Genomic DNA, 72089 nt, shown 5'->3' with positions numbered 1-72089 from the left:
GCGTTCCCACCAGGAATATAGGATGGCCCAACAGGATTTTTTTTTTAATTAAAAAAAAATAAAGAAAAAAAAAGGAAAGGCACTAGAGAGGTCATAAATTCTCAGAGCTCATTAAGGGCAGTGTTCACAGGAGGCACAGCGATGTCAGTGGGATGAAAATTCCCTTTGGCCTTGGCCAATTCCTGAGTTACATGGAGCCTCGGTTTCCTCACTGGTGAAACACAGAGACCATGACATCACAGAACACTTGAGTATTAAGTGAAGAAAACATGAGAAAGCTACTTCCTGGCACAGGGTAGACAAGAGTTGGCTGAACCTCAACATCCTTTATGAACAGGAGCATTCAATGTAGTTGGAAAGGTATTGGAAACCATGATGGACGTACGAATGATGATCCCCCTGAAAGGGAGAGTTTCCGAAGACAACGCGTCTCTGGAAAGTATGATTTCAACAAGAACAGGGCTCCCATGGTGGAGGCAGTGTGCCACATGGTGGTAAGAAGCACAGCCTTTGAAACCAGATAATCCTGGGTCTTCAAACTAACTTTGCTTCGAAGTAGTCAGAATTCCTTCCACTGCAAACGACAAGAACCCAACTCAAACAGCCCATGCAAAGGAAAGGAGACTTGCTGACTATGGCAGAGTTTCCCAAACACAATGTTGTGCATGGGTTATAGGTGGGCTGTGGTACTCCTCCCCTTGGCCCTGGGGAGGGGGTGGAGTATGCTGGGGCTGGCACCTTGACATAGAATGTGTAAAACTGGTCACTCTGCTTTCCCATTACAAATATGCTATCTCATGTGACCAGTGGCTCTCATGGGCTCCTATCCTCACCATCCCAGGGGTGGAGAAGGAAGAGGCTCATTCTACCAGGACGCAGGTAGAAAAATCCCAGGGATAGTCAGATTAGCGTGGTTTGCTTCATGTGTTCCTGTTTCCCACCAATTCCCAACACCAGGACACTGGGTATATCAACCAGCCCAGCTTGGGTCAGCTGTTTCATCCCTTGTAACCATAAAGATGGGATCACTTAAGAAAGTGGAAGCCCCCATATCTGGCGGGGGGAAGGGGAAAGAATGCCTCCTCAAAAGGAGCCGGGTACACAAATTTTAATGAGATCTAATTTATTAAAAATTTTTATGGTTTGAGCTTTTGGTGTCATGTCTAAGAACTCTTTTCCTAACTCTAGGATCCAACATTTTTTTTCCTAGTTTTTTTTTTTTTTCTGCAAGCGTTAGAGCTTTCCATTTTGCATTTAAATTCACGATCCATTTTTGAATGAATTTTTGAATTCAGTGTGAACTTCATTTTTTTGTCTCTGGATGTCCAATTTTCCAACATCGTTTGTTAAAAACGCTGTTCTTCCTCCACTGAACTGTTTGTGCCTTTCCTAAAAATTAATTGGATGCATTGCATTGGTCTAGTTTTGGGTTCTCTTTTCTCTTCTATCGATCTACATGCCTCTTCCTCCTTCAGTACTGCGCAGTCTTGGTTGCGAAGACTATGTACGAAGTCTTAACATCAGGAAGAGTATTTCCTCCCACATAATTCTTCTTTTTTCAGAGTAGTGTTAGCTATTCTAGTCATTCCATAGAATTCTAGTCATTCCATATAATCTTTGTCATTCCATATAAATTTTAGAATTGGATTGTCTATATCTGCAAAAAATATCTTGCTGAAATTTTCATAGGAACTATGTTGAATCTACAGATATTTTGGGGTGAACTTATATCTTTCCTATAGCGAATCTTTCAATTCATTAGTACCTAACACCTCTCCATTTACTTAGATTCTCTTTTACTTATTTAGACCACATGTTGTGATTTTCAGCATACAGATCCTATCCTGTTTTTTTTTTACATTTCTTTTTTTTAACCATTTTATTTATTTTTTTCAGCGTAACAGTATTCATTGTTTTTTTTTTAATTTTTTTTTCTTTTTTACAGATTGAGAGAGAGAGAGAGAGAGAGATTACAAGTAGGCAGAGCAGCAGCCAGAGAGGGGAGGAAGCAGGCTCCCTGCCAAGCAGAGAGCCCGATACGGGGCTCGATCCCAGGACCCTGAGATCATGACCTGAGCTGAAGGCAGAGGCTTAACCCACTGAGCCACCCAGGCGCCCCAGTATTCATTGTTTTTGCACCACACCCAGTGCTCCATGCAAAACGTGCCCTCCGTATTACCCACCACCTCTTCCCCCAACCTCCCACCCCTGACCCTTCAAAACCCTCAGGTTGTTTTTCAGAGTCCATAGTCTCTTATGGTTCGAGATCCTATCCTGTTTTGCACGGCAAAGGACCCTGTTAGGATGAAAGTTAAGTTCTTGGCCAGGAAGAGTATTTGCAAATCCCATGTCTCACAAAGATCTTAACACCTGTGATATACAAGGAGCTCTCAAAACTCGTGAGTAAAAGAAACCAGACAAATTACAAATTACAATCCAATGTAACTTGGGCAAAACATATAAATGGATGTTTCACCAAACAGGAGCGTGAATGGCAAATAAGCACACGAAAAAAGATGTTCGACGTCATTAGCCACGTCATAGTTTAGTCACACAAGCTTGGATCGTGCACAAACGTTAATAAATTGAGTGTTCATGCTGACGGCTTGTATGGGAGAATTAGATGCGTTCATGTTGGCCACTGATGACAAAGGATAGAATCGAACAAATACAGTGTCAGGTCAAAATGGTGTGTTTTTAACCACATAGAAAGGCTATTGTTTTCTCCAGAGGTATATGCCAAATTTATAACAATATAAAAAGTATTCACCGGTACATTATATTATACGGTACATATATTCCTTTTCAAAAATGTGTTAAGTACATAGAGCTAGTTTAATCTGTTTTTTAGGGCAGCAGATGCTAATTTTCATATTTTCTAATATTTATCCTCAATGATCCCCTTAATCCTACAATGCTATTATTTTGATCATAAAACTCTTGTGGTTTCTCCAACTTCTTCTGACTTATTTGTTTAACCATATTGTACCAGGCCACAATTCCTTTTTTTATTTTAAAGATTTTATTTATTTATTTGACAGACAGAGATCACAAGTAGGCAGGAGACAGGCAGAGAGAGAGGAATGGAAGCAGGCTCCCTGCCGAGCAGAAAGCTGGACGCCGGGCTCGATCCTAGAACCCTGGGATTGTGACCTGAGCGGAAGGCAGAGTCCAGGCCAAAATTCTAATGGGAATGGACAGAACCTGTGATCTAAACATTACTTTAAAGGGTGCCTGGGTGGCTCAGTCAGTTAAGCATCTGCCTTCAGCTCAGGTCCTGGTCCCAGGGTACTGGGATCGAGTCCACTGGGATCGAGTCCACACTGGGCTCCCTGCTCAGCAGGGGGTCTGCTTCTCTCTCTTCTCCTGCCTTTCCCCCACTGCTCGTGCTGTCTCCCTCTGTCTCTGTGTCTCTCAAATAAATAAAATCTTTTCAACCCCCCCAAAACCCCACATTCCTTTAGAGAATAATACTAGTACATTTTCCAAATCCCACCACTTAATAATCAGTGTATGTGCGATTCAAATAGCAATGAATTATTTGCCATATATTTATTGAAGGTCAAATAATTACTTGGCATTTATCATGCACTTACTATATGGAAAGGGTTTTTAAGAAATCCTCCAATGTGGAAAATTTTCAAAATAATTTTGCATAAGTAGCAGCTCGGGCCTCAAGCTTTACCAAGTTTATGTTGTTAATCAGGATGTTGGGATTATTTGTCCCAACAGTGAAGAGGGACCAGAAAAGATGATGCACTCCAAATGCACTGACAATGAGCTCAGGAGAGGACTATTCCACCAGAGAATTACCTGCTATCCCTTTGGCCCCAAGTGCTCGAATTATTCACATTAGCCTGTATTTCTTGCCTATTTATGCTCTGCAGTCAAATGCTCTACCACTGAGCTATACCCCCCTATTTATGCTCTGAAAGTTGGCCATGGAAAGATGAAAGTAGAATTCTGATGCCACGGGAAATGGCAGCCATCCGGTATACCTGCTGTCTGAAGCGAAGAAAAGGCCTCACGTTGAGGTATTTCTAATAGAATTGGTATATTCTTTTTTTATTTTTTCAAAGATTTTATTCATTTATTTTATTTTAGAGAAAAGGGGGGGGGGGGAGCATGAGGGAGTACAAGGATGGGGGAGGGAAGAGAGAGCGAGAAGCAGGCTTCCCACTGAGCAAGGATCCCACCCAGGTACCTGATCCCGGGACCCTGAGATCATGACCTGAGGCGAAGGCAGACACTTCACTGACTGAGCCACTCTGGCGGCCCTGGAATTGGTAGTTGCTTTAGAAACAGCCTCAAATACGATAGTATTTCTCCTCCAAGATGATGCAACTCAGAGTCCTTGCTGTTTTAACTTCTGAAGTCATGATGTTCCTCTGCTGCCCCCTCAAGGTTCTCAGATTTTTCTTTAGAAAGACAAATTTTTAAATAACCAAAAACACCGCCCAAAATAGAATATAAAAATCACCCGTAAGCTGCTCATAAGGCAAACTGATAATCTCAATTATTAAAAACCGGTGATATTACCTTTCACACACTTACTTCGTGGGGTGGCTATTTACTTCCTACTCGCACCTTTCAGGATGATGATCCTTTAAGATACATAATTACAAGATATTTTTGCATACATTTTAAGGTTAAAGAGCAAAACCTTTTTATGGATATTTAATATCTTAAGTTTTAGGATATCCACAGTACAAATGAGTCACAAATTCCAATTTGATTATTTTTTACTGTGTCCACCATCAACCTATCAACTCCGTTTTTTTCCTGAGATAAAAGAATTTTCCAGAATTGTACTAGGCGTGAAGGCCCTGGGGTTGGGCAGAGGGGGCGGGTGGGGGCGTGGGCGGGCCCACTGTGCACCTGTGACTTCCCAGCGCCGTGTGCGCCTGACCTCACTTAGGACCCTGCCAAGTAGGTCTTTATTTTCCCACCTCCCAGTTAGCAGACTTGACATCCACGAGCCAAGTACATTTTCCAAATCCCCCCACCTAATAAACAAGTGCGATTCAAATACCTCCAAAGTCCCCATTCTTTCCCGGACGGCATGGTAGTCCTGCGAGAAAACACGCATCCGTTCCCTCTTTCACTTAGGCTCTGGCTTTCCATCCATGCCTCCTTTCGAGCAGTTCACGGAGCACCTGCTTTTCGGGGGCTGCCAAGATAAGAGCTGAAATCCCTCCGGTCTGGAAGGCTGCACGACAGCGTAAATGCACGTCATACTACCTGACTGCACCCTTTACAAAATGGCTCAGATGGTAACTTGGATGTATTTCTGTGATTTTACCTCAACTAAAAAAAAAAAAAACAAAATTAGAAAAAAAAAAAAAAAGAGACAGAATAAAATACCGGCGGTGTAGAGATGTTGGGAGGCTGAAAGAGGAAGAAAGGGGATACTGAAATGTTGGTACTTTCAGAAATGAGCCATGCATGGTGCCTGGGGCAGGGGTAAGTGAGATGTTACTGCTCCGAGAAACAGGTGGCTGCCCAGGTCCGGCCAGAACCGGAGCTCAGGGGGTGCTGCGGCCCGACCCCCCGAGGCTGGGGTGGGAAGCTCCAGGTTCTTTAGAAGCCTCCTGCTACTCAGGGGTGCTGCTGAGGCTGGGAACAGGAGAATGTCCCTTCTCCTCTCCCTGCCCCATCTCCTACTGGGGCCTCCCATCTGTAGGATCCAAACAGAGGCCAGCTGGCCAGGGAGTCCGGCAAAGGCACAGGGGCCAAGTCCCAGGCGCAGTGTGGAAGAGCACAGCGAGTGGACCAGTGGAGCTTGGAGCCAAGAGACTGGACTGGAGGGACCAGTACAACTGGTGAATTCGCAGCTTGGATGTTCTGTTAGGTAATAGGGTAGTAATGGGAAGTTTCCTGATAGGGAGGATACTGTGGTATTTACAGGCATGTCCTTATTCTTAGGAAATGCATGCTCGAATATTAAGGAATATTAAGGTGGTGAGTCTGGAGAAAGGGTATATGGGAGTTCCTTGTGCTATTTCTTACGCTTACCTGTGAATTTGAAACTGTTTTGAAATAAAAAATTTAAAAACCCCAAGTCTGTACGGTTCTTTAGTTTTTGGTTCATGCTTCCAAGCGTCTGTTGGCCAACATTAAGCAAAACTCTCGCCGAGTTTTGTATGTCTAACCTGACAAGAGTACTCCGTGCGTCACACTTCTCATCACTACCAACAAAACGTGTCGATCCTGTAGGACTGCGCTGTGAGCCTTGGTCAAGAAAAAGCATCTCATAGAGTACACTTCAATCATGAGTACCATCTGCATGATTTTTGTTGTACCCTCACAGCAACTGCACCTCTATTTACATTGTAATTTAAAAAATCAACTCACCCGGGCGCCTGGGTAACTCAGTTGGTTCAGCGTCTGCCTTTGGCTCAGGTCGTGATCCTAGGGTCCTGGGATCGAGCCCCCTATCAGCAGGGAGCCTACTTCTCTCTCTCCCTCTGCCTCTTCCCCAGCTTGTGCTCTCAGCACTCTCCCTCTCTCAAATAAATATTAAAAAAAAAAAAAAATCAACTCACTTTTTAAAGCACTTTAAAATTTTAAATTGTTACCCCAAACGAAAAATTGGTATTTGCTATAAATAGCAGGCAACCACAAAAATAAACACATTAAACACAGAACTCTGATATTAAATTTTTAAAAAATGAAATGAAATGCTAGCAAAGGTCATTATTTTATGAAAATGCATACTTGAAAATATGTTCCCTAATGGGAATGAGACTTTCTATGCCAATTTAGTAATAAAAGGCTATTTAGCCTGATGCCGCTTAGTTTAAAATGAAATGAGGTTCTAAATCAATATGATGATCTAGTTTTAACAATTTGATGAGAACCAGTACTGAGCATATCCATTTAAAAGGCAAAAATGTTTAACCTCCATCTTTAATAGAGCTGGTTCTTGATAATTCCTGGCCAAAAAGAAGTAAATTTTATTCCAAAAAGCCATTTGAATATTTATCACGCTGGAAGGATACATACGAAGAGATAATTTTCCGTCTGTGGAAGATGTTTAAAAAATATTTCTCAGACCATTTAGTAGGTTGGAACTTAAAATTCATTGCAGGAACACAGACCTTGAGCGGGCCAATTTCAAAGATTTCTTTCACAGCAGAGGCATTTAGACACAAAAAATTTAGGTTAGGTTAATCACTGTTGCCTTATTAAAAACAAACAAACCCGAACGTCTGGTTAGAGTTCAGGCTAGGTTAACTAGGCAGGTGGGTACTTTCTCAGAAAGTGTTGTTTTTTAAGAAATACATTTAAAAAATATTTAGTACTCTGTATAGCCAACATGGAACTCTCTTAAACTCAACCCTGAGATGAAAAGTTGCACACTCTAAGACAGCCCGTCACCCCTTAGAACAGTTTTTAACACAACTCCTGTCCATCAGAAAGACACAGAGGCTTTTCAACAGGAATGCTAATTTCCTTCCAGAAGGGCGTTATGAATTATACAGAGCAAAAATGTTCTGTTGGGGCCAAGTCTATGAACTTTTCTTTCACAAGGAAAGCTGAGAGGGGCTAGCTGAGGCATGAGAGTGAAGAGAGACTTTTCCCTAAATAATGTTTTATAAATCTTGAATTTTGAACCAGGTACAGGTGGCCCTCTGTGTAAAACGTTACATAATTAAAAAAAAAGACTTGGCAGAATTTGAGCCTCTTCTCAAAATACCCACGTACGAACTGAGGAAGAGAGCATTCCTTACTTCTCTATTGCCATCTGTTTCAGAAAATATGTCACGGATATTTTCATAAGTAATTAAAATATTTCCACTTAAGTGTTCAGGTGAGTTCCAGAGCGGAAAGCTCAGATTATCAGGAGGTTTTCAATCTTGGTGGGTCTGGGAATGTTTGAATGGGGATTGGTCCCAGGGCCTGAATGGAGCTGTCCCAGTAAGGCCGCTACCCTGAGCCCCCTGGCACTTGGGTTACATCATTCCATCAAACCGTCACCAGCACTCCCCACCACACACAGATCAGAGGAAGCCTTTGGAGCATCCAAGAGAAACTCTTTGGAAATAATGCTGTCTATTCTAGTTAACTCAGGTAAAGGCCGGGTTTGCAAAGGTTTGCAGAGAAAACAGGCCCAGGCAAGAAACCAGTGGTCTAGTACACCCACGTGGAATGGGGCTGGAGAGAAACAGGCCCTGACCCGGCACATCTAAGCAGTTTTCAAAAGAGCAGGAAGTCTGTGGGGCCAGGGCTCCCTTCCAGGAAGGGAGTTGGGACTGCTGGGAGCTTGGGGAGGCAGGGTTCTGGGGGTCTGTGGACTGGAGTCAGATGGCAAGGTGGAACCAGACCCCCTGGCCAGCCCCCGCCCTTGCAGGCCTCTGAAACTGGCCTCTGCACTAGGAACGCAAGCAGCTTTGGGGTGATCGGGGCCCCTGAAGGCTGAAGCAGGGCTTCACACTATCTCTGGTGACAGACCCTGAGGCTTCCATCTCGGGAGGGGAGCAAGGGGTGATCTCCATTGTGAAACCAGAAAGCCCCCCTTAGTATCTCCAAATGCAGTCTTCATCGAACCTCAGAATCCTTCCTACTGTCATTCAGGAGTCGCTGCTCTTCAAAATGGTTGTAATTTCAATCCATTGTAATGTCTCCACGTTAGTGTTGCTATTTTATATTCTTACTCTCTACTCACTTTTTTAAAAGATTTGACATAGAGTACAAACAAGGGGAGCAACAGAGGGTGAGGGAGAAGCAGGCTTCCTGCCGAGCAGGGAGATGGAGGCGGGATTCGATCCTCCATCAATCAGGCTCCCTGCTCAGCAGGAAGCCTGTTTCTCCCTCTCCCACTCCTTCTGCTTGTGTTCCCTCTGTCAAATAAATAAAATCTTAAACAAACAAACAAAAAACCCCAACAAACCAACCAAAAAACCACCAGCTACAATGTGAGCTTCTGGTCTTATGGCTTATTGATCATTTATTTATTTTATTTTATTTATTATTATTTTTTTAAATATTTTGTTTATTTGACAGAGAGAAATGACGACTAGGCAGAGAGGCAGGCAGAGAGAGAGGAGGAAGCAGGCTCCCTGTGGAGCAGAGAGCCCGATGCAGGGCTCGATCCCAGGACCCTGGGATCATGACCCGAGCTGAAGGCAGAGGCCCTAACCCACTGAGCCACTCAGGCGCCCCTGATCATTTATTTATTATAAATGGTAACCTTTTCTCGAGACCCAATTCAAGAACACTAAAAATTGGTATGTTGCATTTTTCTTAAAATCTTTAATAATAAACTTGAAAAATTATTAAGATTTAAAAAAAAATTTATTCAAGAGAGCACCCATGAGAGCACGAGCAGGGGGGAGGGTCAGGAGGAGGGCAGGGAATCTCCTCCTCTGCCTGCTGCTACCCCCTAATCACTGGCACTAATCTTTTTTTAAAAGAACTTTTTGTGGGGTTTTGCATAACCACCATACACATCGCACTGCTTTTGGATTCATTTTTTTATAAAGTAAAAATTGAGCTATAATTTAAGTGTCACATTCAAATAAAAGCAGTAAGTAAAACAAGGTCAAATACTGTCTAGTAAATGAGTGTTGGGATCATAGGGCTGTGTAAACGGGCGGGGGGGGGCAGTCTAGTGCAGGATGGTCTTAGAGTTACCCCCGCCCTGTGCTTCAGAAGTTCAAGAATTGGAAGTAAAAAGCCAAGCCCACTCCTTGCAGGTCATCCACTCTCCAACAGCGCTACTCAGAACGCTTGGAGCAAAGGGAAATGAAAGATGGCAGGTTTGGGCCATCGCTCCTTTGAGGCAAAGAGGGATACAAGGTGCCAAGTGATTTCTATGGAACAAGACAAGAGCCAAAAAATGGGTTGGAACTTCATAGAATGAAGCCATACTAAGTAAAACATTTAGCGAGCCCCTTAAGTCTTTCAAACTGCTTAATGGGACATCATTCAAGACTAGATCATAAAACTGTAATGCTCCCACCACTATAAATATGCACCCCCCTTATTTATTATGAGACCAGGTGCATCAAGAATGTTTATTTGCTTATGTATTTAGTGATGGTTCTGTTAGTCAAACTACAACTCCAGAGTCATGATAAAGTCGCCTTCCCATTACAGAAGTGTCAAATTAGCTTTAAGACAATTTACTTTTCTTTAAATTTACAGCATTAAAAAAATACTCCAAATGAGTTCTACTACAAATTTCTAACACTTGTGCACGTAACTTAACCCTTTGTTACAAAATACCCAGAAAATGTAAGAGCCACACACGATTTCCTCCCAGAAATAGCTTGGATTCATAAATATATCATTACTGGTGGACATACAAGGCCACTAGGCAACTAAATTTGGTACAAAAGGAAAAAACATGAACTTCCATCTTGTGTAGACAAAATGAGGTATTAAAAATGTTTCCCCAGAAAATTCCAAAGCATATTACAGTGAGCTATGAGCCCTGGATTGCAGGATCACATCACATTAACAGCCTTGAATACCAACCTTCCCCAACGGATTCAATGTCAATGACATGTTTCTCTACGTCTCTCCAGAAGGGTGGATTTGCACCCCTCTACTTCCTTCAGGGATCTTACCGACTTCACGCGTCCATCTTCTGACTTTCCCATTAATGCTTAACCAGAAGCTACGAAGTCTCGTACCTGAACATGCTTAGAACGGAGCTCCACAGACACGAGATTCTCCGAAAACGTGCAGCCATCCTGCGACCACATGTCCATCTGAACTTAAAAGTGTGCCACATTCTTAAACATGTTTTCAAGTGTGGTAATAATTTAGATTAAAAGCAAAAGTGAATCTGCCATTGGCATCAGTACATGAACTGGCTTTTCACACTTTATTCTATGTAAGAAAGCACAAAGGAGTTGTCTTGACACGTTCTACTCCCCCAGGAACGCAGGGTATAGTAGAGCTCCAAACATTGCCCCCGACACACCACCGATCAGTGGCGGAGGTGCCCGCTGAAAGCAATGCCTGCGCTGCTGAAGTCACTCAGGGCTGTCTGCCAGAGACTGAAGCTGTTGTGCTGAAAACTGAAAATATATTTGAAGGGTAGCTGCTACCAAGTGAACCATCTAAGATAATTCATTCTTTCTATTCCATTTCAGATTTTGTTTTAATAAAGTAATGCAAATCACTTAAAGAAAAAATCTTTAATTTTAAATTCTGATCTATGCATAAAATTCATTTCTTTTTATCACGGTTAAATTTAGTACAAACTTTAAAAACACTGAAGTTTCAACAGAAATCTGTTAAGATCCCTTAGAAAAATTACGTAAAGAAACAATAGCAAGTCATTTACTGGTATGAGGTTAACACACAAAGAAAAAAAATTCACACATTTAACGAATTTACCAGTAAATAATTGTAGGCATAATATTTATCATAAAATTAAAAGTTTGAAAGTTGTGTGTGGCTCCATTATCAATTACAATTTGCAGTGAAAATACTAAGCCAAATCTTTTTTTTTTTTAATCTACCAGGACAATCCTAATTTAAAAAAAACTCTTGGTTGAAATTTGCAAACCTTAAAAGGATACCGATTGTGAAGGAATAGGCATATAACTTAGTTTAAATTAAAGTAGAAGATGGTAAAAACTAGATGCTTTAATTAATGTTCCAACTGCACAAGGAAAATATTAGGGAAAAAAGAAAACATTCAAAGCCATAGTTACTGCTCTAAAAAAAAATTAGCTTATTCTTGTATCAAAAACATGAAATGAATCAAAGCCAGACAGTACTGAATTTTTCCACAAACTTCTTTTGTATTTCAATGTTGTTTATTGAGGAGTGAATGAGAGACCACTGCCAGACATGCCAACGACACTTCACGTTCAAGGGCTGGAAGCTGAAAAGCTTTCCGAATTGAGTCACTGCATAAGCCTTTTGGGAAAAAACTGAAAGTGACATCAAATATGACATCTTCATGCTTGTTTTTGTCTTCAGCTTTTTTTTTCTTTTTTTCAATTTTTAGATCTACTGGTTTGTTGGGTAGAAGGCTTCTTTCTACCCTACAAAGAGACTCACACTCCAATTAATAAAATTAACACTAGGTGTATAGCAAATTGCTTTAACAGACATCTACGCTGAGTCACTGATCTTAAAGCTGTTTTGTCTTAAATTTCCTTTGTCTAATGAGAGAACTTCACTTCACTTCCCTTTCACGTTCACACGGGTGGCGTATACCAGTAGAAAAATACTCTTCAGTGCTACTGTAGGGCTTACGGGGAACCTCTTCTGTGGTACGAGAACCCGTTCAAACACCACTCTGAAACCCAGTGCTTCTCTTCCCGCTGGTGTGGCCTCGCAGAAGAGCGGCCTACGCAACACAACTCTACCGCTCTCTTTGCTCAAAAACAAAACAAAGAAACCTAAACAAAAGGGTAAACGTTTATTCGGAGTTAGTTTTCTGGTGGTGAGATTAAGGCCCTTCAAGCAGAGTTCAGGAGCTCCTGTATGGCGGCCTGCTGCTCGGGGCTGAGCTGTGCTATGCACTCGGTCCACAGTCCTCCCGAAGTCTAGGAAAAAACAGTTTCAGAAATTTAGGTTCAGTAAAATGGTCATTCAGAAGCACTGTACTAACCATCATTAGGTAGACTGTAATAATGCCAAATAGTTTCTTTCAAGGTAGAGCAGTTCCATGAGTATCCTTATAAAAGCAAGAAATCTGTTCATATCTTTACAGTTCACTTCACTTACACTAAGTTTTCTTCATTTAGTCTGATCTGATAAACCTATACTTGGTAGAGGACACTGTCAAGTAAACAACACGTAAGAATTGGGGAGCATAAATCATTTAAAAGACTCTGGTAGATGACAGCTTACTTACTATTCAAATCTCATCTTTTTTTTCTTCAGACAATGCAAAAAAAAAACCAACTACATGAGTATGTGCTAAGCACCAACTGGAAGGTTCAAAATGTCTCAAGTTTAGGACAAATGTTTTAGTGCTAATAAAAAAAAATGAGAACATACAGGCTATATATTAAGTTATTTGAGCCTTGGAGATGAGAGAATATAAAAATGAAATTGGGTACCTATTTCTTTCTAATACAGAAAAAAGGAAAGAAAAAAAAAAAAGCCCCCAAACCAAAACCAAAACACGTCTCAAAAACGATTTTATTGCCTCTTCCACAATTTCAGCAAACCAGCTTACCTGTACTTGACGAACTACATTAGCCAGACGTTTGGCACAAGGATCTTCATGTTTAATTGCCTCATGCATTTCTCCTTCTGCAATTATACTGAATATTTTGGGCAGATTGGTATTGTTTGGGCCGAGAACGATGGGGTGATTACTGACCAAAGAGAAGAAAGCCATTATAAGACAATTATAAGGCGAAATCACTCAAGCACTCATACTTTCCCCTACATCCTTCCTCCAACATAGAATTTTGTTACACAATTTTGTTATAAGATGATTATGCATTCACTAAAGTCCTATTCAGTGGGAGGAAAACCAGCTTATTTTATTTATTAGCTCTTCAGTGTCTTCCCATGTAAATCAGGAAAAATACTTGGCTCATTTCTTAGATTTGTTTTAAGGGGCAAGGAACAGAATGTTCTAAGTGTTTTATAAATAATTTGTGACTTAGTTAAAGAAAAAAAGAGCTATTACTAAGAATAACAGTTTCTTTTTTTTTTTTTAAAGATTTTATTTTTATTTATTTGACAGACAGAGATCACAAGTAGGGAGAGAGGCAGGCAGAGAGAGAGAGAGGAGGAAGCAGGCTCCCTGCCAAGCAGAGAGCCCGATGCAGGGCTCTATCCCAGGACCCTGGGATCATGACCTGAGCAAAAGGCAGAGGCTTTAACCCACTGAGCCACCCAGGCGCCCCAAGAATAACAGTTTCTTAACACTATTTTTATTTATATATGGCAAAATGGTTTCCAAATAAATTTGGAATTTAAAAGGATTTAGGAGCATTTCAAGAGTATGTTGGGAAATAAACTTTACGCAAGTTTAACAGAAAGAAACATGATAGTGAACTTAACTAGAATTCTAGCCTTTCATTAAGAAATTACAGAACAGTCATTTCCAAGGGAGCTGATCCAAGAGCGTGATGGAGAACTGGTGGTTTCGGAGGCAGGAGCAGATAAGGAGTGTACAGTCCCCAGGACGGCTATCACATCCCCTAATGACAGTTCTCCGTGGGAACACTCAAACAAACATTTGTGTGAACAAGAACTTAAAAAGGCATGAAGGAATATGTCCACTGGCCTATTTCTACAAATTCTAGGAAAGGAGTGGTTGCAGTCCTTAGAGTTATACATGAATAAAAGCAGTAATTAACAGCGACAGAGCCTGTATCTGATTAATATTTGGAAGACAGACACCAAAGAACATGCCCTGGATTTGACAGCTTCCATGGCCTCCAGGTTGTTGCAATTCTTAGATACACTCACGAACACAAAATGGCATCAATAATGCCAGAGCCTAGGGCCAGATCTTGATTACTTGTTTGGAATACTTTCCTTACACCACTGATTCTTGAATTCTGCATCTCGCCCCCACCCCCCGTGCCAAATACAAGAATTTTAGAGGATCAAATAATGGCACTATCAACATTCTTCAATCTCATTCTACTAATATGTGATATATGTCAATTACACCTTAGTAAAGCTGAAATTTAAAAAAAATCTAAAGCAGGGCGCCCCGGTGGCATCTGCCTCCAGCTCAGGTCACAATCCCAGGGTCCTGGGATTGAGTCCCGCACTGGGCTCCTTGCTCAGCAGGGAGCCCACTTCTCCCCCTGCTTGTGCTCTCTCTGTGAAATAAGTAAGTATCTTAAAAAATGAAAATCTAGGGGCGCCTGGGTGGCTCAGTGGATTGGGCCGCTGCCTTCGGCTTAGGTCATGATCTCGGGGTCCTGGGATCGAGCCCCGCATCGGGCTCTCTGCTCTGCAGGGAGCCTGCTTCCTCCCCTCTCTCTGCCTACTTGTGATCTCTCTCTCTGTCAAATAAATAAATAAAATCTTTAAAAAAAAAAAAAAAAAGAAACTCTAAAGCCAAATAAACAAAAAACCTAGATAAATGGGGAGGGTGACAATATTAAAAGGAAACCTTCTTATAACATTATATTCTACAATGCCTCAACGGCGGAATTTAATTCCATAAAGAGTAAGTCAAAATTAGATCTAACTGTAAGGCAGCATTAACTGTGATAAGGCTTAACATGATTTATAAAGACAACATTATTAGAAACCTATACGTCTAAGGGCTGTTCACAGGAAACACTGTTTTATAGAAAGAGGAAGAAAATAAGGTCTAATTTGTCCTTTTTCTTACCTTTCAATCAAATCACACAGATAATTAAAAGTCTGAACAGCTTCTTCTTTATCTTCATGTAGTGGAAGCCAGGACAACCAGTGTGGCAGGACTTCCTCAACGCTCACACAGTCAGGCTTGAACTTCATAATCTTCCCTACTGCTGAGATGCAGTTCTCTGTAGCATTGACATTTTCTTTGGTCTTAGAATCGGCAGACTGAATAACTCTTACCAGCAGCGGAAGTGCTTCTGAAATAGGCAATTGCAAGAAGGTCAGTTAAAACCTCACATTTCATGCCAAGATTTCTTTTTTTATCTATGGCCCCATTATCGATGACAGTGAAGAATTAGTAAGGTGTAAGGCATGTTTTCTCGTTTTGGCCGCAGAACCAGACCCAGTGAGGAAAGGCAGGCTGCCCCAACCAGGAGCACCAGCACTCACTCTACTGAAGGAGACCCTATGAGGTCAGGTCAGGAGGCTCCAGATTTACACTTCTGACCACTTACTTCAGCTTTTAAAAGCCTCCAGCTATATTCCTGTGCTACCCCTACAGGGATCCCAATAGGTCTGGAAAGTCCTATGCTCGGGGTGCCTGGGTGGCTCAGTGAGTTAAGTGTCTGACTTTGGCGGAGATCATGATCTCAGGGTCCCGGGATCAAGCCCCCTCATCGGGTTCTGTGCTCAGTGCGGAGTTTGCTTCTCCCTCTCCCTCTGCTCCCTGCCCCCCTGCTCATGTGTGCTCTCACTCTCTCAAATTGATAGAATCTTAAAAAAAAAAAAAAAGTCCTCTCCTACAGCTGGGGTGTAAACCCCAAACCCGAAATGAACTGCGCTCTGGAGGACGCAGTGGAGAGGCTCAGATTCCACTCAGACTTCATTTCCATTTCCAGAACAAAGAGGTCAATTCATATGCACCAAAGGTGACAAGTTTGAGAAAGGGAAGGAGAATACAGCAAAAATAGCGATATAATGTTTGGGGGCATGGAAGAGAACGAGGAAGTGACAAAAAGAATGCCTGGAACCAAACAAATGAAAGTACCTGTACAAAAAGGACGGTAGTTATCTCCACCATACTGTGCCATGACTCCCAAGCCATATGCAGCTGCTTGCCTGACTTCCGGGCTGTTGTCACATACATACTGGAGCATCGGCCTTAAGAAATATTCTGCATATTTAAATGAGGCTGGACTACAGTGTTCTATGACATCATCAAAGATGCACAATCCCCACTGTCTGTCTGGCCATGGTCTATGTGGACACTATAAAAGAGAGAATCTTTTAAGCTTTGAATACCGGAGTATATAAAGAATGTAAACAAAACAAAACACTATTGACTATCAGCTCACATAGATATTCCTGACACAGGCAATGAAACACAACACAGTAATAATCATTTCTTGTGAATAACAATCTTCAACTTACAACAGAGATTTAATGAACTACAAGTTTAAAAGACCTGGCGAGATTTTTCTATAGAATCTCACAATCTGACATTAGCACATACCAGGAAGAACCAGCAGCAGCAACAACTTATGTACATTTGCTTCATAAAAAAGATAATGATAATGCTGTCTTTAAGAAACAACAAGAAAGGGATGGGGCGCCTGCGTGGCTCAGTGGGTTAAGCCTCTGACTTCGGCTCAGGTCATGGTCCCAGCGTCCTGGGATCGAGCCCCGCATTGGGCTCTCTGCTCGGCGGGGAACCTGCTTCCCCCTCTCCCTCTCTGCCTACTTGTAATAACTGTCCGTCAAATGGATAAATAAAACCTTAAAAAAAAAAAAAAAAAAAAAAAGAAACAACAAGAAAGGGACGCCTGGGTGGCTCGGTTGGTTAAGCCTCTGCCTTCGGCTCAGGTCCTGATCCCAGCGTCGTGGGATTGAGTCCCACATTGGGCTCTCTGCTCAGCAGGGAGCCTGCTTCTCCCTCTGCCTGCTGCTCCCCCTGCTTGTGTTCACTCACTCTCTCACTCTTGCTCTCTTTCTGACAAATGAATAAATAAAATCTTTAAAACAAAAACAAAACAGCAACAAGAAAAGCTGTGAACAGGTTTTAACTTTACGTGCCCACTCAACAGGCTAAGTCACATGAGCCTAAACTTTTCAAAAAACGTGCTGCACTACTAAACACAAAGCAGAAGTAAAAGCCGAAGCAAGACAAACTTCTACTGACTGCTCTTCACGCATATTTTAAAAACTGAATACATAAGGCCATCATCCACAATGTATGATTGCTGGTTGTGCGTAACAAGGATTTTAACTGAATCCTCCAGGGTCCGCCAAAAAAAGTAATGATTTTGTTAATTTAGCAGGGCACACATAACCTCAAATAATGAAAAGTCATTTGTAGGCTCCTGGAATGCACTGTAATTTAACTGAACTATGGAAAACCTAATTAGCAAACCTTGGGCATGTATTAAATGAGAAAATATCAAGGGCAATGCAATAAACTTGACAGAATTAAAGATGTACTCTGGAAGCTCTCTATGATTTCTAAGGTCCATTTTAACCTAAAAGTGTGTTTTCAAATGCTGCACTGAAAACATCCCAGACAACTATCTAAAATAACTATTAGAGAGAGGCAACACTTACAATTAGGTTGACAATTAACGGAAGCAGCTGTTCAAACCACGGTAACACCTTTTCCTTGTAGCTACTGAATATTGAGTGTAAAATGTCTGACACTTTGGTCAGAATATAAACATCATTATCATCCTAAAAACAAAAACAAAAAACAAAAATACACACAACATCCATATGCATTAAAAAGTTATCTCCACTATGACAGTTACATTTATTTAAAAAAATTTAAGATGCGTAGAAAATTCAATTTGTCATCATTTTCTTAAGGGCACAGTAAGACTCTAGAGCCTGCGGGTGGCGTCTCCTACCTGCCCAGAAAGAGAAGGTGTGGGCAAGTACTATGCTTATTCCAAAGAGTTTTCCTGAAATGTACTTAAGTTTCAAAATTCTGAGACAGGGTGTTTTTACTTCAGTACTCTTTTTTGTTTTCTGCAAGAATGTTTCTAACCTGGGAGTTGACTGGCGGAGCCGTGGGTTCAGTTACTCAGCATGTGAGCACCCTGCACAGCAAGGGGCTGACTGGTCCACCAGGATGGCTACTGGCCGCACTCTGGGGGCCCTGAACACACAGTGCAAATAGATTTCATGGCATCAGGTAATTCGATGAGGAGAGAACTGAGCAACAAGCTGAAGACGACTTACGTCAACCACTCTGTGTTATCTGTGATAAAATCTGTATTATTCTGTGGTCCAGGAGAAAAACAACTGATGTTACAACAAGATCGAGCCTTCAGCCCCAGACCGTCAACAGGGTGTGGCTTTAGATAGTCATTCAACACATGGATCTGAGCTCACTCTTCTTTAAAGTGCTAAAAGCACCAAATAAAAAGTTGTTCAGGAGTACGGAAAAGAACTACCCGGGGAACTTCCGAGCGCTGCTATGTGTTAGGTGCTGCCGCGAGAAGTCCCCCCAGCGGCCCAACCACAGTCAGCTAACTTCAATTACTTCTTCTCTACGTTAGTAAGTGCAACACATGTCAGATTCTTCTGCTAAAAATTACTGATAATCACCATCAGAATGACAAGTCAGATGACTGACAAACTTAAGCATCTGAAATCATCTGGATGCGAACGATCGTGCGCATCAGGCTCTGGAGGGAGCGATTTACCTCATCTTGCAGCGACTCTTCCACCTGCTCGTCATAGTCTTCATCTTGTCTTTTAACTAAAACACACCCAAATAAATGTCTTTGTAAATGGTGCCAAAATGGTCAAGGATTACATTCAGAAATAAAAGCATGGAAGACTTACCTTGCCGCAGTTCTTGATTTTTAAAATGCTCTTCGAGTTTAGCTTTCAATATTCCTCCCAATTCTTCAAAATGTTCATTATTAAGGCATCCGTCTCCCATGACTTCAATGCACTACAATGAAATTGGGTCAAGAAAGCAAGCCATGGGGGGCGCCTGGGTGGCTCAGTGGGTTAAAGCCTCTGCCTTCGGCTCGGGTCATGATCCCAGAGTCCTGGGATCGAGCCCCACATCAGGCTCTCTGCTCTGCAGGGAGCCTGCTTCCTCCTCTCTCTCTGCCTGCCTCTCTGCCTAGTTGTGATTTCTCTCTGTCAAATAAATAAAAAATATTTAAAAAAAAAAAAAAAAAAAAAAAGAAAGCAAGCCATGGGATTTAAGGGTTTTAGAGTCACTAGTTAAATTCCACTAAGAATCACACATGAAAAGGGGCGCCTCGGTGGCTCAGCTGTTAGACATCTGCCTTCGGCTCAGGTCACGATCCCAGGGTGCTGGGATTGAACCCCACATTGGGCCCCCTGCTCGGCGGGAAGCTGGCTTCTTCCTCTCCCACTCCTCCTGCTTGCGTTCCCTCTTTCGCTGTCTGTCAAATAAATAAAATCTTAAAAAAAAAAAAAGAATCACGTGGGAGCCTGAGGAAAATTCACTAAGCCTGTACCCTAGAAGACTAATGATTGACTGAGTAGATAATGTTTGGGGTGTGTGTGGGTGTGGGTGTGTGTGTTACAATGACAGTACTTCAAGGAAAAGAACTTAAACAATGTTTTTATAAGAAGCAGATCCTGAGCAGGTCTTAAATGCCAGGCATCACTGCTAGGTGCTGAGGTCTCCAAGATGGAGCAGAGCACCCAGCCTCTAGGGAGCTCAATCAGCACTCAGACTCTGCACAGACCAGTTCGAGAAAAACGGCAAGCGTGTGCTGGGAGGGCAGGCACTACAGCTGGGGGAGAGGATACGTGCAAAGGCCCAGCAGCATGCATTCTTTGGAAAAACAGAAGTAAATTCAAACTGCAGGAGTGTAAATGGGGACAATTAAAGATGACGAACAACTTTCAAAACGAAGTGTGAAGCAGGCCATGGAGCTGACCAAGAAATACAGGAAGGGAGTGACAAGTAACGAGCAAGTTCATGTTTGAGAAAAGCAGAATCAACTGAGAGGGAGAGAAAGGACAGAGACTTCTGGAACAGACCAAGTAAGGCTATCTCAGCACAAAGGCACAGGCAGTGTGAACAGCAGAGGAATATAGCAGAGAATAGGACCAAGTAGGTGTGGGCTAGAAGTGACCCAAGATTCTGCAGCTGGATTATTAGGTAAATAAGGGTGGAAACTAACCAAGACTAGACTATAAAAGCGGTTACTTGAAGAAAAAAAAAAAACCCAAAAACCAAACACAAACAAAACAAAAAAAGTGTTAAACTAAAAAAGAGGATTAAACATTTCCACTAAATACTGTTATAGCACAAAAAGATTCAATTTTATTTATTTAGCTAGACTAATAAATGAACACACACCTTTTATGTGTTTTTAAAAGAAAAATACTTACTTTTGCAAAAGAATGCATGATTTCTGAGAGGACATCTGAATCTGGTTCTGTGCCAATGGCCTTGATTAGAGCATCACACATAAAATGCCACATCTGTGTGAGATACTCAGGACCACGAACTCTCGCACATTCCAGGAGAAGAGGCATGGATTCTGCTGCTGCCACTCGAACACGTTTTATTGTTAAGGAAACGTAATCACTATTCTTAGATACACTTAGTGTAATCGCTATCCTCAAAAGATGGTTCTATCACTTTGCTTATATAAACATTAAAGTGCTCACTGAGCACCAGGTAACCTGTTTATCCCAGACTGCTACCCAGGAGCTTGTGGTAAGCAGAACATGCGTACAAACCAGACATCTCCCTACCCGTATGACTTATCTCCCATCTTTTCCGTCATCTACAATACAGCAGCAGTAAGTCTCAAATGTGGAAGGATCTGGGATCCTTAGAGCCTATCTAGAGATGTTCCTACCCAAAACTTTAGGCAATATAGGTTTTTAATAAATGCAACCAAAGCTATGATTCTCCCAGGAAAACTAATGAGGATCTTCTGTCAGAGCCTTCTCAGTTTTCATTGAAGATTAATTGCCCCTCCCTATCTAATATGATTTGTAAAAGAAGGTTCAGAGGGAGACTTCCTCTTAAAAAGACTTCTTTGTCCTCTGGCGTCATGTTAAGTGTCTGTTGGGCAAAAGCTGTCATCTGTAAAGGATGCCACAGCAAAGGGGCCCTAGAGTCAGGCAAATCTCGGTTTGGGTCTGGACTCAAAACACTGTTGGGCTGTCCTTTTTTTAAAATCCATCTATGAAATTTGTGTGTGTGTGTGTAAAGGCCATAAAATGTTTCTATATGTATGAATTATTATTATCACATTGGAAAGATTTATATCAAATGTTTCTCCCCAATGTACAACCATACAAAATTCTCAGTGAGTCTCTAACCTATTAAGAAAGGTCTTAAGTTTCTTAACATCAACCAAAGATATTTGAGAAAAGGAGCAATTATATATATAACCACAAACATTTGCTTATAAAATATTAATCCTTAAAACCTGTCAGAGGTTCATAGAAAAAGCTGTCAACTAGAAGTCAGATCTAACATTTTCTCTTTCATGTTTTTGGCCCAAACAAAAACCATGAAACTAAAGCACATGCAAAAAAAACGAAGTTTTCCTACACTTAGTGCAAATAGTAAGAGTGATGTAGGCTGCAGTTAACACAAAGTCTAATACTTGACCAAGCTACAACTGAACTAATACTAGAAAGGTTTTGCGTTCAAAAATTGTAGGATATCATCGTGGAAATAAAATTTCAGTAGAGGGACCATCAGTTTGACAACCTGTTCAGTATATTCCACAAAGCCTTCCTTCAACTCTTTAGCATAGCAAACCTGAAAACAAAATATCAGAAATCAAGATCCATGTTAGTTTTTAGGTGTTAATACTTATTAAATAGCAGAATCGTAAGGACCACAGAATGCTGTATCCTGACTAGAAATGTGTTCAAAGCTGCATGCAGTGGGTGCCTGGGAGGCTCAGTTCGTTAAGCGTCCCATGCCCGATTTCGGCTCAGGTCATGACCTCAGGGTCCTGAAATCAGGCCCTGTGTCAGGCTCTGTGTTCAGCGTGGAGTCCCACCGAGAGGCCCTCTTCTCCTCCCCCTGCTCACTCTCTCTATCTCTCAAATAAATAAACGAACAATATCTTAAGAAAAAAAAAGCAGCATGCAGGACTGTGAAGGGTTTTTGGAAAACACAAATATAAATGTAGAAAAGAACTGTGAAGTGGGAAGGGGCTGTGGCGTGACTGCGGTATACACTGTCCTTTAAACACCACTCGTTTGAACTCTTGTGCATGGGAGAATTTTGCAAAAGTTTCAGCACTGTGAGAAATGTCAAACAAAATATATCAATTAGGGAAAATAATTTAAAAAGATAAGGGGCACCTGGAGGCTCAGCTGGTTAAGCCACTGCTTTCAGCTCAGGTCATGATCTCAGGGTCCTGGGACTGAGCCCCACATTGGGCTCCCTGCTCGGTAGGGAGTCTGCTTACCCCTCTTCCGCTGCCCCTCCCCGTCTGTGCGGGTGCGAGTGCTCTCAAATAAATTAAAAAAATTTGGGGGAAAAAAAAAAGATATAGGGGGGCCTGGGTGGCTCAGTCAGCTCAGAGTCTGACTCGATTCCAGGGTCCTGAGCTAGAACCCTGTGTCGGACTATCAGCTAAGTGTTGAGCTCGCTTAAGATTCTCTCTCCCTCCCTTTGCCCCTCCTCCACGCTCATCCTCTCACGCTACAATGTAATTGTGGCATATCATTTATTTTGTTAATCTGCAAACAGGCTTATGTTATCTTGTATTTTTTAAAGTAATTATTTCAGGGCGTCTGGGCGGCTCATTCAGTTGAGCTTCCAGCTCCTGGTTTCAGCTCAGGTCACCCCCACTTCAGGATCTGTGCTCAGTGAGGAGTCTGCTTGAGTAGTCTCTCTCTCTCAAATAATCAATCTTAAAAAAGAAATTATTTCAGCACTGAAACAGAAAAACAGTGCTGTCTGCTTATTTATTTATTTAGAGACAGAGCACCTGTTATCGGGGACTGTGGGGTGGAGGAGTGGTGGGAGAGGAAGAGAGGGAACCCCACGCAGGCTCCACGCCCGGTGCAGAGTCTGATGCAGCTCCCTCTCACCACCGCCAGACCCTGTCCTGAGCTGAAACCACGAGCTGGATGACTAAGCCACCCAGGTGCCCTACACAGTGCTGTTTTAAAAATAATTGTTTCTTTACTTTCTTCCACTACATTAAAAGATTTGATAATTTTGTTTAGAGATGTGACATTTATAATTGTTCTCCGCTTGAGAGATACCACAATAATCCAAAATGTTCATAAATTATGGACATAAATGTTTATATAATATAGTAAGTACTGATAAGTTTAGGAAATACAAGTTTAATGAATTAGAAAACACAACAGTCCTTTATTAGTACAAGATAAAATGTAAGCAAGTAACTTTTATTTAGGCTTACTGAATTGCTAAATTTATTATCCAAAACCATAATTTTAAAATTCTTTTAAAAAATATATTGTTGGGGCACCTGGGTGGCTCAGTGGGTTGAAGTCTCTGCCTTCAACTCGGGTCATGATCCCAGGGTCCTGGGATCGAGCCCCGTGTCAGGCTCTCTGCACGGCGGGGAGCCTGTTTCCTCCTCTCTCTCTGCCTGCCTCTCTGCCTACTTGTGATCTCTGTCTGTCAAATAAATAAATAAAATCTTAAAAAAAAAATTTATTGTCCCTGTCTATACACATGCTCATGAAGGGGAAAAAAACAACTCAAAGAGAACTTACACACAAGACCCCATTATACTATAAGAGATAATCACTGCAAACTCTTTGATGTCCCTAGGGTGTTTATGTATTTTTTTTTTTTTAAACAAGTGAAACCATACAATTTTCAGTATCATGAGCACATTTCTGTTCATTCATTCAAAAAAATGTTCTTTGGCCATCTTATCTACTATACACTAAGCACAAAACAGACAGAAGTCCTTGCCCCCACGTAGCTTTGTATCAGCTATGTAATGTTCTAGGGTACACTAGTATTATCTTCCTAGTAACAAGCGTTCGAGTTGCTTGAGTTTTGTTGTTGTTGTTAGAAACAGCACCAATAAAAAAGTTTACCTACATTATTTATTTATTTTAGAAAGAGGGAGAGGATGAGCAAGGGGAGGGGCAGAGGGAGAGAATACTCTGCCTGCTGAGCACAGAGCCCAATGTGGGGCTTGATCCCAGGGCCTAGAGATCATAACCTGAGCCCAAAGCAGGAGTAGGTGACTTAGCTGACTGAGCCACGCTGGCACCGCACCGCAGAAAACCTATAGGATTTCTTTATCCAAAAGTAAACGGGTCAGAAGGTTTCTACATTTTAAAGAATTTATTCCTGTTCTTTAAAATAATTTCTCTGGCACCTATGAAAAGAACGCTGAAATGTGTAGCAGGTGTTATGGGAGGTTGTCAACTGAAGTTTGGCAAACAGTGGACGCACTCACCAGCATCTGACAAGCAGTAGACTTTTCTTCCAATCCTGCAGTTTTAATACCAAAACTTTGCTGATCCCCAAGGTTCACAAACTCCCAACCATCATCATCACTCATATTCTCCATGTCTTGTGCTATTAACAGGGAAGAAAACAAATTTATGTTAAAAATAATCACAGAGAAGAATTTTACAACTCCTATGTCTTCGTGAAGACACCTACTGTCTAAAAGGGCTACTTCAGGCTTAATTGAAGCAGTCTTCATTAAAGGCCCCATAACCACTGGAAGGTACTGCTGAAATTCTTTTCCAAGAATTTTGCACATTCTGGCCCATGCTGAGATCATGTAAGAGATCTGGGGGGGAAAAATTAAAATTGATTTTAAAACAATGGGTAAAAAGACATCACAAAGAAAGCCATTTCCCTATTTCATAGAAACAATGTTTTATTTTACATTCAGCCCTCTTTAAGAGGTAAGTCCTTTTTCTAAGGTCATATACTTAAAACATTCAGAAACAACAAAATCATTGTGAACCTTTACCCTCGGATACAGACAGCATGTGAGGCAAGAAAGACCAGGACCTTATTGTTTGTTACTTTCAAGAAGCAATATTTAGTTTTTCTCTAATAGCATCTGGACTACAGAAATAAAACCCACTTAACTATACCAGGTTAAGGTACCTGGTATGGCACTGAATTTTTGAAGGCAGGAACCCATTTTATCTGACTGTATCCCTACTGCCTAGCATTCCATTTGTTAAACATTTATTAACACCCAAGAAACAAAGCATCCCTTTCTCAAAGCTATTTTAATTTTCTAAGTGGCTGGCCACGTTGAAGACACCTCTTTTGCTACTGTACTTACATAGTCTTAATCACCCGCAAATTACCTACAGAGATTCCAGTTTTTAATTCATCACTCTGGTAAGCCACAAGTGATTTTTTTACTCCCCACAATATCTACCCCATGTGTGTTCACACAAATACTCCCCACTCCTACTCTAAAACAAGACAGATTTTAAGTTTATGGGAAACAATTATAGTGTGGCTGTACAGAATCAAAATGTAATTCAGCAATCATTTATGTAGTCCCTGTTAGGTTACGTGAATACTACCAGGATTACGACACACACTTGTGATTTACAGCACGTTGTCATAAGCTGCCACGATCATGACTTACACCAGACGTGAAATAGGAGCAGGGATTAGGCTGAGTGGGGGTGGGGGCTGAGTCCTAAGTGAAACGAATGTTTGTTCACAGGCAGAAAGAGAAAAGCAGAGCATGTGTTAAGTTTGTTGTTAGGTTTCTGTATTTCTTTTTTGACTGGGGAAGGAAGTTGGGTGGCACGGAGAGGACTGGGAGACAACCAAATGGGGATGTCTAGTAAGCTGTTGGATAAATGAGCCCTGAATTCGGAGAAAGATCTGGAAGTCATAGCATACAGAGGAAAACTGAAGCCATGGTGTAGAGGACACTGCTCAGGAGACAAGGGGCCTGGGACAGAACCCGAAGAGCACCAAAAATCAACTGAGGTCAGAAGAGAGCGGGGCAGCTACAGCAGACGGAGCAGAAGGTGGCAGGGGAAGTAAAGGAAAGCCAGTGAAGAATGTCTCTGAAACCAGGGGTTATGTCAAGGAGTGCATTACTCAATTTCTTTGAGTACATTTACCCTGCACTAGCCACAACTGCTAAGTGGATCAAGGCCAATGTGTGCGAGCTGTGTACCTGAGGGTCATCATCTTCCATGTCACTGAAGTCTGTCTGCGTCTTCAGTAGGAGCTGCATCACATCGGATGCATCTTGCATGAACTAGAAGAAAACAGGAAAATCAACACCAGTGTTACTCACGGTTCCCAGATCAGAGAGGTGCTTATTGCTATCTACTTTGCAAACAACTTTCCAAAAGAAAATCTATTACATTTCCCACATGGGTCACAACCCCTCAGACAAAAGTTACACAGAAAAATTCTCATCTATATATTGCAGACTTAGTGCTCTTTCTAGAATAATATATTCTCCAGGGAAGGTCAGTGTGAACTGCAGTACAGCGGTATCTCTAATGACATCAAGTTTTGGTCTACAGTTTATGCATTTCAGCAGTAAAAAGATAATCCAAATCCAGAAAGAAAATTCTGGATTGCTCCCTAGAACCATATGATTTTCATCTAACTCTGTGTAGTTCTGGCAATCTCCATTGTGTAAACAGGCAGTGTTTCAAAGACAGTTTGAAAGCCAGACAGGGTATGGAACATAAATTGTTGGTTAGGTTCTCAGTATCCCACAGGAAACAGTTTATAAGGTAAGTTAAAGCTGATGTTAGGTTTTGAAAAACCCACCAGAGAGGTTCTAATGTTGATAGTTCTGAGAATTGGAACCTGAGGGGTCAGACTTCCTCTGGATCAGCTTTGACAACTCTGAGATGCCGGGGGGAAAGAAAAATACACTGGGGCATGGTCCTTGGTAATTATTTTCTGAAGAGCTACATGCATATAGGATTTCTCTTAGGACACCTGATGCTTTCGGATTAGTAAGAAAGCCAGTGGAAGGTTTCCAAGTACATGCTGAAACTACACATACGGATCTTGAACTCCATATGCCTCCTAGGAGACAGACTACACGGGGTAAGAAAAGGAGGAGGTTTCAAGAGCATAACTGAATTAAGAAAAAACCTTAATATTAACACTGATAAAATGAATTTATATACAAAGTAGCAGTGATAGGAGAGTAAGATGATGGAAAAAAATCAAGCAATCAGAAAACTGTTTATCAGAAGGAAAAGCCCTGTAGAACCCTCAATGCCTCCACAGCCGAATTACATACAGTAAATTCACCTTTGAAAAATCACTTACTTTTTCCTTCCCGACGGCCAGACCAATGAGGCTGATGCACTCAATAGTTTTTCCTCGGAGAAGTCTGAGTTCCTTCTGAACTGCATTCTCGACAATATGCTTTAGTGATGGCATAAATAAATCATAGTAGGGGACAAACTTTTCCTCTGCGGTATCTGCAACTGATGCGATAGATGTCACAACTTGTTCCAACACTAACTTGGTGCCTTTCTGAATCAACTAGAAGGAAGACACACAAAACAAGTCATGGAAATGAGAAACTGGGGGAAACACCCGCTGTGAGCTCTCAAACGCTTCTCTGCCAGCAAGCTGAGACCACCCTCCAGCAGCCAGAGTGAAGACTGTAGGTTCCAGAGCAATCGGAAGGATCCCCGTGGAACTACTGAGAGAGCAGCTAGCAACATTTAACAAAGCGCTTGCTTCTCATGTCTGTCTTCAACCCTCTACCCAAACCTACTTGTAAAGTCACGTTTGGTCCATCTACGCCTGACTAGCCAACTCATCTGCCTTCAGTTTGGGTCTGCTTCCTTGTCTTCAGATTAACTCACGTTCCTTTACCATGTTCTTAGCCTGTTGTCCTCTGACTCTGAATACCCGTCCTGTCTCGAGCCCCTTTTCTTTGCCTTCTTAGACACTGTATCTTGTCTTCCACCCTGTTCTCCCTGAGAACAGGGTTAGGCAAATTGCCACTGGTTCACAGTGAGTTAATGTATAAGAATTAAGATTCCAGGGGTGTCTGGATGGCTCAGTTGATTGAGCAACTGACTCTGATTCCGGCTCAGATCGTGATCTCAGGAGTCCTGGGATCATGCCCAGCGCTGGGCTCTGTGCTCAGCAGGGAGTCTGCTTGAGATTTTTCTCTCCTGACCCTCCCCAATCTCAAATAAATAAATAAATCTTAAAAAAAACCCCAAAGAACTGAGTTTCTAATGTTAGGCTACTTTTACAGCCACTTGACAGTAACTTTATGACTGCTAAATATAATACCTAAAAAAGGGCTTTTATTTGTCCTTTTTATTCCTGTCAGTTTTACAGCAATTTATTTTCATGGTATTTGACAACAATCTGAGCCTAAATCTTTGCCTTTCTCTCCTACATCCTCTTTTTCACACAGTGCTGTATTAAACATCGTTCAGTCGTTTGTAGGTTGCACCGCTTATTTAAGCTATAACTATAAACCTTCTATTTGGACAGCCGGGCCTTGTTTGACATCCAACAATATATATTTAAAGCAAAAAGGAGTTTTTTTTCTCGTCTCTCTACTTCTGTCATCCAGGTGAGAAGAACGGTCAACATTTTTCACTACTTCTTCATCTTTTTAAATTCAAACCAGCAGAAACTGTTACTGCTTCCTGAGAAATGACTTTTAGTGTCATCCTCCCCAATTTCCTCCCAAGTTCTCTGAGCAATAATCTTCTGACAGTCTTGAGGTAAATCTTCTCCCTTTTTGTTTATGCCTCACAATGCCACTGTGCTAATTTCCGACAACCACATCATCATGATTTCTTGCAGCAGTTAAGAACAAAATGGTTCTTCCAAATTTACATAAATCAGAATTCAAAATAACTGCCTTGTTTTCAAGGCAATTCAAATACTGATTTTACCTAACCTTTAGGCTCTATCTTCTTCCCCAATTCCAATATTGGCCTATTCTCTTGTCAAGACTGAATTATTCTACTTCAAATAGCTGAACTGAACTTTCTATTCTATATGGCCATGCTGGGAAGTTTCTCTTTCTCCAGGTCTTACCCATCAAATGAACCCATGTTAATCTCTAGATAAGGAACTGAAAGACCTAGAAACTTACCTCTTGAAGTTTAAGTACCATGATGGAATGCAGATGTTTCACCAGATTGTCTAAATATGGGATTAGTAGTGACTTGGGACAGTCCTCAGTGAAGTTAATAAGAGCGGCAGCGGCGTGGGCCTGTACTCGCTGGTTGCCTTGGTCTTCCATGGTCTGCAGCAGGGCTGCGATCACCTGTGAAATGCAAGCAGGTAAGCACACACGTTTTGAAATGCCACATTTCAAAGCATACACAGAAAATGCCAACTCTCTTCTTAAAAGTCTGATTTGAATATTTAGGGCATTGTTACTTACCTTCTCATGAAATTTCTTCTGGAAACCAGGTGCAAAATCTGTAGCCATCTGTCCCACAGCATTACAGGCTGCATACCTTACTCTTGGATGCTGGAATGGGTTACTTTGAGTAAGTAAAGGCAACGGGTTCCCATGTGAAACTACAGTAATAATTATGAGTCAGATATTTACTGGTACTTACAGGATCCTGGAGAAAAAGCAAAACAAAATTTACTATCTCATTTAAAATTCCTTCCATTTGCTGGTGGCATCCTTCACCAATGGCAGATAAGGCCATTAATCCTGCATGCCGGTATTTCCAGTCAGCTACAAAAAATAATCACACATGAAAGAAGAGCAATTAACCAGTACAAACATGTCACTCTGGCTGTCAGAAGTCCAACACCAAGTTCTCCTTATTTGGAAAAGACTATCAAAATATTTTTATACATTAATTAGAAAAATGAACAGAAAGAAGTGCCTGACTGGGACTGTTTCACTGGAGTGACAGTTACGTCACACGAGCACTTCTATTCCAGAAGTAGTTAAAAGGCAATATGGAAGCAAAGAGCTTGTTAGTATTTTTAGCACCTGCTGAAAACGAGGCTTTACCCCTAAGATTTACCGTGAGCAACAAGTACCTGGATTGTGTGCCACATATGCTATTTACTGAATAAAGTGTCACTTTATCTCCACCCCCGGTCACATTTCCTTTTTTTTTTCCTTTTAAATTTATCATTTATTTAAGCAATCTCCACACCCAACATGGGGCTTGAACTTATGACCCCAAGATCAAGAGTCCCATGCTCTCCTGACCCAGCAAGCCAGGTGCCTCAGTCACATTTCTTTAAAAAGAAAAAAAAAGCCATGGAGAAAAGATGCTGCTTTTAAAGAATGTTTATTTAACAAGAGGGTACATGAACATAGATGAACTTCATTTGTATTCTATTGTTAATAGCTATGTGATTTTAGACTAACAGAAATTAGCTAGATAATATTTATTTTACTAAACCTTCCTATTATATTGTAATATATAATTTCCCTGACTCTCAATTCTAAATACCTATATTTATATTATTGTTCCCTTTAAGGTGTTTCACATAACTTGTGGCAAAAAGCAAGAGATACATAAATACAGAAAGCTGGTATCTGTAAAGCAATGGTTTTCAAAGTGGGGTCCAAGAACCCTGGGATTCTCTGAATCAAAACTATTCTCCTGATAATACTTTCTCACTCTCATTCTGAGGGTCCAGTGGAGTACTCCAAGGATTACAAAACCTGTAAGATCCCATGAGACCGAAGGAAGAAGCAGAAATAGGAACTCAGCTAAGATATTTAGAAAACATTTACAAAATGCATAAAACATTCTTCTCACTAACATGTTTTTCTTTTGGAAGAGTCATTCTTCATGAAAAATGTTATTTGTTAATGTGCAATGGGTTTAATACTGTTATCTTTAAATGCACATTTTAAATGTTTGTTTTCATTTCTAATGGTGTAAGTACTGATACACCACATAAACAAAAGCACTCTGGGATCTTCAGTAATTTTTAAGAGCGTAAAGGGGTCTTGAAGACAGAAAGTTTGAGAACTGCTGGCATAAGGGTTAACTAAAGCTGTAGGAAAGTCTGATAACTGTTCACTTTGGGGGGCTCAAAACTCACATAAAGATGAACTCTGTTGTGGCTAACTCTACTAGAAAAAATTTCTGAGAAATTCCTAATTTTGCTGTTAAGTATTAAAACCTATTATTTATAACATTATTAAAATTTATTTTTAATGAGTTTCAATTACTCAACAGATCAGTAAGCCAAAATTTTTCAATTGAGGAATAATCGTCCTAGGAAACCGGTAAATAAGATGCTAATCTTTGCACACTGAATTTACTAATTTAAAGAAGAGAGGCAATAATTACTAACAGTGTCCATATTTGGCTCAGAGAAGAGAGAGATACGCTTTCATCTCCAACAGGCAGAGTCCCTGAAAGTATGATCAGCAGAATGTGATGCTATGGTACATGGATTTGGAAATGGCTTTTCTCCTTTAAATTTTCCTTTTTATTATTTAAAGCAAAGCCAGTAGAACAATCTTTAAAAATAAGTGGAGCACATGTTAAGTTAGCCAGGACATACATACTGTTTGCTGTTGTGGAAGCACTCTTTGCACACATGAAATACATCTCTGCATCATTTTTCCTCTTTTACAGATGAGGAAATTAAGGAGGAGACTATTTGCTCAAAGCCATACAGTTAACAGTAACAAACCTTATTAAGAGTTCACTGCCATATATGTAAAGCCTTTGGCATCCAGCTAGAAAGCTGTAGCAGAAATTTAAAAACCAAATTCTTGAACTACAAGTCACAGTCACATCCACACTGATTTGAAGAATAGTGTGAACCAACAGTGAGACAATGGCAGCTGGGGTGACCTTGTGCATCTGGGCTACTTTCTTCATTTTAAAAATGAAAAAGCTAGATACCTCCAAGCAGCTCTTATAACTTAAGCAATCTTTGATGCTGTCTCCATCCCTTTGAAGGGGCAAAGAAACTGTCAATAAATTTAGGAGGGAAAAAAAGGGAAAGACAATTATCCAAGACCCAGATACACAAGCACATCATTAAAAAGGAAAAATGGTTTTGGGCCATGCCTCTTCAGGAGAAGAGTCTTATATAGGATAAGAAAGAATTAGGTAAACTGCATAAGGCCTCCAGTTCTCAATGATTCACTTTCATTTGAAGCTAGTCTTTTGTTACAACTCCATTTTACCACTCTTTAAGACGCTGAATCAATGGTCGGACCCTTGAGTGTGTATCTCATATGTAATGTACCCTATAGACAGAAATATGCATACAAGTAAGCCAGGATTTCTATAGAAGAGTGTCTGCATTAGCATTATTTGTAATCAACAAAAACTTATTAACATTTAGTGGAGTATTATAGAAGGCTATGTGGTTGTTAAAAAAAAATGAGGAGGAGCTGTTTAAGTGCTCATACAATACACCCTGGGGTAAAAGCTTAAGCTGAGTATGGTGTGTCCATAAGGTATGTTCAAACTTTTTAAAAACTGCATATGGACGCACAAAAGAGGTCAGACCAAGTGTCAGAGACCTATTAACAGTGGCCATCTCTAAATCTAAGCTGCGTTTCTGTATTTGAATTTTTTTAAAAAAAGTTAAGCACCTTAACTCCGTAATTAAAAAGACAAAAAAAGTGGGGGGCGGGGGCACCTGGCTGGCTTGGTGGAGCACACTGGATGCAGAGATTACCTAAAAATAACACCTTAAAAAAAAAAGACAAAAGTAGAACACCCATACAACAATTTTTGATACTGCTATAAATTACAGGTACAGAGGCTGACAAATGACCAATATTTGCTATGAAAACAGTAGCAGAAATACAAAAGTGGCTTCTCTTCCAATTACATGCTTTTAAAAACAAAAGGGAGTGGATAAAGATGATATGAATCAAATATGCTAATTTTTCATAAACAATAAATAATGATGTCTTATTTAAAAGATTAAAACCTAGATATTTCTGCCTAGGGAGCAAATCTATAGTTTTTCCTTGGAATTACAATTTCTTCCTATGCACTGAAGCCAATTCTAGGGAGGGAACTGAATGAACATTTGCAGTAGTGAGGAAAAGCGTTCTTCAGCACAAGACTGAGCAGTTCCCAAGAGGACTAAGGAGGATTTTATTAGGACCATACAAAAGTTGGGCTAAGCGCAGGATAAAAAAGGTGAAGAAGGAGTAAGTCTCAGCGTTTGTCAGAGTTTAGGATTTAGAATGCCACACCGCACCCCTGGAGCATTTGAGGGAGACCCGACTTACGATTCTGGAGCATCTGCATGATGTGTTCCTTGATCATGGGCAGCACCAGCTTTCCACCGAGTCCGCACGCCATTCGGTCCAGGGCGCTCTCCCCAGCAACCGCATTGCTGTAAACAGACCAGAGAAGGGATTCACCTCGCTCAACAGACACAAGAACCGTGCACCGTATACCCGTACATCTAAACAAGATATCCCATTCAACTAAGGCTGAGAAAGACCAACTCAAGCTGTCTTCCAAATATATGAAGTTTTGAGCTAAAAATCCAGAATTAAAGAAAAGGGGGAGGGCACATAACATCTTCGTGATTCATTCACCATGGCCTACCAAGTCCTGGGTCTCAATCTTAACTTTCAAGACTCTGCTCTCTCTCTCTTCTGCACACACCCCTCACTGGCTAACACTCAAGCTTTAGGTATGAGCAGAGTGTTTAGAAGAGCCTTGTCATATCCTCTCCTGGACATATTCCCCTCAAACTCCTCAACCGACAGAACCAGGAAAACTGAAAGCCGTGCTGAGACTCTGGAGACTGTCTTCCTTGCTGTGAGCTTATTTGCTTTCAAAGGGGTGCAAACTGCACTGCCACAAATTATGCACAGGGGAAACTCAATTCCAGTGTTTTCACTGAAAACTGAAGAAACCTGGCCGTAAGAGCTTTCTGCACTGCTTTGAAGGAGTCTGTCATGCGCATCGTCTCAACTGTCAGGAGGAGAAGACAATAAAGAGGGAGCTGTAAATGGTCTTGAGGATTATTCAAATACATCTTGGAAATATATTTAAGACCTATTTACTCACAGATAAGAAAATCTTATTCACCTACACCAGAAAAAACCGCTTCGTTAAGTCATATAAATTAAGTGCCTTGTACAGGAAAAATGAAAGGCCAGGGAGCAGCACATTACAGTAACTGAACCAGAGAAAGGAAATCCAATCTGAGCCTGGTCTTCCCTTCAGCCCCATGAAGTAATTTCCAGTGAAGGATTACTTTCATATATTTCAACACGGCACTTTTAATCATGGGACTAAGCTGCAAAACACACTGTATATTCTGTAAGTCAAATGTCTTTAATTTTACCTAATACCTGTTACAGTAGCTTATACCAACTACCAGCCCTTCAGGGGAATACTTTCTATTCTTTTGTTTTTGTTTTTTTAAGATTATTCATTTATTTATTTGAGAGAGAGAGATCACAAGTAGGCAGAGAGGCAGGCAGAGCGAGAGGGGGAAGCAAGCTCCCTCCTGAGCAGAGAGCCCGATGCGGGGCTCAATCCCAGGACCCTGAGATCATGACCTGAGCCGAAGGCAGAGGCTTAACCCACTGAGCCACCCAGGTGCCCCTCGGTTCTCTTTGAGAGAGGGAGGTAGTATGACATGCTGGAAAGAGTAAGAGTAACGGTATGAAACCCCAGTCTACAGACTGGCTAAACAAAACCCGACAGATCACTCAACAGCACCCCGCCATTTCCGAATGTACCTGAGAATGTACCTTTAGGGCCACTGAAAGAATCCATGAAGGTAACAGAGCTCGGAAGTGCTGCCGTCTCATTCCCACTTAAGAGGAGACCATCAACACCACTGGGCAATGAATTTGATTCTGACGGTCTCCGCCACGGGAATCCCTACCACGACGGCCCCTGAACCCTGAGCGAGTTACAAAGTAGCGCCGGTTTCACTGTACCCTGGAGCACAGATCTCGCCACCACCGTTTCCTCTCTAGCCCAAGGTTAACTTGTGCGAAATTGGGAAAACAGGGCATTTTGCCAGGAACTGTGTGGAAACAACTATTTTAAGTGAGGTCTATGCATAGAAAAGCATTTTTCACAATAAAGCTTCTTTACACATACTTTAAGATACACCAAAAAAAATCTTGAAAATTTAGAGTAAAATGCGGTGGAAAAGATACCTGCCTTATTAAAAATATTTACAGAATTTGACACAAAGCCGAAGTGTCAGGTGCCTGGGTGGCTCAATCAGTTAAGCGTCATGATCCTTCGGATCAGGTCTTGACTCTGGAATCCCAGAAAGAGTCCTACATTGGGCTCCCCATTCAGTGGGGAGTCTGCTTCTCCCTCTGACCCTCCCCCATCTCATACTTTCTCTCAAATAAAATCTCAATTAAAAAAAAAGACAAAAACAAAAACAAACAAACCCAAGTGTCCCAGTTTCCAAATTTAAGTTTAACTTTAGATTACAGAATGCAGCAGAAAGAGACGGGCCCTAGAACCCCAAACTCTCGCTGCAACCTGTACTCACTCCATTCCGCCAAGGGTGCCTCCAACAAAGTGTCCGGCATGTGCAATTACCTGTCAAAGTCATCATCTTCCAGCTCATCTGCATTTGCCCAGTCCTCATCCTCTTCGAGGTCAACCATCATAGCTAACATCTGAGGAACTAAAGCAAATCATCATTTCATACCCAAATACTGTGGCTTTTTTATTTTATTAATATCACTGCCTATGAACAAGAATTTTAAGTAAAAACCAAAGGATTTACTTTGTCTCTAAGACAGAAAAATTATTTGCTTGTGCCCTCAACATCTGGTTTGTTAAATTTTAACCTTTTTGCCACACTTGCTTTAGATCTTGTTCTGTTTAAGAAGTAACATTAAAGATAAGAGTCAAACTTCCCAGATCCTATTATATTCTTTCTTTTAGTCACCAGAGGGTACCACTGCCTAAAATCGATGCCTCTTATTCCCAAAGTGTTTTTACACTGGAACTACAGATTTCTCTGTATACAAAATATAGGACTAGCTCAAGCTTTCAATTTTTACACAATAAATAACACCATACTACGTGTTTCCTTGGGCAATCTGCTTTCTCCTCAACACACACGGATTTCAACTTAATTCCTTCAAGATGTTCTATTACATAAACACACTACTCTACTGATGGGCAATTTAGTTGTTTCTAATTTTCTCCCTATTACAAAGTTTGCTTTGATGAGATTACTATTCACACATCCTTGACAAGTCTGAGATCAGGGCATAAAATTGTTACAGGTATCTTCAATATTAGTAAGAAAGACTAACTGTTCAGTATAGTGGGTTGCATAAACGTGCACTGCTCCAGAAGTCTGAAAGAAGATCTGTCTTATTTCATTACCATGTGTGAGATGCTCTGGAGCGGTAAAGAGTCCTCTGTTCCACACCTTTCATCAACACTTGGTAACTGCTGAACTTTGTGGCAACCTAGGACTCCACAACTGCACTGGTGTTTACTGACGCCGAGCAGCCCTCATTAGCTCGTTCCAACTCCTCCCTTACGAACTTCTGGTTCCTACCTGTTGAGTTGCCTGTTTGCTACAGACCTGAACTCGATGATTGTGTGTACTGCAATTTATCCTTTATTTTCACTTACGGTGTATTTGGTCAAAAAACTGTTTTATTATTTGCAAATTTAGCAATGTTTGCATCTATGGTTTGTGAGTCACTCTTAAAAAACAAAACTTTCTCTACTCTCAAGCTTTACTTTTAAAAAGTATTTATCATTTAGGAGTTTAATCAACCCCAAACTGGTTTTTATAGGGTATCTGAGGTTGGGATAGATTATTGCCACAGAATGACCTTTGGTCAATTGTCTGTCTTTTAAAGTCCGCTGTATTTCCAGATGAATGGATCCACTCACAAATCCACCTGCTTCCTATGATCCCTTTGTCTCCCTTTATCACCAACAGTTTCTAAATATTCACAGGTGAGAAGGCAAGATCTCTACTCTGCTCCTCTAAATTGTCTTAGCTACTTCAAGACCTATATTATTTTACATGAATTTTAGGATCAAACTTATAACCAACTTTATTTGGATTTTGACCGAAATTGTAATAGGTTATACATTAGTTTGAGGAGAAGTGATATTTAGTTCTCCTATCGGTCTTTCAACATGTTATCCAATTTCCCCCATAAAAGTCCTCCACATCTTTTGATTTATTTCCAGGTCTCACAAGTCATGCCTACAACAGTGGGATTTCAGAATATCTGCAGCACAGCCACCGTGCTGGGTCCATGCACATATATATACAAAAAGACATTTCTCCACATTCATCTGATAGTAAAAGAACATTCATTATATTCTCAGCAAATCTGTGAGTTTACACAACTCCCAGCACGTTCATCCAATAATCTTTCTACTTTTAACACAAATTATTTAAAGGCCTTTGACTTACTGGTCTGTGCAACAATGCTGGTATGTTTCCTTAGCATAGCAGCTGCAGTCTCAGACAGGGTCACGATGACCTCAAGGGCAAGCTGGCGTTGCATATTATTGAGGCTGGTGTCTCCACACAACTACAGAGAAGATGTATTTGTATGTGATTAATAGTTTAGATTATTCACTAAGAAGAATAAACAGAACACTTACTGAAAAACCGAATTTACCTTTAGACTTAGCTGTAAAGTAGCTTCTAAATGAGGACGCAAATACTTTGGAACGGTATCTGCAATCTCAACAAGGGATTTGAGGACTGAGTCGTCATTCTGGTAGCACGAGTCATTCACAGCCTGGAAAAAATGAAAAGAAAAAAGGTCTATGTCCAAGAGTCACTTTATAGATGTGATGCCTCACTGTCAAAACATTAAGACGCAGACAACAATATTATTACTGAAGAGTATTTTCACTAAATAACGACTTAGCAATCTATAGAAGCAAATTCACAGCCACATGTATACCCTCCTTCGACTAAAATTAACTGGAAACATATAAATATTTAATTCTAAGTCAGAATTATAGTAATTAGCACAATAAACTTAAGGCTGTCAAGGAATTCTTTTCATGACCAGAAGGAATCCTTTTCCTCTGTCCCTCCAATATCCATATCCTCGTCTTTTTCAGACATGCAGTAAATACTAGACCTTATGATACATTTAAAGTGTCCAGGGACACCTGAGTGACTCAACTGGTTAAGCATCTCCCTTTGGTTCAAGTCATGATCCCAGAGTCCTGGGATCGAATCCCACATCCAGGTCCTTGCTCAGCAGGTAGCTTGCTTGTCCCTCTCACTCTGCCTGCTGTTCCCCCTGCTTGTGCTCTATCTCTGACAAATTAATAAAACTGAAAAAAAAAAAAAAAAAAAAAAAAGGGTCCAATATACTCAGTTTATTTCTCTTTGACACCAAGTTAGCTCACTGTGGTATTTAAGAGTACATTTGTATGTACCATTGCCTATTTCAGAGTGACAACTCCTAGAAGTTTTGGCTAACATTTTAACTTACTCTAAAGTCAGGAGAAGAAAAATCTGAGATTAGACTTAAGCAGTGAGTAACTCCCAAATTTTTTAGGTAGTAAACGACAGAATGGAAAAGTTCCTATTTGTCATTGACCCAAACTATCTTTTCAGTTTGACAGCACAGGGAGAAAAGTTTCTACTGGACCTAGCAAAATTACTCTGAAATACGCAGAATACATACAGGTCTTTTCAGTTTTAACTCTTCTAAATGCTCTCTAACCCAGTGGTTCTCAACGGGGACACTATTTCTCCCAGTTTTCTTGGTTATCACAATGACTGAGGAAGGGAAAAGGCCAGGGTTTCCAGATAGCCCACACCTGTGACACAAATGCTTCTGAGGAATTCACAAGATGATAAAAGTGAAAAACTCATTTATAATGATCTGAACCTAAAACCTAACTCACAAATTAATTTGTGTCTGCTTTTAATGTACCATGATTCCCCCACCTGCAAGTGCAAATACTGTATAAATCAAGAATGGATACATACTTTGTTCTGTCCAGACTTATACCGTTTCTGGAAATCAAATCATCAATACTAACAGCATTCATGGTGTTTGCCTTGTCAACGATATCTGTCAGTCTACCTGTTTAGCTACCATGTTTGTAGAGGTCAATTAAAAATTACTGAGTCTATGTCTTTTGTTGTAGTCATGTCCTACCATTTATAGATTGAAAACCATGCCATTTTACAGTTTATTCCCTTCTTTTTATTTCTTTGTGTTAACTTAGGGCAATATATTTGTATTTTTAAAACTTGTATGTGTACATAAGCATGTTACCTATGCATTTCAAAACAGAATATGCAGTTATTACAAAATATGGGTCTAACAAGTTGCTCTAACTTACACAATCTTCTTTTACTTTCTGATTAAAGTAGAAAAGTATCCCTAAAGTAATAACACCTTTGGGATCCAATAGTGACAATTAACCATAATCTGTTCACTTCATAGTCCAAACCATTTCAAGTCCTGGGCTTAAGAATAAGGACTACTGTCCAGTTTGGGTTTGGATCACGTTTCCATCGCTTACCAACACTGTGATTTTGGGCAAGTTTCTTAATCTCTCCTCTTTAGCTTCTCCTTATGTCAAATGGGCATTATGTTTCATGGGTTATTTGGCTGATCCTATGGTAATAACTTATGTGGTTATATATTCAATAGCCATAAATTGCTTTTATCATTTATGTTCTAGAAAAATTTGAAATCCTAAATATTTTAAAAGACCAAGAGTCTATGAAAGGCAAGAGATCAAAGTTCAGTGGGAAGAGGCTTGCATGTCCTGTTCACGGCTGAATCCCTAGCGTCCAGTGCCAGCACACAGTAGGCAACAAATGTACTGAATAAATGAATACAACAGAGAACTCTGACGGGACCTTAAACTACGGAAAACCAGTAGGATATAATTATCACTTGTTTTATACTGTTTTCTTACCTGTAAGAATCCAGGTAACAAGTCTGCAAAATGTTTGAATAGGGCAACGTTATGCTCATTTGCAAGTATAAATGCAGCTGTCGCTCTAGCAGATAATGTCCTGATCTACAACGAAGACAGTAAGATATGTCAAACGTGCGAAATTTTGGATGGATGCAGGTTCAAGATTTCTTACTCACGATGAAATTTTTCTTCATCAGTAAAACTAGCATTTATATTTTGAAGTATTAAAACTAAAGATAATCACCAAATATATACATTTCCTCCCCAAGTTAAATGGTCTATTAAATTAGGTGTTAGTATTAACGGAATTGAAATTATTTACCGATGGATGTTCCTGATCTTGCATACACTGAACTAACATCCGTTTGATAACATCTAAATAGTGCTGCTGTTGGTTCCCAAAAATTCCAGGAAAATTCCTAAAAAAGATCCAAATGACACTGTATTTTAGGGAAGTATCAGCTAGAGCATCTAATGCTCTCATCTAACCTTAAACATCAGCCTGACCCAAGGGTGCATTAACCTAGAAGGCTGAACATCATCTGCCCATCCTCCAAGCAATCCTCTTTTGGGGTTGGGCGAATGGCAACAAAGAGAGTGGAGAGGATTAGACTGACAGCAGGGGCAATCCAGGCGCTCACATGCTACTCGGCAGCCAATCCCAGCCCCATGCTTTATCCTTATCACTCTGCCTCCGTAGAAAGGTGACCTGGAGTACAGGACGGGACAAAAGCAAGTACAAGGTTTCAGATGGTAGCTGCAGTAACCATGCTGCCTGACAATCTGCTCCTAGACTCGGTCAATAATCCAGGTAGTCCAAGTTCTGTTCTACTGCAACTGTGCTTAGCAATTACACTGAATACTTTCAATTAATTCTCTACCCTGGATTACCAATACAGGTGAGATACATCTCAAAACTAAGGTAGTAAATGGTGGAGTATCTATCCTTATCCTCTTCTGATGTTCAAGGTAGAACTCATTTTTAAAAATATACAATCTTGGAAAGTTATAAATCCAATTATATTTTTACCATAGAGCTGTATAACATGGACATATTTTTTCTTAGCGCAGATAATCATAATTCTCAACTTTAACCATTTGCTTTTAAGTATACAGAAGTTTATTAAAATACTGTATAAAAGTTTGGTTATAGAACATTCAGAAAACAATGGGGATTCACCGGCCTTTTCTTTCTTCTTCAAGATTTCATATTCAAGTGGCTTTTTAAAAGCTATATTTATATCTAGTATACTGTGTCAATCTCCAAATAAAGAAAATATCTTTTATGGAATCATAAAAGACAAAGGATTCTTTTAAAAAATGCAGAGAACACTTGTGTACAAAAAAGGATTATAAAATGAAATTAAAAGCTTTTTTTTTTTTTTTTAAATCAATTTTACGTCCAACACAAATACAAAGTTCACTTAAAGGCATTATTTAAGTCTAAAAAGTCAGACTAAAACAATCAATTAAAATGTGTTTTGCAGATTCATGACATTTAATTTTTCAGGACATTAAGATAAATGTATGTACCAGAAAATGTGAAGGGCAGCTTCCCGCAGTCCCATATTTTGAGAGCTCACTGAATCAAAAAGGAACTTCAAACCTTCAGGCCACTGATTGTTGCCATCCTCATCTAAAAGTAAAGAAATCCAGGTGCAAAGTGTGTAAGTCAAAACTTCAAAAAATGAAGGGTTACTCTTTTCATTTTATAAGCCTCAAAGTATGTAGCAGTAGAAAATGTCACATGCCCTACATTTAAAAAGAAATCCCAATACAATTAGGTTCTTTAACCATAAACATGGCATTCTAATCTTGTAAAAAAAGCAACCGTGTTTTTGGGTTACATAAAAAGAGAATCAACAGTGGTATTTCCAAGGAGTAGCATCTGGAGAAAAGGCAACACCATGACTATTTGATTGGTTAACTCTTATTTACACTATTGCTATTAAAGAGTTTACTTTTTAAAAGAATTTATTTTTATGAGAGAGAGAGACAGGGTGAGTGTGTGAGTGGGGGTCAGGGTTGGGGGAGGTGGAAGGGAGAAGCAGATTTCCTGGGCAGGGAGCCCCATGTGGGACTCCATCCCAGAACCCTGGAATCATGACCTGAGCCGAAGGCAGATGCTTAACCAACTAAGTCACCCAGGAGCCCCTGTGGGTTTTTTTAAAGTTTTTATTTATTTATATATACTATTGCTATTAAAGAGTTTAAAAAGAAGGCAAAGTTAGTATTTGGTATCAAGGTCTTGAAGCCAAAACACTGTAAATATTACCTTCAAACTGGAGAAGATCCAAGAGTGGAAATCCCAGGACCCAGAGGAGTACTCGTGCTAACAAGGTGCTTATTTTTAAAATTAAATTTTCTTTATATTTTATTATTTATTTGACAGAGAGAGATCACAAGTAGATAGAGAGGCAGGCAGAGAGAGAGAGAGGGAAGCAGGCTCCCTGCTGAGCAGAGAGCCCAATGCGGGACTCGATCCCAGGACCCTGAGATCATGACCTGAGCCGAAGGCAGCGGCTTAACCCACTGAGCCACCCAGGCGCCCCACAAGGTGCTTATTTTTAAACCAGATTTTAAAATAAAGAATTTTTGTGGCACTTTGTAATAAAAATGAGTGACCACAAAAATCTGTACTAGTTAAAAGACTCACAAATTATACTGTCACAAAGAATTTTATAAAAGTTGTAGAAATTACAGATGAGTTATGTACACACTTTTCCTTTTTAAAAAATTTCCCTTCCACATTTTCTGCATTTTTTTGAAATGACAAATGTGCTACTCAGCTGACATTAAAAAAAAACAAAAAACAAAAAACCTTAATCAGTCTCTTTAACATAAAGATCGTGCTTAGAGGTTAGGGAAATGAAATCGCTATTTAAAAAAAAAAAAAAATCTATGGAGAGCATACTTCAAAACATTCCTTTTTATTATTAAGTGATTTTGAATTAGAAATGATATGTACACCTAACACAATTCTTATCTGCACACTTGAACTTGAAAACAGATTTTCTAGGCTACTTTAAATATTCAAATTTAAAGGTTTCAGGGGGTTTTGAACTTATTTAAAATAATTTAACACATTTCCTATTTTTAAGAATTGGCTGGTATCAGTCAGCTGACTTGAACAACTGACTTGGCATTATTGGTAGTGAAGATTCAAAAATTAGTGTCATACCCTAATATCCAGCAACTGCACTACTAGGTATTTATCCAAAGGATACAAAAAAGCGGATTCAAAGGGGCATGTGCACCCCAATGTTTATAACAGCACTGTCAAATCGCCAAATGATGGGAAGAGCCCAAATGTCACCGAATTTAAGAAACAAAACAGATAAACACAGGAGAAAGAAAAGAAAAATAAAATCATAGAGGGAGGCAAATCACAGAGACTCTTAACCATAGAGAATAAACCAAGGGTTGCTGGAGGGGAGGTGGGCTGGGTAAAGGCTAGATGGGTGATAGGTATTAAGGAGAGTACTTGTCATGAGCACTGGGTGTTGTATTTAAGTGATGAATCACTAAATTCTACTTCTGAAATCAATACTACACTATATGTTAGCTAGGTATTAAATTAAAAAAAAAATTAGTCATGATTTACTAATAAGCACAACCAACAATATTCTCCCATTTAGCCCTTATCTTCATGAGGCAGTCTTTTCAACCTTTAAAAATACTGCCAAAATGAATTGAGTTTAACATCATGTCTATGAATGGGGTGCCTGGCTGGTGCAGTCGGTTAAGCATCTCTTGGTTTCAACTCAGGTCATGATCTCAAGGTCATGAAATCAAGCCCTGTTTTGGGCTTGGTGCTCAGCACAGAGCCTGCTTAAGATTCTCTCTCCCCTCTCCCTTTGCCCCTCCTCCCCCCAACTCTCTGTCTCTAAAATAAATAAATCTTTTTAAAAAATCCTATCTCTGAATCAGTCAGAAAAAAAAAAAGCATGTTCAATTACATTAATATTTTTAGTGTGACCAAAAAGGGTTTTGATTATTGGTAAAATGCATTTTTAGAGATTTCCCTTTTATTTCACTGTTTAAAATAACATTTTGGGGGTATTTCATAAAGTACAAAGTATAGTAGTATAATAGCCTATGTGCATGATTTACTAATATACAAATATAATAGCAAAAACTCCCAGAGTTAATGCATTTTTGTTTCTGTTGGCAAGTTTAATCTACAAAGTAGGTTGTAAGTTACACTGTGCTTTCAAAACTTTACAGATTAAGGAGGCAAACTACAAAATTATTTCTCCACACAGATGTTCTGAAGACCAACAGGTAGGTGCTATGACTATACTTCACAAACATCTGTAACTTTTGGCTCTAAATGCAGAATCCATAATCACTCTCGTTTCGAAGAGAATAAATGGTGCTTGGGTACTTAGGAATCTTCTTTTAAGAATATTCAACTTAAAAAAAAAAGGCTATACTCATTTTCTTCTAGAACATAATAATGAATCTATCTGCATACACACCTATTAAATTCCTGGCCAGCTCTGCAGCAATATCACAAATTTTTTTCCTCATGCTGGACTGGGTTTCCATTTGAATAATCATCAGTAGCTCACTCTTGATGGCAGTCTGAACATCAGAAGGAAGAGTTGGATAGACTTCATCAAATGCAGAGGACAAAAGACGTCTTAGGAGAACAGCCGCCATTTGTCTAGCCTATAAATGGATAATATGGTTAATAACTTGGGTGTCTTGAGAGAAAAAAATTTCCAACAAACTGCATTCACTCCACCATTGATGTATTTTACTATTCTATTTTTACAATTCAAAAGCACTTAGATTTAAAAAAACAATAGGTAAAATACACAAAACTCTAGTCACATTAGCCTACTGTACAGAATATGCTACCCACAATTTATTTTTCGTTCATAGCTAAGGAAAAATCCCTGAACACAGATTACAAATAGGAAAATTCTTAGCAATGATAAACCTGTCTTTAATTTCTACTTTTAATACAATTTCTACTTTTAATACATTCTTTCAAGAAATTAATATACCCTTAGGATGCTCCTTTCCTACTTTTCCATCTGGCTCTCATTCTAGTGTACCTAATCTGACTCCTAGCCTGGCCAATCTCGCTTTATCACCAGCCCTTTCATTAGCCTCTTAGATAACATGCTATCAAATCCACTTATCTTTATGCTTCATTCGAGCAAACAAACATTACAAGTTTCTAATGCCTAAAAGCGCTAATCAATCTCAATGTGTATATTCTTATCCCATTTAAAAATCTGTAAAATATATTTAAGTTTGGCATTTTCTGTATAATATTCCTTTACATTATTCGAAGATAAATACCGTTCTAAAATTTTATCATATTAAATCAACAAACCATTGAAACTATAAAACCCAATTTTTCATGTTTTGTTTCATTTCTGGATGGCAGCTACTCATGATCACTATAATCAGTTTGGGACGGTGACCAACAAGAAGGACTTAAGCTACACAAATAAAATGTGCCAACATTTTTCTCAAGTCCCTTTTCACTGACTCTTTTTATCTTATTACTTTTGGCAAAGAGCAAACTTTTAAAGAGATCTTTAATGCTCTAGAAAGGATTCAAAGTGGTTAAAATCCTTGTAAAAGTAGTTCAAGTTTATGCCGTTCTCACACTTACATTGACAACTATGAAGCCACACTCAAGATCCTGAGGCTAGTTCACAATCATCTAATTCCTAAATCAAATCAAGATTTAAAAAGGGTTCAATATATGTTTTTAAAAATAAAATTCGATAGTTTTTAGTAGTATTTATTCTTGGCTTTAAAATTTGTTTCATAGTGGGCGCCTGGGTGGCTCAGTTGGTTAAGTGTCTGCCTTCAGCTCAGGTCAGATCTCAGGGTCCTGGGACCTAGCCCCACATTGGGCTCAGTGGGGAGTCTGCTTCACCCCTTCCCTCTCCCCCTCTTCCCTATCCATGCCCTCTCTCTCATGAGCGTGCTCTTTCTCAAATAAAATCCTAAAAAAAAAAAGAAATCTGTTTCACAACTAACTTGATTCAATCTAACAATTAAAATAGCCAACTGTTTTTAAAGATGTTACTTTATGTTTGTTCTTCATATTTGAATTAAAGAATCTATTATAAAGGTGAAGAAGTGCCTTCTGTCAGCTATTTTTAGAAACTAGAGCACTTTATACTGTTTTCTAAGCATCACCAAAGAACATTAAACTGCCAATTTAAACTAAGTGACCGCAAGAAGTCAGGTGTAATACTATGTGGAAGTTTCGTATGACTTCCATTTCCCTCATGCTTTAATATTAGTAAATAAGCCTCACTATACAAATTCACTTTTTTTAAAAAAATCACCTCTGTGCCCAATGTGGGGCCCTAAGATCAAGAGTTGTATGCTCTAGATGAACTGAGCCGGCCAGGCTTTCCTCACTTTACAAATTCTCAATTCCATGTTTCATGGGTGGGATTGGTTTTCTAGACTTGGGGTATTTTGATACCTTTTCCAAAATAAAGAAAATATTCATTTAACATTTAATATATATAAGGGTATTACTTCTGGAAGGAAAAAAAATCTGCTGCTAAATGCACAGAAAAGCAGTAAGAAACAGTAAAGCTGAATTTGGTAAAGTAATAAGGTCATCTGCTAAAAACCATGATTTATAAAGGATTCAACAAAGTGTCTCTGTTCCTAAACATCTTTAGCACATATTCTTTACTACCTAGAGATGACTATAAGCATAAAAATTTTGAAGACAGACAATACATATTTTCTTGGAAACATCTGGCAACACATTAAAACGCCAAATGAATTAATTTCCTCCTTTAGAATGAATTGTTGCACGAAAGAAAATTTTTTTCCTACAGCTACAGAAATCACTTAAATTTAACATATTTTTATGTAATTATTTGAAAACCATTAACTTAAAGTATCCTGGACACATCATTTGACACAGAGAAAAGAAATTTCATTCTTAATAAAGGGTACTCAAAGAAAACTCTAACTGGAAAATAGCTTCTAGCAAATACTAAGTTCGAAGTTCTGGTAACATTTATGCAGTCAACAACAGTTCACATTACCCACAGACCACCATCTAATACCCAACTGGTTTTGTTAGAATGTCATAATCTCAAATACTAAAGAATACCTCCTCAGCAGCTGTTGTATTTCTGATGGCTTGTAGGAGGAATGTGATCTTTGACTGGCCTGGGATATTCTCATAGGTTTCCTACAGGAAAAAGAAAAAGTTTAAGGTTAGAATATGTTAAAAAATGTCATAAGCACATGAGTGAAAATAAGTGCAATGAAGAATGGGCAAGGTCCATGCACAAGAAACCATGTAATCTAGGTCTGGTGGTAAAATTCCCCTGTGAGACACAAAATACAATTCAGCGGAAAGAAAGGATGTCTAGAGAGTGACTTTCAAGCTCCCTTCCACCTTCAGCTCTTACATTTTTCTAATGTATGTGCACACCTTCCAAACTTTTGCTTTTCTGATGAACAAAATTTAAGGCAAAAGAGGGCCAAAAAATTCTTAAATGTGACCTGAGCTACCATGCTGTTAATTAAGGGCTCACCTAATATCCCTTTACATCATGGAAAACTACTTATCTTGTCATTATTTTCTAGATCAGATGATATAGATGATATAGAATATATAGATGATATAGAATGATATAGAATGGTTCAAGTTACCACTACTTAACAACCACCAGAGACATATCTCAGATGAAGGAAGTCCAAGAAAGGGAAAGAAAGCATTCAAATTCTTTATGCTAATTTTTCTTTCAAGCAAAGATTATACTAAAACTTATGTACATAAATAAATGAACATGGCCAGGAGACTTCATTATAATTTCTTTAATATCATTTTAATAATTATCTAGAAATCTAGGTTTTATGAATTAGGGCACTTCTTTCCTTCTCCATGAATAATGTAAAATGAGAGCACATTGGTTAACAATAAAAAGTTGACACCAATCAAAAGATGATTGTCAGAATGGATCAAAATATAAGATCTAACTATGCAAGTTGAAGAGAAGTATAGATTTACGTGCATGTATAAGAATTCTAACAATAGCAGTCTTTTACTGTGGAAGAAACATCATTCTCTGAAATATACTTGGAATCATTTTCCCCAAGAAGATGCCTACCTTGCCTGCTCTCTGAGAACCACCACCCCATAACCCACCTGGTTTCTCTGGACAGAAGTGACAAGGACAAGGGAGGGAACAAAGGGTCTCCCTGAATCTACATCTACCTTATTATAGCTTTTATTAAGTACTCTTCGGCATCTCTGAGATAGTGACAGATAAGGAAATAAAGGCTCAGAAGTGAAATGACCTGCCAAAGGTCACATACAATAAGCAGTAGAAAGAACTCTGGTTTTCTGAGGCCAGCTGTACTGAATGCTCCCTCTTTCTGGGTTTCACTCCTGGGGGTCCGTCTGACTCCACCAACCACCCACTTCTATTTATGCAGTGTGCTACACAGTTTTCAAACTTCTCAAACATACCTCAATCCAAAGAATACACGCAGGGGAAAGATTTCCGTATCTTCTGATAATCTCAAGTTCTTTTCAAGTACATAGGCACATAGGAACGCAACAACGCTAAGAACTGTGACAACCATTTACAGCTAAGGAGATGGTCTGAATTTACGTATACACAAATGAAGTAATTTATGTAGAGATATTCATAAGATGATTGCAAAAATGGCTATGTACCTTGAGGTTTCTCACCTAATCTTTACGAATGCAACTGAAAAACCGGTTATAGCCTTTCCATTTAAACATAGTCTCTCGCAGTACAATAAAAATGCCTTTTTAGTCTTTGTACCTAGCCTAGCCCCCATACACTACAGATGTTATAAATGTTTAACACTTTAATTTCCAGTGGTCTAAATCAAGTTTCAGGAAAAAAATGCTTTACTAGGATATCACTCTCAGAAAGCCTTGCCCAGCTGGGACTATTGATTTGACAGTTGTACTACGCTAATTCTAATAGACACTTACAAACAGTAAGTCAAATACTAAACTATTCCATAAAGAATTAGAAGTCAAAGGAGAAAGAGTTTAGTATGAGTGACATCTGACTCCCGAGAGAGGGTTCTCCCCATTTGTTCTGTTCCATTGTGGCAATCCAGATAAAGTATTACATTTACACCGTAACACTGGTCAAGGATAATAGTTTGGCAAAAAGAACACAGCCTTAAAATCAAGTTATTAGCCAAAATAGGCTGAGTTCCACCAAAACAAAGATGGTATCTCTTTCTCCTTGTATTCCCAGCACCTATCACATTGGAGTGCAGCAAACACAAAGAACACATACACAAAGACTATATAAAAATACAACTATTCTTTCTAAGAATATTCCTAGGCCAGGCAGGTTCAGTTAATGTTGCCAGTGTCATGGCAAACAAAACTTCAATTCCATCTGATTTCAGCATGCGCAATCAGACAACCTAAAGCAGATTTCACCTCCCCCTTTCCTGCCCACAAAGAAGAAATGTAAGTACTTATCTCACTCATTCCATAAATATTTATCGTTAGCCTGCATATGAAGAGAGGACAAGTTTCACCTAGTACAACAACTTTTAGTTAGTAAACACCCTGGTTCCTCAAAAATCAAGTATATTTTTCAATGTTACCTTCCTTCAATTAAAATCTCATTAATGAAGTTCTATATTAGAATCAATGAAAAACAAAGTCAATGGAAAAAATAAGAATATAAAATCCATGCATATGATTAATAAAAAATACTTAAGCTTATGTCACATCATGAATGCCATGGACATTCAACTTTGTATCATCTGTCAACTAATTTAATTGTTTATTCATGTTACTGTGTTTTGAGACTTAGGGGCATTGAAATCATTTTCTTCAAGCGTCAGAAAGATTTTTTGTAAAAAAAGAAAAAAAAATCCTTGAAGATTTAACAGAAAATATAAAGGCCACCAAATGGTTTATACAATGGAAGTTTTAGAAACTTTTAAAAGTTTTGAAGAGAGGGGCGCCTGAGTGGCTCAGTGGGTTAAGCCTCTGCCTTCAGCTCAGGTCATGATCCCAGGTCCTGGGATCAAGCCCCGCATCGGGCTCTCTGCTTGGCAGAGAGCCTCCTCCCCGCTTGGCAGAGAGCCTGCTCCCCTTCCTTTCTCTCTGCCTGCCTCTCTGCCTACTTGTGATCTCTGTCTGTCAAATAAATAAGAAAATTAAATTAAAAAAAAAATAAAAGTTTTGAAGACCTTTAATGTTTTTAATATATTACAACGAAAGTCTTCTACTGTACTTGATTTCACATTTGAATATAAAACAAGTCATCTTACTCAACAGTTTGGTATTTGTGTCAACTAAGTATTTTTATTTTGACTGAGTAAATTGCAAAGATATCTACTGACTGTTTGCCAATTCTTTAGTTAAAAAAATTTCCTGTATTTGCTATATCAGACTGTAATATTCAATTTCATTTGATTACTTATTAACAGCTCATTTCATAAGGCAAAAAAGGGGGCATGAAAATATTATATGCAGCTAATTTATTTTTCAAATGTTTTCCTTTCTTAAGAAGCTCTACTTATAGTCCAGCTTTGTGTTATGTGAGACCAGGAAACTACCCCTTTAATATTTACTTTATTGGGTGTCAGATAAATAATATTTTATTTTATAATACCTAATTACATATTTATATATTTCCAGGATACACAAAGAAAGTAAAATAGAGTCTAAAGAAAGTAAAAATAGAAACTAACAGTATAGCTGACCCTTGAACAACATGGGTTTGAACTGCATGGGTCCACTTATACATGGACTTTTTTTAATGAACACAGTATAGTACTGCAATGTATCTTCTCTTATGATTTTCTTCATAACATTGTCTTTTCTCTAACTTAGCTTCTTGTAAAAATGTAGTACACAGTATGTATAACATTCAAAATATGTGTTAATTGGCTGTTTATGTTACTGGTAAGGCTTCTAGTCAACAGGAGGCTATTGGTTAAGTTTCTGGGGAGTCGGGGGTATGTAAGCCAGTGTCCCTAACCTCTGAGTTGTTCAAGGTTCAACTGTACTTTTCAACTGTTCTTTATGAGAAAATGTGCTGAATGCTGCTAACTATCCCCAAAGTGATGGAAGTGATAAAAGATTTACAACAGGCACCAACTGGAATTCAAGCTGAACCAGACACTGGTATTAAGTTCAATAGAAGAGAGATTCCCCACTAGGCTTGACAATAGAGACTTAAGCAACTGGAGGGAAGAGGGAGAATTAAACTCGCTTACTAATTACAATGCTGTTCTGCTTTGTAACACATGGCAATTTCCATTATGGGTTAGGATTAAGAACTTATTTTGGCGAAAAATTACCTCCGGAGTTAGCAGAATGTATTAAAATGGTTTTATAGGATCATCACATCCCTCTGATAGGAGTGCAAATTGATACAACTAATCAATGCACATTACTTCCAAGGACAAACGCTACTTTTAAGTATTCCACAAGTAAACCAGCAAAGCCTGAAAAGATAAGTATGCATGTATTCCTATTTTTAAGAGGACACTGGAAATCTAATGTCCATTCATAGGAGGGTTGGCTGAATAATTCACCCACATGACGGAAAACTACATAGCTGCTTTAACAGAATATGTGGCAATGTGAAATATGCTGAGTGAAAAAATCCAAGTTGCACAACAGTATGTGTATGATAGGCCCATTCATGTAAAAATGAATGCATACATTTGCACTAGTAAGGATATTTTCAAGGACTACTCACAAGACACTTAAAAGTAGTTATCTCTGGGGAATGGGATAAAAAATGATTCGCACTGTTTAAATTTTTACCCTGAACATGTATCACATGTATAATACATGAATCAAAAATCATTAGACTAATGTTAATAACTGTTTAAAGTGCTTTTTCATACAGAACTGACCTTCCTGTGTATTCACTTCACATAGTATAAAACCACTAAGCTTAGCCACCATATCCTAATCAAAGTAAACATTAACAACACTGTGATTCTAAAGACATCTATAAAATTCATGAGGACAAAAGGACTTGTCCCCCAATTTCATTAGCTACATTAAAATTAATTTCTGCTCTGTAAAAATATCTAGCTGAACATCCTTCACTAAACCTTACAAAAATCTTTAATCTCCTGGAGGTAGAGAATTCTACATAAAATCAAATTTGAAGACAGGTTCTTATGATGCACTTAAAAGAATCTAGAAAGTTTCTGCCCTTCCCTTTTAGTGTCTCATGTATACATCGAGTTCTGGACATTGACAGCCTCAGTTCAGTCTCACACTGAATTGTGTCTTGCTGTTACTTGCAGATATATCTGAAAACACTGTCTCTTGAAATACTGTCTCTTGTATCCACAGCTCCCCAATTTGGAGGCCGGGAGCCAGACAGAGGTAGTTTTAAAGAAAAAAAGAGAGAGAGAGAGAGATTGATTCAGGTTAGATTTAATGAAATTAAAGACTTAAACATATGGTAGCACTGGCCCACTTACACAACGGAAGTCCCAGGACATCGCAGTTATGTTATGAGACCACAAATCTCTAGAGATCAAAGAAAATTTGTCTAAAGGAAAAATAAAGGTGGAAGGTGTTTAGAAAGAAACCCTAAAGGAAACTTCACAAAATTGGGGGTGGAGGTGGGGAGGAGGGAAATCCAGCTTCCGATGTTGAGAACCAGACAAGAGAAAGAAGACTACATGGAAGTAAGTGGAAAGGCAAGAGAAGGCACACATTTCAAAAGGAGGGGATGGGGGAGGGAAAGATGGTACCGAAGAATGAGAGGACGGGAGAGAAATAGGGGTGATGGCTCAGGGAGCAGCCGGGGTTTGGGGCACCAGGAGGGCTAGGTTAGGCGGAGACCGAGGACCGAAGAGCGGCGGAGCCTCCCACCGGGAGAAAGCGGGAAAGGGGCAAGGGGAAGCCGGGGGCCCGCCCCACACCCCACGTCCCTCCCCGCCGCCCGGCTTCCCCATCTGGGCGGGGGCAGCGTGTCAGGAGTAGCCGCACGTGTGTGCGAGGGGCGGCGGGGTGCTAAATGGCACCCGGCGTCGCCGCGACAAGGGCCGGAAGGGCCCAGGGGCACGGCCGGGAGCCGCGGGCTGCCTCACACGTGGGCTGCGCGGCCGCCGCCCGGCCCGGCCTGCGCCGCCACCGCTGAGCGGCCGAGGCCCGGCGGGACGGCGGCGGGGAAAGGGCTGCGCGCCGGCCCGGGCGCGGAGTCGGGGGCGGCGAGCTCGGTTACCTCTGCCTGTTTCCGGACCACATTGTCGGGGCTGAGCAGGTTTCCCAGGAGCAGGTAGAACTGTTGCTGCTCCGCCGCGGCCGCCGCCATTGCGCTAGGCGTGTGAGAGAGAAGGAGGGAGGGGAGACAGGAGCCGTGAGGCGCGCTGGCGGGCCGGCGGGAGGGGTGGGGGCGGGCCCAGCGCGGGGACCTGCACCAGCGGCGGCGCGGGGCTGGGGGGCCGGGCGGGAAAGGGCCGGGCAAAGGGGAAAGGGGAGGATGGGGCGGGGCCTCGCGACCCCTCACCCCTCCGCGGCCCCCAGCGCAAGCCTCTCATTGGCTCTGGGCGCAGGAGGCGGGGCCGAGGCCGCCTCCTCCGGGGCCGCGCGGATTGGCCACGCACCCTGCAGTGCCGTCACTGGCGACTCGAGGCGGGCAGCCGGGCTTGTCGCGGACGAGGTGGGGCGGGGACTTTGCCGGCCAGCTGGGGCCTAGGGTGACGTCGGGAGGGTGGCGGGAGGGGCTGGCTGGCTGGCTGGCAGCGCCGCGCCGAGGGGCGTGAGGTCCGGCTGGGGAGGTGGGGCTAGCTCCGGAGCGCGGGAGATTTCGGCGCCGCGGGCTGCCCGGCCTCCTCCTCTGCCGCCCGCTAGCCCCTCCCGGCGGCCCGAGGAGTGCCCCCCAGCTCCAGCCTCCTAAGTCCCTTGGACCCGAAACCCCCACTCCCCAGGGAGTGGGCCCCTTAGAACCCACTTCCCACTTATATTCCACCCCCGGGATCCCAGACTCCTCCATCTGTCAGACCCTCCGACCTCCCCCAGGACTGTGACTCAGGCCTCCCCTCTCTCCCGCCGCGCTCACCAGTGACTCACACCTTCGGCTTGTCGGGGAGAGGAGTTACTCAGCCCTTTGGCTCTCCCGCCAGGCCTCCCCTCCCCTCCCCAGCCCAGGGTCGCCCTGAGTTGTCCACGTAGCACACATGCCTCCACCCCCTCCCCACCCAGGATCCGAGACTGTTCCCTCTAATTCCTTGTTTCGGGGTTCCGTTCTTTCAATGATTGGGAGAAGTGGAGCGAGAGAACCCCTTCCTAAAGCAACACTGGCTTGCAGGGTTGATCTAAATGTTTATTGGTTCCTACCGGTGCCGAGGGGCCCGGAGACCTGATTTCAATGGCATAGACAATACACCCAATCTTCCTTTACAGCTGGAGCTGCCCAAATCGGAGAAAGCAGTGTTCAAATCAAAGGGTACTTCTCTTGAGCCCCTATCGAGTCCAATGTTTTGAGCTAAGGGTGGTAGTGGACGAAATAATAATTTATCTTTGCCTCAAAAGGACACTGTTAGGGACGAGGTTCCACACTGGGTGAGATGGAGAGTACTAACACTTCTGGCAGACCACAGGGAATTTAATTTCCTATAAACTGTCCTGAAGTTCTCTCTGGAAGTCTACTTTAAAAATTTACTTTTAAGTGAATGATTTTAAGCCTTAGCTGTATATTAGAATCCAGGCCAGTGGGTCCAGAATCTCTGGGCGGAGGCCCAGGATCGCTATTCAATTGTGATTGCCAGCCAAGATCTCTTAAAGAATTCTAACCCATTGGTGGAGAAAACTCCCTCAGAAAGTTTTAGCTGTGTCAGTGATGAGTTCTCTACAACAGGTCTGCAGACCTGTCTTTGTAGAATTGATGTTTCTTAGATGTGACCATTTGTTCTTATGACTATTTCTTTAAAGATAGACCATTATGTAAATTAATTTGGGGGTAGTTTTGTTGTTGTTTTTTGCTTCATATTTATTTAGGTCAGCGGTGGTCATGTCTGGATTGTGAGGAGGTTTTTTCTCTCACCCAAGATTATTAAGATTTTGGAAATTACTTGCCAAAACCATTTTATGACTAGGTTACCAGTCAAAGAAGACGAATTATCTAGAGGCTTGCTTAGTGTATGGCCTGACCTCCAGTTACTTTTTAACATCTGTGGTATGTGTTTTTATTGGCAATGACCCTATAGATTACATGTATTTGTTTAATAATTATTAAATAATAGAAATTCCGCCATAAGTCTACAGATATGTCAAGATAGGAAGCTTGTTTATCGGTAAGGCAAAGCATAATCTTATTATTTCAGCTTACAAATAAAACTAACAACTACTACAATATGAAATGTCAGCCTAGCCTTATTTTAATATTGTAAGTATCCAATCAAAAGGGAAGGAGATTTTTAAGGGTAATGAATAAAGAGATCCCCAAATGGGAGAAATTCCTGTAAACTTGAGGTGGAAATCAGCCATCCTGATAACTGAGACTAGTTCTGGTGTCCAGGAAGCCTCCAAAGTAGGAAATGCATTTTCAACATCAGGCCTGCCAGTTTGGAGACTTCCTTATGCTCAGCCTTCTGGGAATTTATTGCACTTAGAAACCCATTTCCCATGGAGAGAGTCCTGTTTGTTTTATGAGCATTATCTCCCCATAAGAGAGTAGCTCAGATACTGTATAATCGCAGCCCACAGGAATAGAGGTTTATTTCCCAAGGAGATTGGATGGTGGAAGGTAAAGAACCTTGAACTTGAGTAGTAGTATTTGGGATTTGGTGAGAGTGAATTTGGGTATTTGGTCTCTTACTACTTATGGGAACTTGAGTGAGTACTTAATGTCTCTAGGTCTCGATTTCTCATCTATAAAATGGAATAATAATGGCTGTTAAGATATGATATTAATCACAACAGTTCTGACATTAAATTATAATTGGAAATGAAATGGAGGAGTGGAAAACCTTAAGTTTTGCTCACTCTGATTAGCTGTCATTGCTTTGGGCCAGTTAGTTCTGAACAGCCAGCCCCTGACGACTTTCACTTTGGCTTATTAGACCTGACCTACCTCTATTGAATTCTGGAGGCACATTTGCTCAGTGCATTTATAACCGCTTGTGAAAAAGGGTAAGGTTGGGAAAATGGAAGACTTGAAGTTTCTCTCAACTGTGATATGAAATCCAGGTAATTTAATTTAGTGTTTTTTAAGGTTATTTATTTTAGAGATTGGGGAGGGGAAGTAGGGCAGAGGGAGAGAATGTTCAAGCAGACTCCCCGCAAAGCGCAGAGCCCCACATGGGGCTTGGGCTCGATCTCAGAAACCCTGAGGTCATAACCTGAGCCAAAATCAAGAGTCTGTGCTTAACTGATTGAGCCACCCACCGCTCTGGTAATTAGACATTTTTGATGTTCCTCAGAAAGTACTGCACAATCTGGTCATGACCTAGTTATCATAATGCAGGAGGCAAGACTCCTTAACGAGACAGCATTGGTATCTTCTTCAGGTACTGTTCTTGGTTTTACAGGTTTTCGTATTGATGGGAATGGCTAGAGAAGTTGGGCTTTTAAAAACCCTGTGAAAGCTTCTCTCAGCTGGAGTAGAATCTGGTCTTGTCTGTCATTTCTGGTTTATTGGATGCTGAGTGTAAATAAAATAAGATTCTCCCAAATGAGCAATCTGTAAATTTTTAAAAGTTGCCCCAGGACCCCAAAAGAACCTCACCTACTTATCCTGGTAGTTGTAAGCATGTGTGCTCTCCCTATCGTAACTTACTTTAAGAGTCATTTTAAATCATATAATCGAGAATATTATAATCTATAACTGTATACAGATGTGAGGTGATGGTATTCTTTACAGGTGTTTGTATTAATAGTTAACATGATACAATGAAAAAAGTTGGCTTTTCCCCCTCATTTGTAAAAGGGGAATAACACTTCTTCATAGGGGTATTGTAGAAGTTAGGATAATATTTGTAAATGTTCATGGCATGGTGTCTGCATAGTACTCAGTAATTATCAGCTATTCTTAATTAGATGGATTTTAGGGTTAAATACGAAATAGACCTTAGACAAATAACTACTGTTAAAGCTGCGTGTGATATAGATGTATGCATCACACTTGTGTGTGTAGAAAGTGTATTTGTATATTTTCTATTAGTCTCCCTCCCAATTATGCAGAATAAAATCATACATTGATGGATTAAGGATAGTTAATAGGCATTGGACTGATAAATAAGATTTTTAACTCCTTCTAATATTAATGCTCTTTGTTGCTTAGATAAGAGCCAGCAAAAGAGATGAGAACTGTTCAGAAAAGTTGTTTGCTGAAAATAAAATGCTGAACTGTTTGCATTTCTTCAGCTTCTTTTTTCCAAGACTTTCAAGCCTCCAATCTATTGCAGTCTGAGCATGCCAATCAGGGGCAAGTGAAACCTTCATATTCCGGAAGGGCGCTGCACACAATAATCAGCAAATTGTTGAATTGAGCACAGGCAGGGGAAATTTGGATTCTTTTTAGGTTCTTTTGCTCTCTGTTTTTCTCTCTCTCATAACTTTATATATGAAATTCACTGAATGTCTGCAGTGTTTGGATACATTTTAGGGAGGTGTAGAGTTTGGAGGCTAGGATCACAGGTTCTAATGGCCAGCCAAAATGAGACTTCAAACAATGACTTTACAATGTGCATGCTGTGATCTTGCCCAAGTTAATTAAACTTTCTCAACCCCAGTTCCTTCTTCCATGAAATGGAGATAACGGAAGTACCTTCCACCATGTGTTAAAATACTTGGCATAGTGCCTAGTACAGAGTAGATGCTTAATAAATGTTAGCTGTCATTACTGATGCAGATTGAAACCTCCAGGATTTGTAAATTTAATTCTGATTGCACATCTGCTTGTTAGGTTATTATGTTTTTATACTCATATAAGCAGTCATGTTATAGCAATACGTAATAAACTGTGGTTAAGAAAAAAAATTTTTAGTTTGTTGTGATCATCATAGAGCATTTTAAGGCCATTTTCAGTTTAAAATTCTATAGTTCTTTGTCCAAAGTGATAGCCAATAGCCATTGTGTTTATTGATCGCTTGATGTAGCTAGTTTGAATTTAGGTGTTCTTTAAATGTAAGGTATAGACTAAATTTAAGAGACTTAGTAGAAAATTAAGAATAACAATTTTGGGGCTCCTGGCTGGGTCAGTTGGTTTAGTGTCTGACTCTTGATTTCAGCTCAGGTCACTATCTCAGGGTTGTGAGGTTGGGCCTAAAGTCTGGTTCCATACTCAGAAGGGAGTCTGCTTAATATTCTCTCTCCCTCACCCACTGCCATTCCTGCTCCTGCTCTCAGAGAGAGAAAACCCACCTGCACATGAATGGGTGGAGGGGCTGAGGGAGAGGGAGAAGCAGACTCCCCTCTGAGCAGGGATCCCAAAGGGGCTCAATCCCAGGACACCAAGATCATGACCTGAGCTGAAGGCAGATGCTTCACCAACAGAGCTACCCAGGTGCCCTAAATAAATAAATCTTGAAAAAAAGAATAACAACTTTATGTTGATCACATGCAGAAATGATAACATATTGGGTTAAATAACATATGTTAATTATACTTATTAATAAGAGATTATTATTAACTACGTTAACAACTTTTCCTGTTTTTACTTGTTAAAATAGGACTCTTAGAAACTTTAAAATTACATATGTGATCTGCATTTGTGGTTCACATGATATTTCTATTCAACAGTACTTTGCTAGAGAGTGAAATTACCAACTAACTCTGCAGAAGTGTCCTACATACTTTGTTAATTTAGATTTAGGAAGTGACTTGTCAACAAAGTGAAAATCAGTTACCTTATAGGGCTTTCTGTTGCTTCCAGTTTTCCAACTTGATTCTCAGGGATTTGGAGACATGGCACAGTACTTCCTGAGCAGTGTTCCTTGCTTAGGAATTTCCTTTCCCTGCTGTTGGACATTAAAGAGCTTTGTGAACCTCCAGAAAATAAGACTCCAGATTTGATCTTCTAGAATAAACCCTTGTATAAGTCAAGTCAAGAACTAGTTAAGAGCTGGGGGGGAAAAGAACATTTTTTTTTATGTTGATTATTTTCACTTAAATGTGAATGGTTTAAAAACCATCATTCACCATATTTTAACACCTGAAATAAAAATAAACATAGCAGAAGAATTTAGTTGTAAGCTGTTTTCTGTAGAACACACATAGGTTGAAAGTAAAAGTGTGGAAAAAGACGTGCCAGGTAAACAGAATTCAAAAGAGAGCCAAAGTGGCTATCCTATAGCAGACAAAATAGATTTTAAGATAAAATTAGCTGAGACAAAGTAGGGTATATTATTATGAACAAAGAGTCAATGAGTCAGGAAGACACAACAGTTATAAACACATGTACCTACTAACAAAGCCCTAAAATACATGAAGCAAAACTTGACAGAATTGAAGGAAGAAGTTCAACAAAATAGTTGGGAGACTACAGTCCACTCTTAATAATTGATAGGACCTCTAGGCAGAAGATGAAAAAACAGAAGACATGGAGAACACTGTACACCATCTAGACCTAACAGACATCTGTAGGACACTCTATCCAACAGCAGTGGGACACATATTCTTCTCAAGTGCATATGGAATATTTTCCAGAAGAGATCACATATTGGGCCATAAAACAAGTCTTGGTAGCTTTAATAAAACCCAAATCATACCAATGTTCTCAATCCTCAGTTAAATGAAATTAGAAACCAAGCACAAAAGGAAATCCGAGGAATTCACAAATAAGTGGGAACTAACCAGTATCCTTCTAAATAACAAATTGGCTGAAGAAGAAATAACAAGAGAAATTAAGAAATACTTTAAGATGAATGAAAACAAAACCCCAGGAGACCAAAACTTACAGGATGCAGTGGAAGCAGTGCTTTTGAGAAAACTCATAGTTGCAAACATCTTCGGTAAAAAAGAAAAGAGAATTCAAATCAATAATGTTGCCTAGTTTCTATGAAACTGGAGGAAGGGCAAACTAAACCCAAGCAAGCAGAAGAGATAATAAAACCAAGAAAGGAAAAAAGTGAAATGAGAATTAAAAAACCAAGAGGAAAAAAGTTGTTCCTTTGAAAAGATCAACCAAATTGACAAACCTCTAACTAGACCAAGGAAAAAAGACTCAAATTACTAAAATTAAAAATTAAAGGGGCTATTAATACCAAACTTTCAGGAATAAAAAAAAATTACAATGAAATGCTATGAACAATTGTATGCTAACAAATTAGATGACATGGATGAAATACAAATCCCTAAAATCTCACAACTACCAAAATGAATTTGAGAAGAAATAGAAGATCTGAATAGTGGTGTGCCTGGGTGGCTCAGATGGCTAGTGTCCAACTCTCGATTTCAGCTCAGGTCATGATCTTAAGGGTCCTGAGATGGAGTCCCCCATTAAGCTCTCCATTCAGCATGGAGTCTATTGGCCCTCTCCTTCCTCTCCTCCCCCTGCTTGCTTCTTAAAAAAGAATAAGGAAAATCTGAATAGACTCATAACAAGTAGAGAGATTGAATTAGTAATAAAATTTCCCATGAAATTCCAGGGCTAGATCACCTTATTGGGGAATTCTACCAAATATTTAAAGAAGTATTAACACCAATCCTTTCTAAGCTCTTCCAAAAACTAGAAGCATAGTGAATACCTTTCTATGAGTCCAGTTTTAAATTGATACTAAAATCAAAGACATCACAAGGAAACCGCATACTAACATAAATATTGATGCAAAAATTTGCAACAAAATCCTAGCAAACTGAATTCAGCAATATATAAAAAGAACCATATATCATGACTAGGTGGGATTTATCATAGGAATGCAAAGTTGGTATAGCAAAAGAAAATCAATGTAATACACCATATTAATGGAAAAAAATATAAAGACCACATGATCATTGGAATTGATGCAGAAAAAGCCTTTGACAAAATCCAACACCCTTTCATGATAAAGATACTCAACAAGCTAGGAATAGAAGGACACTTCCTCAAATTGCCATCTATGCAAAACCCACAGCTAATATCATACTTACTGGGGTAAAAAATGAATGCTTTCTTCCTGAGACCAAGAACAAGACAAGAATGTCCATTCTCACCGTTTCAATTCAACATTATACTGGAGAGTCACAGATGGTATGATCTTGTATAGAGAAAATCCTGATGAATCCACAAAAATGTTTTTAAAACAAATGAATTCAGCAAGGTTGCAGGACACAAGATGAATACACAGAAATCATGTATCATGTACTAGCAATGAATAATAAAAAATAAAAAATCTCTATGATAGCATCAAAAATAATAAAATACTCAACAAGTTTAACAAACATAAGACTTATACACCAAAAATTATAAAACATGGCTAAAGAAATTTAGAAAGATCTGAATAAATGGAAAGACAGTCTATGTGCATGAATTGGAAGACTTAAGATGGCAATACTCCCCACATTATTCTACAGATTTAAGCAATACCTATAAAAATTTCAGCTGCTTTTTTCCTTCGGAAAAAGTTGACCCTAAAATTCATATGAATTGCAAAAGACTACACATAGCCAAAATAATCTCAAACCAGACAAAACTGAAAGACTCATGCCTTGATTTTAAAGCTTATTATAAAGCTACTCTGTGATACTGGCATAACGAGAGACGTAAAGATCAATGAACTTGAAGGAGGACTTCAGAAATAAACCTTATATTTGTGGTCAGTTGATTTTTGAGAAGGGTGCTATGATGGTTGACTTTAGGTTTCAGCTTGGGTAGGCTATGGTGCCCAGTTGTTTGGTCAAACACTAGACGTTTCTGTGAAAGTGTTTGTAGGTGAGATTAACATTTACAAGTCAGCTGACTCTAAGTAAAGTAGATTACCCTCCATAATGGGTGGGTCTTATCTAACCAGTGGAAGGCCTCCATAGCAAAGGCGGGTTTCCAGGGGAAGAAGCAATTTTGCCTCAGGACCTAGAAACACCTTTTGGCTTGCTCTGTAAATTTCAGACTCCATACTGCAAAATCAGCTCTTGCCTGAATTTCCACTTGCTGCCCTACCCTAAGGATTTCAGACATGCCAGCCCCCATAATCACATGAGAAAGTTCCTTAAAATAGATCTCTTTACATATATATATCCCATTGGTTCTTTTTCTCTGGAGAACCCCGACAAATGCAGGTCCCAAGACCATTCATGTGAAGGAACAGTCTTTTCAACAAACGTTTCTGGTACATTTGGATAGCCACGTGCCAAAGAATGAAGCTGAACTGGTACCTTGTACCATATGCAAATCTCAAAATGGGGCATAGACCTAAATATAGCAGATAAAACTGTAAAATTCTTAGAAGAAAGCATAAGGCCTTTGATTAGGCAAGGTTTCTTAGTTATGGCACCAAAATTATAAAAGACAAAAAAAAAAGAGAAAAGATAAGTTGGACTTCATCAAAATTAAAAACTGTGCATCAAAGGAAACCATCAAGAGAGTGAAAAGACAACCCACAAAATGGGAGAGAATATTTCCTCAACCTGTATCTGACTTGTATCCAGAATATATAAAGAACTGTTACACTCAATAACAAAAAGACACCCGATTAAAAAGTAGGCAAAATAGACATTTGAATAGACCTTTCCGCACTGAAGATACATGAATGCAAATGGCTAGTGAGTACGTTAAAAGATGTCCAACATCATTAGTCATTAGGGAAATACAAATCAGAACCAAGAAAAGGGTATATCACTAGGATAACTATAATAAAACAATAGCAAGTATTGATGAGGATGTGGAGAAATTGGACGCCTCATACTGGAACCCCGGTACATTGTTGTTGGGATTGTAAATTGGTGCAGTCAAGTTGACAGTTTGGCAATTCCTTAAAAGTTACACATAAAGTTACCATATGACCCAGCAAGTCTACTAAATACGTGTGCAAGAGAAATGGAAACATATGTCTACACAAAAACATGTACATGAACGTTCATAGCAACATTATTCATAATAGCCGAGATGTGGAAACAATCCAAAATATCCATAAAATGATGAATAGATAGACAAAATGTGGTATATTTGGCAATAAAAAGAAACAAAGTACGGTTACATATTGTGACATGGATGAAACTTAAAAATATTATGCTAAGTGAAAGAAGCCAGACACAAGAAGTCACATAGTTTCTGTTTCCATTTCTGTGAAATGTGCGCAAGCAGCCAATCCATAGACATAGAAAGTAGATTTGTGGTTGCCAGGGGCCTGGAGGGGAGAGGAGGGAAGGTGGGGTGACTGTTCATGGGTATGGAATTTCTTTTTGGGGTGATGAAAATGTTCCGGAATGTGGTAGAAGCGATGGATGCAAAACTCTGTGAAACTACTAAACAATTGTACATTTAAAAAGTGTGAACTTGGGGGGGCCTGGGTGGCTCAGTGGTTTAAAGCCCCGGCCTTCAGCTGGGGTCATGGTCCCAGGGTCCTGGGATTGAGCCCATCGGGCTCTCTGCTCAGCAGGGTGCCTGCTTCCTCCTCTCTCTCTCTGCCTGTCTCTTTGCCTACTTGCGATCTCTCTCTCTGTCAAATAAATAAATAAAATCTAAAAAAAAAAAAAGTGTGAACTTTATGGGATGTAAATTATATCTCAATAAAGATGTAATTTTAAGATTTTATTTATTTATTCAACACAGAGAGAGAGATCACAAGTAGGCAGAGAGGCGGGGGTGGGGTTGGGGGAGGGTGGGTGGGAAGCAGGCTCCCTGCTGAGCAGAGAGCCCTCTACAGGGCTCTATCCCAGAACCCTGAGATCATGACCTGAGCCAAAGGCAGAGGCCTAACCCACTGAGCCACCCATATGCCCCCCAATAAAGGTGTAATTTAAAAAAATGTTTTTCCTGAGTGATCTGAAGGAGATTGATCCAGACCTCAATTACTATTTTGTTTTCTATTTTCACACTATTTTTAATTCAATTCAGAATACATGGAGGACAGCATTCTTCATCTTCAAACCTGAGCATTCCTAAGCCGTTATTTTGGAGGAAAGGGACTAGGGAGATACTGATGTCTATATATTTCCCTCTCCATGCATTTGTTATTTATAGCAAACATCTCACAGTTTGGATATTATGATGTGCACATTTCACCTCATGCTTTATGGTGGCATTCACAGTGGAATATCAATTGTGACATCAATGTACAGCTCAGATTTTCTTGTACTGGCAGGAGAGATATTTAGGTTTCTGTAGTTAATGAGGTAGAAACAAAAGGAGCCTCATAATGTAGTTCATACTCTTTAATTCCGTCCACATTTTGTGTTGTACTGTTTTATGACACACTTAACTGTGTCTGCATTTTTTTTTTTAACATTTTACTTATTCGCTTATTTAGCAAATATTTATTGGGCCCTTACTCTGCAGTGGGCAACTCCTTGTGGGGATTCAGTGGTGATCGGGACTGGGTTCCCGACTTCAGGGAGCTGATCTTTGAGAAGAAGCCAGACAAGAAAAAAGTCAACCGAGCAGATTAGATAACTCCCAAGATAACCAGTGAAAAGAAGATAATGGGTCAGGAATGACTGGGTGGAGTTGGGTGCTCCGTTGGGGGAGCTCTTTGAGCTGAGACTTGAAAGATGAGACAAGTTGAAGAAATGGGAGAAATTCCCGTTTCCAGCAGAGGACACAGCAAGTGCAAAAGCCCTCAGACAAAACGGAATCTGGTGTGTTCCAGGGAGGAAAGAAGGGTGCAGCCAGAGAGAGGAGTAAGCCGTGAGGGGAGGGCTGAGAGGCAAACAGAGGCCAGACCGAGGGGCATTGTGATCCTTCAGTAGGATGACTTACTCTAAGTCAAACGGTTTAAGTAAGGGATAGGACTGGTTTTAACAGATCATTTCACATGTAAACAGTTATCAAAGGTAATTTGGGTGCAATATTAAATCAGTAGGAGGGAGTGAGGAGGCTGGGGGAGCCTTGGGTCACTGTGGCACTCCAGGCCAGGGAATAAGGTGTCAGACTACGGCAATTGCCAGTGTCCAGAGTGGGCGGATTGAGGTAGTTCGCTTTCCGGAATAGAGCAGGGTGTAGGGTGCCGAGGCAGGTCCGAGTTTTGTGGGACCTGACACTTAACGCAATTCGAGGGCCCTCTGCAAGGAAACTGAAACACTGAACATGGACGGGCTCCATGTGAGCGAATGATCTGGAAGCTTAAGCTCTCCGAGCGAGCTCCACAGTGAATCCTCTAGAGGATGTAAGATAGAGAAGTCGAGGCTGCCTAGGATTTTGGTCTGAACAATGGCAATGCCTCTAACTGTGAGGATGTGTTGGGGTAAGTTCTGGTGAGAAGAAATTGATAGGTGCGTTTCATTCATGGCAAGTTTGAGATGCGTAGGAGACATCCAAGTGGGGGAATGTCCAGCAAGCAGGTGGACGGGGATGTCTGGAGCTCAGAAAGAGGGTGGTGCTGGAAATACCCACTGAGGCACCACATTCATGGCATTTAAGGCCGTGGAAGTGGATGGCGTCTCCTGGGGAAGAGACAAGAGGGTCAAGGACTCAGCCCTGAGACATCCCAACACTTAAGAGGCCAGGCAGTGGAGGTTTGTAATTCACACATAATATAACTATAATCCTGAGAGGGAACTGATGGTACAACATTGAGCATGATTAGTCATCTTAAATTCTAATTCCCTTTTGATCTCTGGTTGGCAAGGGATTAATACCTAGGAGTCCACTAATGAATGTCAAGGTAGTTGGAAGAACAAGTAGGCACAGATGTTAAAGAAAAAGTCAATCCTATAACATTTTCTTTGAAAGGATTATTTTTAATTTGTATTTTTTTTCTTTTGTACTTCAGGAGTAATGGTATTTATTTGGTGCTAAAGAAATACTGTTTTCTCTAAATTTTCTTCATCTGCTCAGCTCTCTTACCATCTAATCTACCTCTCTGCCTCTCACCTAGAAACAATGCTGTAACAATATGGAATTAAAATAATTATTTAAAGACATTACTTCAAACTAATACTGAGATGTCAGATGCTGTCTTCCTCCCATCTCAGTAGAAGTGTGTATCTAATTAGCTTTCTTTAGGCTGATGTTTTTGCTCGATTATCAGAGAGATAATGGTTCCGCCCTTTTAAAAAATGTGGGAAGGGAGTGGGGAAAAGCAGGAATGTGTTTTAAGTTCTCAGTGCCACATAAAATAAGCACAATACTGAAACCCTGTTGTAAAAAGGCCTGTGCTACTTCAATTCAGATATAAGTCCAGTATTTTCTTTTAAAACAGAACTGCATATAGAGAATCTTGATACAACACAGCTTAAAACTGAAATATTGATTGGTTCTTATGTCTAAACACCATCATTATAAAGGAATTCCATTATTTCTTATTCCGGTTGGATTCAGGCAGAATCAGTTGCAAGGACTTCTGTTCTTCTGGGGGCTCAGCCATTACACACTGACTGTTTAGTGGTTTTGAGCTTCAGATCAGGGATAAATCCCTTCCAAGGAAAGAAAACTATTCTATTTAAAAACTAGAAGAAAATGACAAGACTTAAGCCGTTAACTTGAAAAGAAGCTTTAGAGGAAAGGCGTCTAGGGCATATTAAGTCAAGGTAAGGAGATAGAAAGTGAAATTGGTCCTATTTTTACAGGGAAGTCAGGGGAGACCTTTTTGAAGAGGGGATATTTTAGCAATCTGAAAAGGGGCTGCTTCATGGAAATTAGTTTTCTGAAAAAGCAAAGTTATTTCAAAGATGAACATTAAAATGCTCCACCATTCTGTGTATCAGATTTTTATTCACGATATCCTAGCCAAGGAGACTTGGCTCTCTTCTGTGTCTGAGTGCTAACCTTCTGTACATTATCTCATTCGATCGTCCTGTTTAACCAATGAAGCTTCAACCATTTTTCCATGAAAAAAAAAAAATACTGGGGTCGGGTGATCCTGGTTCCAGTGGGAATTCCACCCCTAACCAGCTATGATCTTGAACTTGGCCCTGAAGTCTTCTCTAGGCCTCCACTTGCTCATCTGTAAATCAGGAGCATTGGACTTGATTCCTAGGGGTATCTTCCCAGCCCCAGCATTTGAGGGTCATTAAGGCAATTATCACGCTGTGTTGAAATAGGGTGATGAGTACAGAAGCCACTTAGGGTTGCTCATCCTGAAACGAATTTACTCTGGGTCTCTGAGATTTGGTGTCTTATATCACTGACTACTTTTCTCATTTTTTTTCCCCTGTCAGTCATCTGCCACTTAATGTAACTGCCAACATAAAATGGCGGCTGCCTCTACTTGTCAGCTGCTCTCATCACCTGGTTTGCTGCATGCTTTGGAAACGTGCATTAAAAGGCTATGAAATAGATGCAGAGGACAGGGCAGAGCATATGGAGTAGGCCACATGGCTTTATGACAATTATTATTTGGTCACCCAGGTAGTTTTGATTTGAGAGTTCCTAAGTATGCTCCAGTTGTGTAACTGTCCTAAGACGCTAACACAAAGCTGTGTCCCACTACTCGAGTTGCAGATGTTCTCACACATATGGACAAGTGACAGAACAATGGAGCAAAACTGATTAGAAAGGTCCAGATTAATTCCTGTGTAATAAAGGCATTGCCACGACAAGTCCCCTACATCTAATAGTTTTTCTTTGTAATTTTGGCTTTTTTTAAAAAGAAAGATTTTACTTATTTTTTTTATTTTAGAGAGAAGGCATGCATTGAGTGGGGGCAGGGGCAGAGGGAGAAGGAAGGGGAGTCCCAGAGCCCAAAGCAGGGCTTGATTTCATGACCCTGAGATCATGACCCTGAGGTCATGACCTGGGCCGAAACCAAGAGTCAGACACATAACTGACTGAGCCACCCAGGTGCCCCCAATTTTTTTATACCTAGATAGGGGATTAAACTCTAAGAGAAGCAGTCAAGTAAGATAAGCCATTAGGTTAGTTGTCTTTTTGCTACTTAGTGGTTGATTTAATTTTCCCACAATGGAAATGAATTATGTTTTCCCTCATTTACTTGACTAGGGATCTCTGAAAATTAAGATAAAATGTACTCAGCCTGTACAACCATAAGGTATGTAAATATTTTTAATATTTTTGGAGGCCTAAGGTAGGACCTCTAAAGATCTTAAACAGAATTTATTCGAGGCACTTGAGAAATTAAGAGTCAGCCCTTAAAAGTCAAACTTTTAAGGGTTTTCCTTCTATAGAAAAGTAAGATAGAAAATCCTGGTGGATTGGATTTTAGTTAGTTGGTGAATAAGTGGTGAAATGATCATGAATATCACAATTGTAGGAAAAAGCAGGACCTTTCTGTCATAAAGGAAATAACACAATTAGCAATGGCCAGAGACAGAACAAGGTCTGACAGTGATGGTCTTACCTGGGTACTGCAAGGGTCCTGATCAGGGAGAACAGCTGTGCCCATACATGGGTCCTGGAAAGATTTCTCCCGGAACCACCTAAATGAAATAACAAAACCTCATTTCTTACTATTTTGGGGTGGTTACACACACAGTTAAGACTACCGTCTACATTCTTTTGGGCAACCCTAATCAAGTGATGCTTTCTTAAGTAAATGAAAGCAGTTGGCAGCTGATGTAAGAAGACACAGTATCAGGGAACAATGAGCAGTCATGTTATTCTCATTCTTTCATTCTTGGTTTCTGTCTATTAAGTCCTCTGTCCTTTCCCTTCTTTGTTGATACTACCATGGGGACTCCGGAAGGTAAGAGAGTTAAAAGGGCCTCCTGGATCTCACACAGAGAGACCTCCCCACCCAGAACCACCCAAATCGGTCCCTCGGTATGGATTAAGTTCTTAAATTTTTTCATCTAAATTTGAGGTTTGGGAATTACTTACAGTAGTCAAAGCTGTTCTCGGCACTGTGGTTGCTCCAGACGTGGGATGTCATTAATCCCACAGTTCTGGCCTCATGGCTCAGAGAGGTCACCATGGAGACATCTGACTGCAATTATGACCCGCTGCCGGCAAGCAGTGTCATGCTGTTGGCCTGTTTCAATTTGCCCACCATCCAAGCTTTAGAGTCCATCTAGGCATTCACATATTATAGGTTAACCAATTTGTTCCCAAAGCCACAGAAGGCAAAGGGAGCTCTAACCTTTAAGAACATAAAACTCATGCTGTCGATTGGGTACACATGTTGTCATCAATCTCACTTTGAAACTACTGGAGTGGTTTCCTTATCTATGGATTTCAATTCTATTCTAGTAATCAACACCTAAAAGAGCAACTGATTTCTAAAATAGGTAAAGATAAATTTCTAAGGAAACAAAAGAAATTCCCTATTAAATGCATTTTTGGCAGTTTGGTTTATAGTTCAAATTCTTATATGATATATTCACTTACCAAGTTTGGCCTAGATTGTCCTGGTCCTCTGTGACCTAGTTTTGCTACATCTAGCATTCCGTCATTCTGTTTATTAATTTTCATAGACAATTAATTAAAGTTTAACTTTAATTAAAGCTCAACTTTTTGGTTTTTAAAATTGTTTCATAGGACACGTTCAGACCCTTCTGGATGGGTCATATTTTTTATTGGCGACATGTGACATCTAAGCACTTTCAAGGTCTCTGCAGATCCTGAAATCTCTTCAGCTCCATTCCTTGCTTCTTTGTCTTCATTTCCATCACATGTTCTGATGTTTTGGCTCATAGGCAGGGGTGATGGCAGTGAGGTGTCCTTGTGGCTTTTTGCTCAAAGATCCTACCAAGAATCCAAAACCAGAACTTTCACAGCTTAAGAATCACTGATTGAGGGGCACCTGGGTTGCTCAGTGGGTTGAGGCCTCTGCTTTCAGCTCAGGTAATGGTCCCGGGGTCCTGGGATCGAGCTCCGTGTTGGACTCTCTGCTCCGCGGGGAGCCTGCTTCCCTTCCCTTCTCTCTCTGCCTGCCTCTCTGCCTACTTGTGATCTCTGTCTGTCAAATAAATAAAAAATCTTAAAAAAAAAAAAGAATCACTGATTGAATTATAAGGTGATTATAAGATGTATGAGGAACACATTAAAAGAAAAAGTTCTAGCCCTTCCTCCAACCCCTATGATATTGACAGTTGTTTCATTTTTTGGAAGGTGCTGGCTGACCTTGGTTGCCATGGCTGAACTTTGGGCATGACAAACCTACACCAAAGACGGATTCAGGGGAATATCTATTGCTTTGTTCATCAGCAGGCACAGCTGCAAGAATAGTTGAGTAGGAAGTATCACAGTGGATAAAGGTAGGCTAGAGAATCAGGTATGGGGAGAACTATGGTGGGTGTTTTGCATTATGGCCTCATTTGCCTTTTAGGCCACTCAATATCTAGCCACAGATGAGCCAGAAGAGTCTTGGGTAACCAAAAAGCTCTGTGACTTGTTTTTCTTCTCCTTTTTAAAATGCAAACTTTCTAATGATCATTTAGGTATTTTGCCCTTCCTCAGTTAATAATAGTTCAGATCCTTCAAGCTGTTCATGTAGCCTTCCTAAAATTTCCTTTAATCCTGCTATTTGGGATGCTGGTGAGCGGACTGTGTCAGTGATGGATTATATAAATGGCCTTCTGTCTTAAAAAAAAGAAAATAAAAGAAAGGAAAAACTCCTATCCTCAGTTCTATCTTCAATTCTATCCTATCTTCAATTCTATCTTCAATGAACTCATATTGTTTTCAAGTTATCAACTGTGGTGCCTTCAGTTGCCCCAGAACTGGTCATAATTTTTTACTCTTAACTTTCAAATCTTACCTCTACCCACTCACAAGTGGGTACATCCTTATTTCCTTCTTATCATTATGAGCCTTATTTTTGGGACTGTTGAGCCTACAGACTTAAAAAAAAAACTTAAAAATATTTTTGAAATGTTCACATTTAAATGAAGCAACATGATAAATGATTATAGAGATGAAGGGAAAGGCCTGGATGCAGAAGGCTGGCTTTACCCATCCATGGCTGTACCTTTCACAAACACGTTTGTACTGAGCCCCTGCTGAATTGCTTATCTTGAGATGCATGACTTCATGTTACATCATTCATTTAGGGAAACAGCTCAACTATACTCTCAGCTGGGGTTGAAGATGGATCACCTCATAATGTAATTCAGACAAAAACTGGGTTTGTCTTCTCAGGCAATAATTTCAAAGTGTCCTAGAAAATGAAGGGCAGTTATTTGCCCACTGGCCCCTTCTGTGTCAGTTTGTGACCTAATATAAACAGCATGTTTTGCAGGACTCACCACCACTCAAAGGACCTTCCCAAAATGTATCTCTCTGCAAAAGTTCATCTCTGCAGGAAGTGGAGACCTTTGGAAGCATTTTATCCTCAGCTTCCATTCTATGAAAATCTGACATGAGATATGAAAATTCTTTTAGACCAGAGATTCATAGAGTCAGAAAGAACTAGAATAAATCAAATTCATTTGATTAGGACTCATATAGTTTATATAATGGAGGATTAGGTGTGAAGCAACCCAGAGATTAAGAATCTAGTATACAGTTAACCTTTCAAAAGGAAATTTTTCTGGGCTCTTGGGTGGCTCACTTGGCTGAGCATCCAACTCCTGGTTTTGGCTCGGGTTGTGATCTCTTGGGCTGTGGGATGGAGCCCTACCTCAGGCTTCTTGCTCAGTGGGAAGTCTGCTTAAGATTCTCTCCCTCTGCCCCTCCCTCCACATGCACACATGTATGCACTCTCTTTCTCTCTCAAAATAAATAAATCTTAAAAATAAAAAAAAAATTTATGGGAAAGGGATCTGAGTGGACGTTTCTCCAAAGAAGATATATAAGTAAACATTAGCACATGAAAAGATGTTCAACATCGTTAGTCATCAAAGAAATGCAAAACAAAACCACAATGAAATACCACTTCACTCACTAAAATGGCTATAATAAAAAAAGTCATAATAACAATGTTGGTGAGGATGTGGAGAAACTGGAACCCTTCTTTGCTGCTGGTAGGAATACAAAATGATGCAGCCAATATGGAAAACTGTCTGGTAGTTCTCAAAAAAGCTAAATAGAGAGTTACCATTT

General features: G+C 40.1%; 1 protein-coding gene across 1 annotated transcript; it reads right to left on the bottom strand.

Annotated features, from left to right (window-relative positions):
* Positions 1–12369: 12369 nt before the first annotated feature.
* IPO5 (importin 5) lies at positions 12370–53512 on the bottom strand. Its single transcript, XM_045978155.1, has 26 exons — positions 53301–53512; positions 47195–47275; positions 44562–44754; positions 41614–41716; positions 40403–40499; positions 40078–40182; positions 37797–37919; positions 37586–37706; positions 35728–35815; positions 33426–33532; positions 29797–29921; positions 29616–29705; positions 29322–29495; positions 27515–27733; positions 26391–26474; positions 24887–25019; positions 24678–24799; positions 21934–22030; positions 20638–20810; positions 19099–19210; positions 18957–19012; positions 17857–17979; positions 16307–16526; positions 15287–15515; positions 13154–13295; positions 12370–12515 (listed from the first exon to the last, which is right to left on the bottom strand). Exons 1-26 carry the CDS (start codon positions 53388–53390, stop codon positions 12429–12431), a joined length of 3294 nt encoding a protein of 1097 aa, XP_045834111.1. The 5' UTR covers positions 53391–53512; the 3' UTR covers positions 12370–12428.
* Positions 53513–72089: the final 18577 nt, after the last annotated feature.

The sequence above is a fragment of the Meles meles genome, chromosome 14 (genome assembly GCF_922984935.1).
Source record: "Meles meles chromosome 14, mMelMel3.1 paternal haplotype, whole genome shotgun sequence".
Lineage (NCBI taxonomy): Eukaryota > Metazoa > Chordata > Mammalia > Carnivora > Mustelidae > Meles > Meles meles.
The sequence above is the reverse complement of the archived record's forward strand: the minus strand, read 5'-3'. Positions and strand labels throughout refer to the sequence as shown.

Excerpts from the sequence above, each read along its gene's own strand:
- IPO5 (XM_045978155.1), bottom strand. The coding sequence starts at position 53,390 with ATGGCGGCGGCCGCGGCGGAGCAGCAACAGTTCTACCTGCTCCTGGGA. Across the intron at positions 40,183-40,402 it reads AAGATCAGGAACATCCATCG|ATCAGGACATTATCTGCTAG; the intron begins GTAAATAATTTC and ends TCTTCGTTGTAG. Across the intron at positions 16,527-17,856 it reads CGTTAATTGTCAACCTAATT|TGTCCACATAGACCATGGCC; the intron begins GTAAGTGTTGCC and ends TCTCTTTTATAG.